Consider the following 71,058-nt stretch of genomic DNA (forward strand, 5'->3'; position numbering starts at 1 on the left):
CCCTGAATGACCACAACATACAGGGATATACAATGTAATACTGACATATAATCACACACATAGGATGGACTTGTGTCTTTTTTCAACCTCACCTACTATAACTGGAATGCCAGGATTGCTATAACACATTTTGCTTGTGTCCTCAACTACACTGTCAGAACATCAAATGGCTGGTGTCGTAACTGATCACATTTGCAGATCAAACAGAAGCAGCTTCCATGACTGTAAAGCATAGTTTAATTCTGCATTATGGTTGTCAGCAGATCGGCCTCTACAAACTCGGCAGTGCTTAAAAATGTCTAGAATTGGTAGAAACTGAGCATGTGTGGGGCGAGGCCGTGTATTACTGGATTTTATACAGTAGAGCAGGGATATGCAATTAGTGGACCTCCAGCTGTTGCAAAACTACAAGTCCCATCATGCCTCTGTGTCATGCTTGTGGCTGTCAGTCTTGCTATGCCTCGTGGGACTTGTAGTTATGCAACAGCTATAGGTCTAATTGCATATCACTGCAGTAGAGAACTTTACCTGCAAAAGGGGCCGACCTGAAGGGCATGGACAAAATAGTGGTAGGGTCCCTTTTAAGAACTTGTTTGAGATCCCACACCCTCAAATGGGAAATGTACCTTCTGTCCCAGTGACCCCACCATGAGAATTGAGGTAGGAGGTTGCCACCAGCACAGGAAAGCATGGTGAGAGTCAAACCCTTCTACAAAATGCTATCCTGTAATGAGGAATCTCCCTGTTTGGACCCTACCCGGGTCTAACCCTTGCTCAAAAAAATTGAGGGGGCGGTTGGATAATCTAGAACTGGGGCAATAATATCTTGGCATTGTCCTTTTTCATTACAGCAAATGGCGGACGACGCCGGTGCTAACAGGGGAGGGTTCCGCGGGGGCTTCGGCAGTGGAGGCCGGGGTCGCGGACGTGGAAGAGGCAGGGGCCGTGGAAGAGGACGTGGAGCCCGTGGAAAGGCCGATGACAAGGAAGTGAGTAGAGATCTGGTAATGGTTGACTTATTTCAGGGGGGCCATTGGTTACTGTATCTTAACTGTCTTTTGTTGTGCAGTGGGTTCCCGTCACCAAACTCGGCCGCTTGGTCAAGGACATGAAGATCAAGTCCCTGGAGGAGATCTACCTCTTCTCCCTGCCTATTAAGGTAAAGATTCTAGTGTTTGAAGTGGATCTAAAGGCATTCCCTGCATTAACATGGTTGTGAAGGCTCAAGGATTTTTACCTTCATGCATAAAGGTAAACCTTTTGTGTGCAGCAGCCCCACTAATACTTGTCTGAGCCCCAACACAATCCAGCGAGGTGTGAGCCTCGGCTCTGAGGACTCTCCCTCATTGGCCAAGACAGCCGCAAAAGCCATTGTCTCCGTAGGCAGGGCCATGCTGTGCAATAGATGCACACAGCTCAGGAGCGAGCCTGCAGGTGTGCCCCATAGGAAAAGGAGCAGCAGAGAGCACCTTCCTGGGACTCAGAGGTTCAAGGTTGGTCTGTGCAATACAATTGTACAGAGTAGGGATATATAACATGGGGGTTGATTTACCCAAGCTGGTGAGTGCAGAATCTGGTGCACCCGTACATGGTAGCCAATCTGCTTTTAACTTCAGCCTGTTCAATTAAACTTTGAGAATAAAACCTGGAAGCCGATTGGTTACTATGCAGAGCTGCATCAGAATTTGCACTCCAGTTTTGGTAAACCAACCCTAATGTTAGTTTTTTTTTTTATTGATTTTTCATAATTCACATCAGTACAGCTTGTATCCTAATGTTTAGTACTTCAAGTATAACCAAAGTTTGAGTGGGGGAGGGTTTAGAACATCTGTTGAGTTTTTATTGCAGTCTGTTCTCATTAGGAGAATATGTTCTGTATCCTGGTGACTTATCACTGGCAAAAATGATCCTAATTTGAGTGATTACAAGAACAGGGGGAAACCTTTTACTGGGTCTTGTGATAACCAGGGATTTCCTCTTCCTGTTTGGTCTTTGAGACAGGAAGTGAAGGAAAGTCCCCCCAATGGGATACAGATGTCAAGAAACCTGACGGCTTTTATCCCTCAGGCTGGCTTCGCACTATTGTGAATTGGATGTGGATTTCCCTGCATCCAATTCCCATAGCAGGTGATGGTGACAGCTCTATGGAGCTGGTTCATATCACTGCAGTGAATTGCACTGGAGTCCTGTGAGTCTTGGTCAGTTTCTGGTCCCAATTCAGACTGAAATTGGACCTGAAACGGTGAATGGAGACACTGGAACCCTGCTGTGAGCCGCTGTTCTCAAGTGTGAACCCAGTCTTAGGCTCGGTTCACACAGGGGCGGAACGACTTGCAGCGCGACTCTCAGACTCGACCTGCAAACTACTTCAGCGGTGACTTTCAAAACGAATTCTGTATAGAAGTCAATGCAAGTCGCCTGAAGTCGCCCCAAAAGTAGTACAGGAACCTTTTTTCTAATAGGAGCGACTTGAGTTGCTCCTATTAGAACGGTTCCATAGTACAGTACAGAACGGAGCACGACTTGTCAGGCGGCTAAGTTGCCTGGACAAGTCGCCCCTGTGTGAACCGAGCCTCACTCGAGCTTTTGTCATGTGTTTCCTTTAAAGGGGTTGTAAAGTCAGGTTTTTATCTTGATGTATTAAGATAAAAATCCTGTGTGCAGCAGCCCCACTAATTAACGGAGCCCCCTCTATCCAGCAATGGCCATGTGTCTCAACTGTCTGGGATGCTCCTGATTGGCTGAGACACAGCAGCAGTGCCATTCCATGGCTGAGCCTCCTTTCCACTTTCCTAGTTAATGCACAAATGTTAGAATAATGACCAGGAGGAAGACTTAAACACCCTGATGAGTTTACTTCCTCTATGCTTTACCTTTGCAGGGAATCAAAATGGACTACTATGCATCGCATAGTAGCCCATTATGTGTCACTTACCTGACACAGGAGCCAGCGAAGTTACTGCTGTTCCCTGTAGTTCCGAGCGTCTATCTTCTTGGTGGGTCTTGCTGCTCTGACGCTGTGATTCGTCAGAGCAGCAATATCACTCCCGCACATGCACACGGGAGCCGACACTCGCAGCATATCGCCACGATCTGCGGCTTACCCAGTGCGCCTGAGCACCGATGCACCGTAGACAGCAGGGGCTGTCTTCAGGTGTAAATCTCCTAAACCGTGTAGGTTTAGGAGATATTGCTTGGACCTACAGGTAAGCCTTAATCTAGGCTTACCTGTAGGTAAAGGTGGTTTGTAAGGGTTTACAACCACTTTAATCAAATCTTTGCCTTCTGATGCTCTGTGATCTGGTTGGTAATCCAACATATTGATTTTAGAGAGTTTGAAATGTAATGAGGGAGTTTGAGGAAGCTTGAGATCTATAACCAGTTTCACCTAAAAATAAACAGGTCTTTAGATATAATGGAATATAATTCAATTTTCTCTTTTGATCTAAAGATTCTTTCTTCTTGTAGGAGTCTGAAATCATCGACTTCTTCCTGGGCTCCACTCTGAAAGATGAGGTCTTGAAGATCATGCCTGTGCAGAAACAGACCCGTGCCGGACAGCGGACAAGGTTCAAGGTGGGTTTGATGCGCTGAACTTGCTCCTCAACTAGGTGGAGTGCATTTAGTAGGGAATTGGTAACATCCGGTCACATTAAGGCTTCTTTCCAGTACAGTAAGGAAAAGGCTTTGGGCAACAAGAACTTTCCTTTGTATAAATGATGCTTGTTTGGCTGTACTTCTGGAGATCACGGGAGTGCAGTTTGTGCTGCACTCTTGACTGGTTTTAAGCCCACAATCAGCTGGCATCAGTCTCCTCAGGTATCTGATCCACCCAGATACCTGGACTGGCACCCAGCTCAGCCTCTGAGCCAGCTGCCCAACACCTCCACAGCCCATCACTCCAGTGGAAGGGGTGGCAGAGAGCCGGTGGGCTGACACCAGCTCACAGAGCTTTAAGAACTGAGCGATTGGCTGTGTTTGGTCGCTCGGTTTTCAGTTTTAGAGCTGTCATGGGACCAATGCTGCATCCAGTAAGTATTTCCAAAAAACCAAACCTTTGCCACCATATAGCTTAATTATCCAAACGTGAAAAGACAGGAATTTTTTTTTTTTTTTTTTTTTTTTTTTTTTGGCCCTCCTATTCCTTCTGTATTGTAATTGAACGGTCCTTCTATATTTCAAAGTGTTGTGCAAATGTCTAGTGCTATATAAATCCTGTAGAATAAAAATCTATCAATTATCAGTTTTACTAGAACTAGACATGTTGGTCCTTCTGCAGCATATGCATGGTGTAATTTAAGTTTACCTCCCAGTCTGACTTGTGGAAACGTGGTGGATACTCCATGTGTATATTGTCCTGGTGGTATTGGCTTTAGATATAAATTAAGCTGGGATACAAATAATATACAAGTTTTTGTATTTTTATTTTTCAGGCTTTTGTGGCTATTGGAGACTACAATGGCCATGTTGGTCTGGGTGTGAAATGCTCCAAGGAAGTTGCCACTGCTATCCGTGGTGCCATCATTCTGGCTAAACTGTCCATCGTACCTGTCCGCAGAGGCTACTGGGGTAACAAGATCGGAAAGCCACACACTGTGCCCTGCAAGGTAATGTTCCATATTTCATTATTGTACAGTGATGGGGGGTCTCTCAGCTCTGATCAGTTACACGTTTCTGAGTTGTGTGATTGTCTTTTACAAGAGAGACACAGTAAATGAACTTTGTATGCACGGCAGGTTGTCCTGTAAGTGGTCTACCTGTTCCTGTTATTAAGCTCAACATATGACCGTGATTTGTCTACTAGTGCAAAGTGATTATATGTGGCAGTGTTCAGTCCTTAAAGTAATTGCTGAATAACCTCTGCAAATAAGTATGACTTAAGGCTTTGTCTTTCTGCAGGTGACTGGTCGTTGTGGTTCTGTACTGGTACGTCTGATCCCGGCTCCCAGAGGTACTGGCATTGTCTCAGCGCCTGTCCCCAAGAAGCTGCTGATGATGGCTGGTATTGATGATTGCTACACCTCGGCTAGGGGCTGCACAGCCACTCTGGGCAACTTTGGTAAGTAATCTGCAGGTGTTTTTGGAAGAAATGATCTTTTGGGCACCAAGACTGTCTTTAAGCCAAATTAAATTTTTGTTGGTGTGGGTGACACCCTTGACATATAATGTGCATACTTGCACATCTTGCGTTCAGTGATTGTTCCAAGATCCTGTCACTGCTTTGTCTCTTGCCACTGTCAAAGCGGATGTTGGTTTCATGTCACTAAGTAGTTTGGGCCAAGCTAGTCTAAAACCATTTGCATAACTGCTGCTCTGTATGTATTGTATGTACCTCGGCTACCTACAAGTATACATTACTGGGTTCCAGTTTCCTGTCTCATGCCTAGAACTAAAGTCTGGCTGAAAGGTGCTTGGCTGTTCATAGGCAGCTTTGTAATACAAAGCTTCCTCTGGCAGTCTGAGAGCGCGATGTTGGCCTGCTCCTCCGTCTATCAGAGGAAGCTTTGTATTAACAGATGAAGTCACAGCCAGAACCCAGCACTATATACTGTATGTAGCTGAAGTTTCATGCAGTACATACAGTGCTTAGACACTTCACTTGGTGACACAAATGGTTGGTTTAAACCAACTTGAGCCAAACTAAGGTGACATGGATCTGCTTTAAGGGTCCTGTGGTCGTCCTTCAGCCAGGAGCTACTTTGTATCCAGCATGCTTAAAATAGCATGTACAGAGTAATTTTTCAAAAGTGAATATTCTAGTTTTTGGGCAAGACTCATGTTTGCAAAATTTTGCAGGGGCTCTTTGAATCATTCCTGTTGGGGTTTCAAGAAAACTAGTACAAACCTCATGTAGATGGTGTGGGAACCCCCCAGAATTGACTGTTAGACCCCTTTCACACTGGAGGTGTTTTTCAGGCGATACGGTGCTAAAAGCACCTGCATAGCACCTGAAAAAAACCTCGGCTGCAAACCCAGTGTGAGAGCCCAAGTGCTTTCACACTGGGGTGCTGGCAGGGCATCACAAAGTCCTGCCAGCAGCTTTATATTTGAAGAAAAAAAAAAAGTTAGGTTTTAACCATATAAGCCAAGAACATACAGAGAGCATGAATATACATCACACCTTATATCAGTATGGAGGGGGTGTTTCCTTCCAAACACAGAGCATTAGAATACAACATGTATAAGAACACAACATATAAAATATAGAAATCTTGTTGAGAAATCAGTGACACCCATGACCATTACACCTATCTCCTCCCATAAGGGTTGTTGGCGCTAAGGCAGTAAATTCCCTGCAACAAACCCGTCCCAATCTACCCATCTGCCAGAGAAACCTCATTGTCATGGGTGTGTAATATTCAAGGAAAGAAAAGGTATAGTAAGCAGAGAGAATATAAAGAGGGGGGCAAGAAAGGAGTAAGGGAGGGACACAAGGGGAGGATTGGGTTCAAGGGATATGAACTGATGGGTCTTTGCAGCAGTGTATGAGTGGTGAATACACCGCTCCTATATGCTGCTCCTCCCCATTGAAAACAATGGTGCTGCGCTGGTAAAGTGCCACTGCAGTGGCATTTTGCAGACAGATTTAACCCCTTTTCAGCTGCTTGCAGGGGTTAAAACATCACTAAAAATAGCACCACTTTACTGCTGACACCTGCAGCTCAGTTTGAAAGGTCTTGTGTAGATGGCTTTTGGCTATAACATGGTCAGGAAGTAGCCAAGGTTGTTTTTTATTTTTTATTTCCTTTGCACCATAGACTGGTTAATATGTGGGGCTGCTTTTCTCAAAGATCTGTTGTATTGCTTTTGCAACTAATTTATTTTCCCCACAAAATACAGCTAAAGCCACCTTTGATGCCATCTCAAAGACTTACCACTATCTGACTCCTGATCTCTGGAAGGAAACCATCTTCACCAAGTCCCCATACCAGGTAAATTTTTGTCTGAGTTCAGACTCCTGTTTGCATATTTAGGGTGGGGGATTATAATAAATACTAGGGCATGTATGCAGATGAGTTCTGATTTTATGGGTTGATCTGTTGGCGTTGAAGCTAGTAAGTCGTCCAAAATTTTCAGGTGGCCAACAGTGGTAGCTTTTTATTAGCTGTTTCAGATTTGAATGCACAAGGTTACCATGCAATATGTACTTCCATATAGACTCTGGTTATATTAATGTTGGGACACCTTTTTATTGTCTGACTGCTGAGGAAGGGTTGTAGTTTATTGCACCCCACCAAGCATGCACAAATGAGCTGTAACAAGTAGTAAACTACAGTCTGTGAAGCTCACCACCATTATATAGTGGAAGGACTTGTACACTCATCTGTTTTTCTTCCCCTCTAGGAGTACACTGATCATCTTGCAAAGACTCACACCAGAGTGTCTGTGCAGAGGACCCAGGCTGCTGCTGTTCCTGCCACCTCCTAAATATTCTGTCAAAAGATAATAAAAACCAAGGTTTTCACCTTTCAGAGTTGTGTGGACTTATTATTCAGGGTTCTGCTTGCCTACCCATGTGCGCCCCACTATCCCACCATGGAGTTTGTCAGTAGCTGTAGGACACCTTAAGGGTGTAGTAAACCTATGTGTTTTTCACCTTAATGCATCCTACCAGGAAGCGGTTAATTTAATGCTGCTGAGCTATATTCTATCCAACCACCCCACACTTTTTTTTTAATTTTCTCAAATCGCCTTTCAGGACAACCCCGGAGAGTGTAGCTCCACCTTGCAATCAGGAAACACATGCCCACTTTAAAAACACCTCCTCCTCCTCCATGGCTTCAGTTATTGTGTTTCCTCCTTGGAGGAAGCATGTGCCTGAACCAGGGAGAGCTACACTCTCTGCAGGGGAGTAAGGCTTACCTTTTGTTGCAGGTTGTTTCTCTTTGACCCCCAGCAGCATCTCCACGGGGAGAGGACTCCTGGAGCTCCTGGTCCCGCCATCTCACGGGAGTAAGGACCCTCGGAGTGCCGGCGTCGGGTGCCCGGTGTCCGCTTGTTAGCGCAGGGAGGGCTCTGTTGCTGGCGGAGGCCGCTGCAGGTCAGCGGCATGGCTCCGTTTTCGGCGCCGGGTCCCGGGCGGCGACGGCGTCGTTCACGGTGACGCGCGGGCGCTCTGAGGGGGCGTGGCGCCGTGGTTCAGCGCCTGGAACGCAGGGGTCATGGGGCGGGTCAGGTGACCGTGTGCTTCCGCTTCCGGCCGGCCTTGATGACGCGGCGGCCGGGAAAATTTAAAATGAGAGCTGTTTGTAAAATAGCTGCCTCACTCAAACGATGGAAGAGTGCAAGCCAGCTATGGCGGAGACAGGCGCCCCCAGCACCGGTCCAGCCCAGGTACGTAAGGTGCACTGGCACCCTCTGCTTTACTGTGGGTATGTCTTTGTTTGTTCCCCCCTCTTGGGGGCCTGTCGCTGCAGGTCAGAGGTGGACTTCGCTCTGACCTTTTGCAGCCTAGTTCTGGGGTCTCACTAGTGGTCTGTTTGGTGGTGGGTCTCTGCACTGGCTTGGTGTTAAGCAACTGGTTGTTGAGAGCTTTTAGTGAATTAAACCTGTATGTCGTTTCAGGAAAAATCACTAGGAAAAGCTAGACCAGGTCAGAGAAAATGTCCTTCCTGCAAAACCCCCCTCAGAGATTCATGGCAGAAGGCAATGTGCAGAAATTGTATCAGAGAATTGGTGGAAGAGGAAACATCTCAACAATATAAGGATTTGTTTTCTTCGGTTAAAGAGCTGACAAACTCTTTGAGTTCAGTCAAGTCCATCCTGATACAAAACCCTCCCGCACAGACCGAGCCTCAGAACTTACCGCCCAGCCCCAGGGCGTCGTCATCCAGACAGGTGGAAACTGAAGAGTCTGGAGACGAAGGGGGTAGTACTCTCATCTCCTTCAGGGATTCTGAGGAGGAGGAGGAAGAGGAAGAAGATAGCAGGGGCTCCAAATTCAAGCTATCACTAGAGGAAGTAGATGATATTTTAAAAGCAATCTACACTACTCTAGAAATTCAGGAAGAAAGAGTACAACTGTCAGTTCATGACAAAATGTACCAGGGGTTGGACGAAACAAAACGGCGAGTTTTTCCTGTCCACAGGGTCCTCTCAGACTCAGTGAGAAAGGAGTGGAAGGACCCAGAAAAAGCCCCTTTCTTCTCTAAAGCTCTCAAAAGAAGGTTTCCCTTCGAAGATAAGGACTCAGAGGTTTGGAACAAGAAACCCAGAGTCGATGCAGCTTTCTCGCAGGTATCCAGACGAACGGATCTAGCCTTTGAAGATATGGGGATCCTTAAAGACCCAATGGACAAAAAAGCTGACTCCATCCTTAAAAAAGCTTGGGATGCTGCGTCAGTCAGTCTAAAACCAGCAATGGCAGCTACGGTGGTGGCCAGGAATCTGGAATGTTGGGTAGAGAAGCTGAAGAGCCATATTGAGGCGGGGACACCCCGCAAGGATCTCTTAGAGTCCTTTCCACTGATCCTGAATGCAGTCAAATACATGGCGGATGCATCAGCAGAATCAGTTAAACTGGCCGCTAGGTCTTCGGCTCTTGTAAATTCAGCCAGGAGAGCAGTTTGGCTGAAAACATGGTCTGGGGACACTGCCTCTAAGGTCAAGCTGTGTGGTCTTCCCTTTTCGGGTGACTTGCTCTTTGGTCCTGATTTAGAGTCTGTGCTGGATAGAACAGCCGATAAAAAGAAGGCTTTTCCAGTTAAGAAAAAGCAGATGGCTAAAAAGAATTTTCGTGCTTTTCAGCAGTCCCATAAAAAAGACCAGGAGCACAAGAGCAGATGGGGTTCACAGAAGGGCAAAGGCAGGGGTGGAGTCCTCTTTAGATCTCCCCCAGAGCAGTCCCCTAAGAACAAGTGACAATATCTCCCCAGTGGGGGGGAGACTGTCAGCTTTTTGCGAACAATGGGACAGGCTGTCTCCAAATCTGTTCGTGAAGAGCGTTGTCGATCAGGGGTACAGGTTGGAGTTTTCAGAACTACCCCCGAGCAGGTTTTATGTGACAACATTGCCAAGGGATCAGGAGAAGGCCTCTGCAATGAAGCTGTTGTTACAGGAGCTGATACAGCAAGAGGTTCTGATTCAAGTCCCAGTAAGCCAGCAGGGCGGGGGTTTTTATTCACATATTTTTCTGGTGAAAAAACCCTCAGGGAAGTACCGTCTAATCCTGAATCTGAAATTCCTGAACAGGTTCATTCGGTACAAACATTTCAGGATGGATACAATTTTCTCCATCACAAAGCTGTTGACCCCAGAATGCTTCATGGCATCCCTGGACCTAAGGGATGCCTACCTTCATATACCAATTCATCAGGCATCGCAGCAGTTCCTGCGCCTGGCATTGAAGCTAGGGAGTTCGGTATGGCACCTCCAATTCAGGGCTCTGCCGTTCGGACTCTCGTCCTCTCCCAGGGTCTTTACGAAGATTATGGCAGAGGCTTTGGAACCCCTGAAATTGAAGGGGATTCCAGTCGTTCCTTATCTGGACGACCTTTTGTTTTTTGCAGACTCCAGGGAGCAGGTCCTAGTCAATCTCCAGAGGGCCCAGTCTCACCTCGAGGGCCTGGGATGGCTTCTAAACCTAGAGAAGTCAATCCTGACCCCCTCACAGGAAATGAAATTTCTGGGGTATACATTAAATTCGATTCTCCAGAAAGTTTTCCTGCCGTTGGAAAAACAGGAAAAGTTACAGCTAGCTGTACAGCGGATACAGAGCAACCAGACAGTCTCAGTCAGGATGGCTATGGCAGTTCTGGGCCTGCTTACGGCAGCAATCCCGGCTGTTCAGTGGGCCAGGTTCCATTCCAGACCCCTTCAGAGGGAGGTTCTGTCAAGCTGGTCCCATCAGGATCCTTTGGAAAAACAGCTAAAAATTTCGTCAAAGACGAAAAGGGCTCTTTGGTGGTGGAGAGACCAGGCAAACCTCTCAAGGGGCCTGGTGTGGACCTTTCCTGTGGACAAGCGCCTTACTACAGACGCAAGTGCCTGGGGCTGGGGAGCCCATCTGGATGGTCAGACATCTCAGGGGGTCTGGTCCAAACAGGAAGCTCAAAGATCATCCAACTGGAGGGAGTTGAAGGCGATCTTTCTGGGTTTAGTGGCATTTCAGCAGAGTTTGAGAGGCCACCATGTTCAGGTGTTGTCAGACAACACAACAGCGGTTACCTACATTATGAAGCAAGGGGGAACCAGAAGCAGGAGCTTGATGGAGCTGGCCAATCTGTTGTTAGCCTGGGCAGAACAGAACACAGCCTCACTATCGGCAGTGCATCTGAAGGGCTCTCAGAATTTGTTTGCGGACCTCCTAAGCAGGCGCAAATTGCTAGAGGCAGAATGGAGTCTGAATCAGGAAGTGTTCCTGATGATCTCCGAGGCCTGGGGGGTTCCTCAGGTAGACCTTTTTGCCAGCCAGCAGAACTCAAAGGTGGACAGATTCTTTTCTCTTCACCGAGGAGATGCAGCAATAGGGTTGGATGCATTCGCTCACCCCTGGCATTACCAGCTGTGCTATGCCTTTCCCCCCTTTCCTCTAATTCAACTAGTACTGAGGAAATTCAGGGAAGAAAGGACAGACTTAATACTAGTCACTCCTTTTTGGCCAAAAAGACCCTGGTTCGCGGGTCTTCGAAACCTAGCCTCGAAGCCCCCATGGAGGTTACCACTCAGAAAAGATCTGTTATCCCAGGGGACAGTAAGTCATCCAGAAGTGGAACTCCTGCAGCTAACCGCCTGGTTTCTGAGGAGGACCTGTTAAAGGCTAAAGGTCTCTCAGATAAAGTAGTAAAGACCCTGCTGTCCAGTAGGAAGGCAGTTACACAGGCAATTTACATGAAGGTCTGGAAAAAGTTCAACTCCTGGTGCAGTTCTAGAGAACTCAGGGTCAAGAGCACGGTGTCAGTCTTGGAGTTTCTCCATGAAGGAATGGAGAAGGGTCTCGCAGCCAGTACCCTGAAGACTCAGGTGGCTGCCTTATCAGTTTTCTTTGAAAAGACTTTATCTAAAGAAACTTTAATTTCTAGATTTTTTAGGGCTCTTGCTCGAAATAGACCAGTAGCCCTTAAAGACTTTCCCAGTTGGGATTTGTCTACAGTTTTACAGGGTCTCTCGGGAGCACCGTTTGAACCCTTACAGGAAGCTTCTTTGCAGAAGGTGGTTTTAAAAACAATCTTTTTGGTGGCCATCACCTCGGCCAGGAGAGTCAGCGAGCTCCAAGCTCTAGCTATTACAGAACCCTTCCTTAGAATTTATCAGGACAGGGTGGTACTGAGGACGGATCCAGCATTCCTACCGAAAGTATCCTCAACTTTCCATCGATCACAGGAAATAGTGTTACCTACATTCTCTGCAAGCCCAGCAAATGCAGGAGAGGAAGTTTTTCACACATTGGATGTGAGAAGATGTCTTTTACAGTTTCTGAAAGTTACTAAAGAATTTAGAAAATCAAACGCCCTCTTTGTGATATTTTCTGGATCACGCAAGGGGGAGAAAGCTTCTAAAAGTACGCTGGGTAGGTGGCTTAAGTTGGCTATAACAGAAGCCTATAAAGCAAAAGGAGAAATACCTCCCTCAGGTATTGCTGCCCACTCTACTAGATCCACGGCAGTTTCCTGGGCTGAAAGGGCCGGTGCCACGCCTGAACAAATCTGCAAGGCTGCCACTTGGTCCAGTTATTCGACATTTCTCCGGCATTACCGGTTAGATCTACTGTCTGCAGCAGATCAGGCCTTCGGCAGGAAGGTACTGCAGGCAGTAGTCCCGCCCTAGGGTAAGTTTCTCGGTTATCCTCTCCGGGGTTGTCCTGAAAGGCGATTTGAGAAAGACTCAGTTAGACTTACCGGTGACGGTATTTCTAAGAGCCTTTCAGGACAACCGTTACTTCCCTCCCTAGGTTATGCTTAGTAAATGTATTAAGTTCTACCATGGTGTTGTGCTTTCTGTGCTTTGTTTTCCAGCGTCGGAAGGCCACAATAACTGAAGCCATGGAGGAGGAGGAGGTGTTTTTAAAGTGGGCATGTGTTTCCTGATTGCAAGGTGGAGCTACACTCTCCGGGGTTGTCCTGAAAGGCTCTTAGAAATACCGTCACCGGTAAGTCTAACTGAGTCTTTTTTTAACTAATCAGGTACCCCCCTATTGAGATGTGGCTTCATAAGCGAGCCTTATTAATCAATGCCTTCCAGACTTTCTTCCACAATAAGATAATCACTTTGCAGGCATAGTACAGGAGCAAGGTGAGCAAAGTGTGGATCACATTTTTAGGTGCTAATGTGTCCACCAAGCCCAACAGACTTCTATGGATGGTGATCATAGTGACTGACCTAACAGTCCAGCACCTCCACTCAGAACTGCCAGCTAGGTGGGCAAAGCCAGAACATGTGCAAAAAATCTGCCCCGGGTGTATCACACCTCCAACAGTTTGATGGGTATGCAGACAAAATCCTTTAGTTTAGCAGGGGTTTTCTGTCTGTTTCTTTTTAACCCACTGGCTAAATTAGGTACCCAGATTTACTCTAGAACACATGCACTATATTACCAAAAGTATTGGGACACATTTACACAAACTTTGTCTCAGTCTGTAGGATTCAATATTGAGTTGAGTCCACCCTTTGCAGCTATAATAGCTTCAACACTTCTGGGAAGACTGTCCACAAGGTTTAGGAGTGTCTATGGGAATGTGACGATTCCTCCAGAAGCTTGAGGTCAGGCACTGATGATGGATAAGAAGGCCTGGCTTGCAGTCTGCACTGTAATTCATCTTAAAGATGTTCTCTTGGGTTGAGGCGAGGGCTCTATGTAATTCAGTCAAGTACCTCCACCCCAAACTCTCTCATCCATGTCTTTATGGACCTTGCTTTGTGCACTGGGCCAAATCATTTGGTGGAGGCCGGTGTTTTCCTGAAAGGGAGACAGAGGTCTCTCAGTGCACTGCAGTTGGGATGGGGATTGCTTAGTCTGCCTAGTGCAGTAAATGCACCCTGTTTTCCCTTGGGGAAGTTTTTAGGCCAGGGTGGTTTGTGTGGAGTCTGGGTGTGATGGCAGGTGACATTTCCAGCAGGGGCAAGCACTTCTGCTTGACCAGCAAGTTTCTGATTCCAGCTGCAAAGCGAGTGGCATGGTGGCTGGTGGAGGCTCCATTTTGCTGTAGTGTCAGCAGTAGGAGGAACGAAAGCGGACCAAACTTACTAAGGTAAGTGGAACCCTGGGGTGGTGTTCCCTTGCCATATTCCCATTTAGCTCCATGGGTGAATCCCTCCCTAGGTGGTCAGAGGGAGGTGGTGTAGTTCTGGGACCCTGGGGTTGTGTGGTCTGGTGGTGCTGGCAGTTTCTGATGCTGTGGGGTTTTTGTTTCAGGGGAAGACCTCTTAAAAGTTTAGGTCCCCTCACACTACCAAGAGGAAGTGCCCATCCTGTAGGAGTACTTTGGGGGAATCTTGGTCCACAGTTTTGTGTAGACGGTATCGAGGGGTTGGTTATGGAACATTCTGCTGAGCAGGGTTCTGATCTGGCAGCATCCGTTGAGCTTTCCACCACCTTCCAATCTTATAAAATGATGTTTGTGTTTCAGCCCCAGCCAATCCTCTGCAAGATGCCGCAGCAGGTCCCTCTATCAGTTAAGGGTTACCTGGGAGCACAAGCCAGGCTTTTGAGGATGCGCCTGACAGCACAGCCTCAGACTCCTGGGAGTTGGAGAGAACGTGGCTAATGAGTCCATTCGACCCTCCCATTACAAATGCTCTCTCCCTGGTAGAGCTCTTGGGAGCCATCCACACCTCCTTGGGTATCCAGGAGGAAAAAAATGCTGTCTCTCCATGATCAGATGTAAGTCTTGGAGAGCAGAAGAGGAAGGTCTTTCCAGTCCACAAGGTTCTGGTTGACACCATCAAAAAGGAATGGCAAGACCCAGAATGGAAGCCTTTCTTTTCAAAGCATTAAAATGCAGATTTCCCTGTGCTGAGGATGAAGCCGTGGTATGGGGCAAATCTAGCCTGGGTGCAGCTTTTTCTCAGGTATCCAGAAAGACAGACTTGGCTTTTAAAGATATGGGGGTTCTATCAGACCCCATTGATAAGAGGATGGATTCTCTACTCAAGAAGACTTGGGACTCCACCTTGGGGGATCTTAAGCCTGCCATGGCTGTCACTGTGGTGGCATGTAACATGGAGCACTGGCTAACATCTATAAAAGCACACATTGAGGTTGGGACTGCTAAAGAGATGATTCTCTCATTTTTCCAATGCTTTTAAGAGGTTGCATACATTGCAGATGCCTCAGCAAAATCGGTGAGGGGACAATGCTTCAAAGACAGCTTTGCAGAGTCCCTTTCCCGGGGGATTTACTGTTTGGTCCGGACATGGAGGCTGTCCTAGCTCGAACAGCTGATTAAAAAAAGCCTTTCCCTTTAAAGAAATTTAGGGGAACAGGCTAAAAATACTTGCCCGCAAAGGAAGTTTAGTTTCCCGAGGGTGGAGTCTCAAAAGAAAGTGGACCAATGAGGGTGTGGGGGGAAGTCCCAATGACAATTTAACCCTGGTGGGAAGAAGACTGGGGCTTTCCTCCCACAGTCCGAGTGTTACCTCCAATCTGTTCATTCCAGGGATTGTACGGAGGGGGTACAGACTGGAATTCCCAAGCCCCCCCCCACACACAGGCTGCTAATAGACTTGGCAAGGTGTACACAAAAGGCGCCAGCTTTACTGGAGGATCTGGAACGGCAGGATGTAATGTCACGAGTCCCACCTGGGGTGATAGGCAGAGGCTTTTATACCCACGTTTTTGTGGTCTGGAAGCCCTCTGGGAAGTTCAGGCTCATCTTGAACCTGAAACCTCTGAATCTATCAATCTCCTACAAGAGGTTTTGGATGGATTCCACTTTCTTTTTTTTTTTTTTTTCCTGTAAAAACGCTGCTTCCTCCAAATTATTACAGGGCGTCCATAGATCTGCAGATTCCTCAGACTGGCAGTAAGGTCCGGGGAGGAAATAGTACATCTTCAATTTCAAGCCCTCCCCTTTGGCTTTGGGCTATCCTCTTTTTCCCTGGGCATTGACCAGAGTGATGGTGGAGACTCTGGCTTTTCGGGGAATCGCAGTAGTCATATACCTGGACGACCTGCTTCTTCGCCGGAGCAGCTGGTCCAGGATTTGTAGGTAGCAAGGAGTGTGTTGGAGCATCTGGGAATGCTCTTAAATTTGGAGAAATCCAACCTGGTTACATTTCTGGACTCAACCCAGTAGCGTGTTCCTTCCGGAAGAGAAAATTTGCAAGATAGACGAAGCCTTGGCAGTTCTAAAATGCAATCAACAAAGGGCCATGTCGGCTTTGGGTCTGCTGATGTCTGCCCTCCCAGCGGTAAGGTGGCTGGGATTGCACTTTCGTCCTTTAGTTGTTTATTCTGGAAGTTTGGGACTGCGCTCAGAGATCCTTGGACTCATCGGTTCTCATTCCAATATGGGTAAAGAGGTCCCTGTGGTGGTGGAGGAAGGCAGCAAATCTATCGCAGGGACTGGAATTGGTACTGCCAGTGTTCAAGGTCGTCACAAGTGGCACGGGTTGGGGAGCACACCTGGGGCTGAGTCTGGCGCAGGGATCCTGGAGAGTCGAGGACGTGGTAAAGTCCTCGAACTGGAAAGAGCTGAAGGCCATCATGTCCGGGTCCGCTCAGCAGTTGCTTACAAACACGGCGGGGGCCTTTGGGCTCTGACAGAAACAATAAACTGGGCCCAAGGTCACCGTGCTCTCACTATATCTGCAGTAAACCTGAAGGGGGGAGTTGAATCAGATGGCAGACTTCCTTAGCAGGAGGAAGCTAAGGGAGAGTGACTGGGTCCTGAGTCAAGTCGTATACAGGATGACTGTTCAGAAGTGAGGGGGTCCCATGTGTGGACCTTTTCGCTTCGAGGGAAAACTCCCCTCTGAAGCGCTGGGGTGGGGCAATAGGGGTGTACGCTCTTTCCCAGAGCTGCCATTTTTCCAGGTGCTATGCCTCCCCCCCCACCCCCTGCTCTGTTGCCCGCGGTCTTGAGGAAATTCCAGTCAGAGGACATGACCCTGATCTTCATAGCCCCTTACTGGCCCAGGAGGCTGTGGTTCTCGATCCTAAAGAAGCTGGCGATGGAACCGCCTTGGATATTGCCAGTCAGGGAAGACCTCTATCAAGGCCCAATCTGCTGCCCTCGGGTGGAGAGGTGGAATCTGTCAGCCTGGCTACTGAGGAGAAAATGCTGAGAAGGGGGACTCTTCTGAATTGTAGAAAACAAGAGACACACCGGATCTATTTGAAAGTCTGGAAGAAGTTCAATTCTTGGTGTGCAGAGAGCTCCTTTAACGTTCGCAGTGCTGGAGTTCCTACAGAGTGGGGCAGATAAGGAACTGGCCCTTAGTACTCTTAAGGATCAAGTTTCTGCTTTAAATGTGTTCCTTGAACAACAACTCGCAGTGTATCCTTGGATATCCAGGTTCTTTAAAGCCTTAAGTAGGCAGAGACCAGTCAGCTCCCATCCCTTTCCTGTATGGGACCTCTCCCTGGTTTTCCAGGCTCTTACAGGGGATCCTTTTGAGCCTATTGTGTCTTGTACAGTAACATTTTAACCCTTGAGACTGTTTTTTTTTTGGTGGCAATCACTACCGCAAGGAGGGTTAGTGAGCTAGAAGCCCTCTCAAGGAGGGCACCTGTTCAAGTTTTTTCCAGATCGGATTATTTTTAAAACCGGTCTGGCCTTTTTGCCAAAGGTGGCTACAAAATTTCATAGGAGCCAGGAAATCTGTCTGCCCACTTTTTGCTCAAATCCTTTGAGGGAACAGGAGCACATCTTCCACAGGTTAGATATTAGGAGATGTGTATTAAAATACTTGGAGGTTATGGATCAGTTTAAGAGATCCGATTCCATTTTGTTTCTTTTTCTAGGGCTAGGAAGGGGTCAAAAGCTTCCAGACATACTATAGCCAGGTGGTTTAGGTTGGCAGGCCTATATAGCAGGGATATGCAATTAGCGGACCTCCAGCTGTTGCAAAACTACAAGTCCCATGAGGCATAGCAAGACTCTGAGAGCCACAAGCATGATGCCCAAAGGCAGAGGCATGATGGGACTTGTAGTTTTGCAACAGCTGGAGGTCCGCTAATTACATATCCCCGCTATATAGCAAAAGGAGGTGAAGGTATTAGGGCCATGGCAACATCACAACCAGAGTAGGCTGGTGTTGCACCCGAACAGATCTGCAGAGCAGCAACGTGGTCAAGTTTTAAGACTTTGGTTAAGCACTACAGACTAGATTTGTTGTCTGCCCAGGAACAGGACTTTGGGTGTAAAGTCCTGCAAGCAGTAGTCCCACCCTAGAGTAAGTGCTCGCTTATCCTCTCAAGTGTGCTGTCCTGAAAGATGATAGAGGGCGAAAATTAAAGTTGTGTACCGTTAATGTTTTTTCCAAGAGTCTTTCAGGACAGCACCAGTACCCACCCAAATAATTTTTTGCCACCAAGTTGGTACGATGCGTTTTTGTGTCTCCCTAGAGTGGCCGGAGGTTCTCGTGGGAAAAACTGACGGGCTGGAGAGATGGCGTGGCTTAAAACTCTGGTGGAGGGAAGGGAGGAGCGACGGTCTCTCAAGTGTGCTGCCCTGAAAGACTCTTGGAAACGTTACCGTTACGTAACTGATTTTTTTTAATGCTGCGCCTATAAAGTGCGCTGCACTCAATCGGTTTTTCAAAAAATAACTTCTGCGAGAAGTGCATTTTTCTGCGAGACTTGAGCTAAAAATTCAAAATGTGCTTAGACCCAAATCCATTCAGGGAATAACATTTATTTTCATCATGCTATGGCCTAGGTGGTGTGTTCAAATGCTGGAGAGAATATTTTTTTTATATCTAGGTGCGCTTTGGTAGCCTGAGCGACATTTGACCAAAACTGGGCCTAGTCAGAATTTCCTACTCCACTACGGTCAGTCCTAAAAAAGAGGGTTGTAGATCTACCAAGCAAGCTAACCATCTTGAAGTAAAATACACAATAAATATTGCATGCGCAGTCAGCTTAATGTGCTGAAATATAGGTACAGAACTTGTTGGCTAGATTGCAGTCATGTAAACTAGTCTTTAGCCATATTGGCCCTACTATCCAAAGCTTTCCTTGTAGCCTTTTACTGGCCCTTAAACGCAATCTTTTTCCCTACTGGGTAAGGCTTGGTGATGATAAATGGTGAATCTGTAACAGGTGCAGATGGCAATAAAAAACTGACAGACCTAATCCATTTCCACTATCCAAAACGTAAAAAAAAAAAAACCCTTATGCCGTGTGTGTGCGCCGGACTGTTGGACAGCAAAGGTCCGATATAACGAATGTGCCGCACAATTCGACCATGTGTGGGCTTCGTCGGACCTTTGCTGTCTAAAAATAAGATGGACTTTAGATTTAGAACATGTTTCAAATCTTTCCGACGGACCAGAGTCCGGTTGAAAAATCTGTTCGTCTATATGCTAGTCCGACTGATGAAAACCGATGCTAGGACAGCTACTGGCTATGCACTTCCTTATTCTAGTCCAGTCATACGTCATCACGGTCTAATCCGTAGGACTTTGGTGTGATTTTGTGTGGCCAATTCCGCTCGTTCGGAAAGTCCAGACTAATTGTGAATAATAAAGTGCAAAGTGTTGATTAATCTCAATAAATATAGTCCCTCAGTCCTACTAAGGAAGTCTTCACCCAGGGACGTTTGCTTTGGTCCTCTTTTAAGAATTGTTATCCCCGAGTATACCTGGGATTCTGGGGGCTGGCAGGAGATACAGAGGAATAGCACGCTACCCAGATCTGGCATTATCCCCTGAGAAGAACAGCTGATTATGACCCACTGGTGAAACAGGAGTCATAATGTAAGGTGAGCGGCTAGAGCACATTGGTGGAGAGCACAAGCACTTTGTGGAATAATTTTACCTACTCTGGTGGAAAAGTACCTTGAAATAAATTATCAATTAAAGTGTCACTAAACCCACAATAGTAAAATCAGTCTGTGTATGCAGTAAAACATGCTTATTATACTCACTGTGGAAAGGGTTAATCCTCTGCATTGTGTAAAAAGGCTGCTTGATCCTGTATGCACAGATCCTCCCCTGCCTGCACTGTCCCCCTGGACAAGTCAGGATAAGACAGAGCCTTTGAAGTCAAGCTGCACATTCTCAGTTTGGCGTGTATCGCTAGAGGGCGTTTTTTTTTTTTTTTTTGGAGAGTGCATGTGATCAGCACGTGGCCAATCGGCACTGTCCAGGCAGAGGGTCAGCAGTCCCACAGGCTGACAGGACAGCTTAGTGCAGTATGAAAACTCCTCCTCCAAGCATCACCAGAAACTGATAGAAGTCACAAGACTGCTATATACTGCTGATGAGAAAAGGTATTTAGCAGTTTATATTTACTAAAATAATTACATTTCCATGTTCCGTGTACTGTGGGAGACCAGATATAGTGAATGCAGGCTCCTGGGTTTAGTAATACTTTAAAGCAGTGGTCATCAACCCTGTCCTCAGGGCCCACTAACAGGCCAGGTTTTCAAGATAACTGAAATACATCACAGGTGATATCATTTGCTGCTCAGTGATTGCAGTATTCTAGTCTGCATCTTCCCAAGGTAATACATAAAACCTGGCCTGTTAGTGGGCCCTGAGGACAGGGTTGATGACCACTGCTTTAAAGGGTAAGTTCACCTTTACATAAAGCTCTGTAAGCTGAACCTTTACATGTCCCTTTAAGGCCCCGCCGGTCCTGCTGACCTGTACTGCTGCAATCTTTGGTTCCTCCCCAATATATCTGTGTTAGAAGTCTGGGGCTTAGATCCCTTGTCAGGGGGATGTTTTGGAGCATTATAATTATTTTATTGAGATTATGGCAAACAATCCAAACTAGACACCCCCCCCCTCCCCTGGTTTGTTTGACACCAACCCCTCACTTACCCCATTCTAGGTTGCAGCCATCAAGTACCAGGATCCTAAACAAGAGCTTGTTACAATTTTAGTAAATGTTAATGTGACAGTTAGAAATTAAAAAAAAAAAAAAAAAAAACCCACATGAACCAAGGCAAGGCCATACATGGAGAGAATTTCTTTGCTGCATAGGTTGCAGGAAAGAAATTTGCTAGATTCCCCCATTAACACAATGTTGTTGTAGAAATCCCTCCTGCCGGACCATTGCCTTCTCCCGGCAGGGGGTGTACAGGGAAAGCTGTCCCCACCGGGAGAAGACTAATTGCTAGCAGCCGCTATCGATAACCGGAAGAGAATCTGACAAGCAAGTTGTACCCAAGTTGAGCGATCAACTTGGTACATTCAACCTGCCTGTTAACAGTTCAAATCCCAGCCGGTTCCTGCTTGAACAGGTTGAGATTTGAACTGTGTATGGCCAGCCTTAGGTTGCATGAGACTAGGGCTGAAACAACTAATCGATTAATCGACAAATAATCAATTACTATTTTCATAATCGATTAATCGGCCAGTAATATAATGGGGTTAAAAAAAAAAACTAAAATTAGCCCTTTATAGTAAAAAATAGAATCACTACTGGAAATATTACTTTCACTGTTCTACGGTAAAAAAAAATGAACCCCTTCCAGTAGTGATTATCTGCTTTTTTGTACTATAAAGGGCTAATTCTAGTCTTTTTAACCCCATTATGTTACTACAAGTCTTAGACCTGGTTCACATCTATATGTTTGTTGGTGCTTTTTGCAGAAACGCACTACAGTTCATTTACATGGTTTCCTATAGGATACGTTTACATCTATGCTTTTTTCAGGCGCTGCATATTTGGAAAGGGTCAGGGAACTTTTAACGAAAGTGATCCTTTTTTTGGTTCAATATATTTCAATGGAGAAGCTGCAGAAAAGCATGCAATGCATTTTTGCAGCAATTTGTGTTTTTTAATCTGCCCAAAAAAAAATGCAAAAAACTCAAATTGCAGTAAAATCATGTGTGCAAAAATCAAAAACGCACAGCAAAAAGCACTGCAGAAACAGATCAAAAGCAAAAACTGCATAGGTGTGTACCGAGCCTTACGCTGGGCTCACGGATCAATTTTCAGGTGAGAAGCAAAAGCAAAAATCTTTGTACATTCGGTGAATGAAAGAATTATGTTTGAAATTTTCACTTCATTTCTGAACAAAAAACATACACTGTCTGAAAATTCCTTTGATCAAGAAGTTTTCTATTATTTCCAAATTTACCCGTCACTGTGGTTGAAAATGAACGTCAATTTGAGCCACTTTTTTTTTTAAAGGTTATTAACCGATTAATCTAAACAATAATCGGCCAACTAATCGATTATGAAAATAATCGTTAGTTGCAGCCCTACATGAGACCCTTATTTTGCCGGTGAGTACAGATACTTTCAGTCAAGAACTCAGACATCTTTGCGTGCAATTTGAGCCCATACAAAATGAATGGTCTCAAATCGCACTGCAAAGAATCGCATGTGATTTGAACACAAGTACTCATGAACATACTCATATCAGTGCAACCCTAACATGAACAAAGAATTCAAGGTGCTATATTGAATACTAAAGAAGTCAAATGTCAATGTAGAAATCTACAGATCTTTTATTACAGGGTTAAATGTTCCATTCTGAAACACAAGACATATGACTAGACCGTTTTATAGGACGGCATTCCTTTTGTTTAGGTCTGAGCTGCTTTGGCAGCCTTCCGCTCTTCAATCATCCTCTCCTTCTGCTTCAGTAGACATTTCCTAGCATTGCCATTTGCGCCAAGGTACTCATCTGTAAACCAATATAAAAATTTGTATTAGTACAGGAAGCCAGCAACTGGTGGAATCATTTCAATAAACTCTGCAAGACACCATTATAAGTGTTTGTTTCACATATAGGACAAGCTGACCAAAAATGCCAAAATTAACCCTGTGGTCATTTCTACACTCGCTACAAAACAAATGAAGGTATAGTCTTGCAGGTCCCTGATAAGGTCTTGTTTGCTGCCTCTCCAGGTTTTCCCCAACAGTTAGCCACTTAAAGTGCATGTAAACCTTAACAATGAATTTCTCTTATTTGATCTGATGAATATTTTACTGAAAGGGTTTGGCTATAACTGTTAAAAGGTGAAAGTTTAGGCAAAAAAACTAAATCTAATCCTAGACATTCTAAGCCTAATCTATCTAGCCCTATAACGCTAAAACTCTCTCTCAGTTTCCAGCTACAGGCGCTGTGCCCAGGAGAGAACCGGCAATGGCTGGCAAACGACATCCCCCATAGACTTACTATGGGTCTTTTGTTGTCGGTTGCCTCCTCCTCTGCACAAGCCTACACGTAGAAGCCACTGCTGACAGCTCAGCGTGGGACCGAACCAGAGTGGTTGCAGGACAGCTAAGTATAGCAACTTTTGCTTTATAGGGCTAGATAGATTAGGCTTAGAAAGTGGCATAGAGTAGGATTAGTCAGTTTTTTTCCTATAAACTTACATTTTAAAGTGGTGTTGCCACCAAAAAAAATAAATAAATAAATAAAAAAAAGCCTGTTGCTAGGGGGTCCCTCGTAGTCTGCCTCCTTCATTGCCCGGGCTGGTGACATCACTTCAGCTCCGCACAGTCATCTGGGACCTATCACGTGTCCCAGATGACTGTACGGCGAATCACGGCACCGCTCGGCATGCAGTGGGTGCCCGGCTGTGAAGCCATAGCCAGGTGCCCACAGTAAGAATGCCGGCCGAGGGGGGCTTCGTTCCCCTGCATCCTGGGACAAGTAAGTGTCCGATTATTAAAAGTCAGCAGCTGCAGTATTTGTAGCTGCTGACTTTTTTTTTTTTTTTTGGGGGGGGGACCCCACTTCAAGTGCAAAAAAAAAAAATCAACTTCTTGTGCCTGCTATAACATCTTATACAACCATGGCCAAAAGTTGAGGATTAAACAAAATATTAATTTTCACAAAGTCTGCTGGAGTGTTAGATCTTTTTTTTTTCAGGTGTTACTATGGTATACTGAAGTACAATTACAAGCATTTTATAAATGTCAATGGCTTTTATTGACAATGACATGAAGTTTATGCAAAGAGTACTTGCAGTATTGACCCTTCTTTTTCAATACCTCTGCAATTCTCCCTGGCATGCTGTCTATCAACTACTGGGCCACATCCTGATTGATGGCACCCCATGCTTGCATATTCAATGTTAGGGGCATGTCAGAATTAGTGAGCTTTTTTTGTTTACCCACCTCTTGAGGATTGGCCATGGACCAAAAATGTTGAGGTTTTGCTCCCCAAGCCACTTAGTTATCGCTTTGCCTTATTACAAGGTGCTCCATCATGCTGGAAAATACATTGTTTGTCAAACTGTTCTTGAATGGTTGGGAGAAGTTCTCTGAGGTTGTTTTTGTACCATTCTTTAGTCATGGCTGTGTTCTTAGACAAAATTGTGAGTGAGCCCCTTGGCTGAGAAGGAACCATACACATAAAAGGTCTGAGGATGCTTTACTGTTGGCATAACACAGGACTGATGGTAGTGCCCATCTTTTCTTCGCCAAAAGTTTTTTCCCCCCCAATCACAATGACTTTACCCCAATCCTCAGAAGTCCCACCCCTTTACTTTTTGCAGATCATCAGTCTGTCCCTGATGTTCTTCTTGGAGAGAAGTGGCTTCCTTGCTGCCCTTCTTGACACCAGACCATCCTCCAAAAGTCTTCTCTCCATGTGCACAGATGTACTCGAACCTGCCTGCTGACATTCCTGAACAAGCTCTGCACTGGTGGTGCCCCGATCCAACAACTGAATCATCTGTAGGAGAGCTGGCGCTTTCTGCACCTTCCTGGGCACCCTGGAGCCTTCTTCACAAATTTAGTGGAAATGTTTTTTTTTTTTGTTTTTTTTTAAATGGGATTCATTTTCATTGCAAAGAGGGACTTTACAATTCATCTGATTGCCCTTCATAACATTCTGGAATATATGCAAATTGCCATCATACAAACTGAGAAGCAGACTTTAAAAATGTATATTTGTGTAATTCTCAAAACTTTTGACCATGGCTGTACACTCTGTTGCACTTCCATCAGTGCAAACTGGGCAGGGCTAAGGTATTGGGGGTTGTATAATCATAATACACTTCCTGTCTTAGGGTGACAACGCTGCTTCGGCTCAGATGCAGTACACTGAGCGTTGTCACCCTAGAACAGGAAATGTGTTACGGTTAGTATCACCAGGTTAGATGAGAAAAAAAAAAAAAAGAAGCCCGACAATAAAAACTAATGCAGCCACCACATCTAATAACAGATAAGCTCCAACATATTTATGTCCTTGGGTTTAGATAACTTCCCAAAATGAATTGCCTACCACAAATAGCTGAGAGAGTAGATTAAGAGCTGTGAGCAAGTAATGATGGCATCCTAACATGGGTACTTTGGGTTTAGCCAACAGGAGTAGGGGAGCATAGGGATTCATTACCCAATTAGCTACCATGGATGTGATGCTCTAATAAATATTTATATAAAAAAAAAAAAAAAAAATTTCTAGTAGCCCCCCCCCCCCCATACATCATAAACAGGGAGCTTAATCCTCAGTTTCAGCTCAGTGTCCCAGGTGGTCAGACACTGGGGAGGGGGGGGGGGGTCATCATATATAATGAAGAACAGATCTTTATCCGCTCTCTTATGCATTGCTGTACTATGCAAACCGCAGGTCATCCCATTCATAAATACGCTGCTGACTTTGATAGGCTTTTTTTGGGATTACTTTTGCACTTACCGTATATACTCGAGTATAGGCCGACCCGAATATAAGCCGAGGCCCCCAATTTACCCCCAAAAAAACTGGCAAACTTATTGACTCGTGTATAAGCCGAGGGTGAGACATGCCTGTCCATCCCTGTGTGTGTGTCCGTCCATCCCTGTGTGTCCGTCCATCCCTGTGTGTCCGTCCATCCCTGTGTGTCCGTCCATCCATCCCTGTGTGTGTGTGTGTGTCCATCCATCCATCCATCCCTGTGTGTGTGTGTCTCCATCCATCCATCCATCCATCCCTGTGTGTGTGTGTCTCCATCCATCCATCCATCCATCCATCCCTGTGTGTGTGTGTCTCCATTCATCCATCCATCCCTGTGTGTGTCTCCATCCGTGTGTGTGTGTGTGTGTGTGTGTGTGTGTGTGTGTGTGTGTGTGTGTGTGTGTGTGTGTGTGTGTGTGTGTGTCCAGCCTACCTTTGTCCCGAGCCTCCGTCCCGTGCCTTGCCTCCTTGCATCCGTCCCGTGTCGTGCCTTGCCTTGCCCCCGTCCCGTGCCGTGCCGTCCCGTGCCCTCTTCGTCGGCGGCCATTGTAAAGTTCAAAAGCTGCGCCGCCGCCTTCGCCTGTGATAGGCGGAACACTGAATTTCCCAGCAGCCTGTGTTCCGCCTATCACAGACGTCGTATCATCCTCGTCCGTAGTACGAGGATGATACGACGTCCGTGATAGGCGGAACACAGGCTGCTGGGAAATTCAGTGTTCCGCCTATCACAGGCGAAGGCGGAGCCGGAGGCGCGGCTTTTGAATAGAATGGCCGCTGTCTGTCTGCTCGACACGCTGATCGAGCGGGCAGACAGCGATGACTCGAGTATAAGCCGAGGGGGGCACTTTCAGCCTCAAAAAAGAGGCTGAAAATCTCGGCTTATACTCGAGTATATACGGTAGTTTTGCTGCGCTTTGCCAGCTTCAGGACTCCGTAGAGCATATCTGTAATGCACATTGCTTTGCTTTTAAAATATGCAGCCATTTTTTCCTTTTTTTTTATTTTTATTTTTTACTATACTGCTGCTTTTTCAATGTAAGTTAGGGAGATCTGAGAAAAGACTGAAATAATCTAGAACAATACCTCTAACCGAAAATATAGTACGGCAATTTGCTAAAACTGGAGAGTGCAGTTCTGGTGCAATCAGTTTCCAGTTTTTTTTTTTTTTTGTCAAAGCAGCTGCAGAGGCATCACCCCGATACCTTTTATTTATTTTTTAAAACAAAAAGGGTCAGTATTCAAAAAAAAAAAAAAAAAAAGTGTCGATCTTGGCATTGTGAATACTTTGCAGTGCAAAGGAGGGGGTTTGAGGTCTTTTTAGACCCCAGATCCAAGAGTCACAGCCTATTACTGTCACAAGGGATGTTTACATTGCTTGTGACAGAAATTAAAAAGGGACAGTGTAAAATACAAAATTTTTAAAGCGCACCACCCCTCCGTGATCGCGCACCAAAGAAAATGCATACGCAAGTCACGCCCACAAATAAACGTGTTCTAATCGCTGCGATCATTAGATCGAGAGCAATAATTCTAGAGCAAGACCTCCTCTAATGCTAAACAGGTACCTGTACCAACCTTACTATTTTGTTTTATTAATTGAACTGTATTTTTCCAAAAGAAAATTGCGTTTGAAAGACCACCACCCCAATACAGTGTGACATAAAATATTACTACGACTGTCATAATTTTATTAAATTTATAAACTGCTTAAAACAAAACAAACACACACACACACACACAATATATAATTTTATAATAAATACAAATTGTATATGTTTTAAGTAATTTTCTAGCAATAAATACTGATTTTAACTTGTAAACAACAAATGTCAGAAATAGGCCTGGTCTTGAAGTGGTTAATTGAACAAGCTGAAGTTAGAAGCCGACTGGATGCCATGCACAGCTGCACCAGATTTTGCACACTCCAGTTGTACATTTAGAGGTTTGGCTGGTGTTTAAAGGGCAAGACAAGAACAGAGAACTTACATCTGGCTTTATGTCCTCTGCTGGCTTCGGCGTACTGCTCCTTCACGTGGGCACAGTTATGGGCGGAGTTGTAACCCTCTATATTGAGGCACGCTGAATACCGCTCTCGCATTATTTTCAAGATTTCATTATCGACTTTTCTTTAACCATAAGAAACAAAATAAACAACATTGTTAAAATTGCTGCCTTTACTTTTAAGCATTCAGGCGCACTTCACACCTGTGCGGCACATTTTTTTTATTGAACACTTATAATATAACAAGCATTTTAATAAAAGCATTTTACTGGTTTCTACTCCCTAGGAGGCCATCTTTAATAAGGGGACCACGAGCTCCCAGAGGTGCAGAATAGTGGTCTCCCTGCTGATTGATTGAAAGCTGCTTTGACCATTTAGCAGGTTAGACTGGGACTTATTATACCTGCTGCTTACAGAAAGTGGAACAATGTTTCAGCACCCTCCATACATTTTCTGTAGGATTAAGGTCTGGAAACTGGCTAGGCCACTCCATGACCTTAAATGTAATTCTTCTTCAGCCACTCCTCTGTTGCCATGGCAGTATGTTTTGGGTCATTGTAATGCTGGAAGACCCATCCACAACCCAGCTTCAGTGTTCTGGCTGAGGGAAGAAGGTTCTCATCCAAGATTTTAAACTATAAGGCCCTGTGCATTGGCTTCTCAATGTGGCAAAGTCAGCCTGTACCTTTAGCAGAGAAACAGCCTCAAAGCATAATGTTTTCACCTCCATGCTTTACTCTGGGGATGGCGTTCTTAGGGTCACATTCAGTATTTTAGTCACAAAAAGTGCAGAGCTCTCCTTCAATAAATCGCATAAATCCAAGATCTTCATCAAGGAAATATTTTTTTTTTTTCCTTAAGCCACCAGGCGGCACAGGTACGCACTTGTGACCTCAGCAATCAGCGTCCCCCAATAACTGGGTAATTTGGGTCAAAGTTTTGCATTGCCTTGGTAAAGACCTAAGCCGAAAGAGAAGAGGAGCCAGACAAAACTATAAGAGCCAAAGAGAACCCTAACAAGAATGATTGACTATCAGCAGTGGACAGTGGGCTTGATTTACTAAAACTGGAGAGTGCAATATCTGGTGCAGCTGTACAGAGTAGCCAATCGGCTTCTAACTTCACCTTGTTCAATTAAGCTTTGAAAAAAAATCCTGGAAGCCGATTGGTTTCTATGCAGTGCTGCACCAGATTTAGCACACTTCAGTTTTACTAACTCAGCACCAGTATGCAGATCCCAGCACCATCAGTAGGCATGTTTCAAGCAGCCCCAGAGCCTTTGCTAGAAGTTGAGCAAGGTCAGGCCTAAAGTACTCATGAAACATGGACAGCTGGTAGCAGGTGATAAATGGATAGCAGGAATGTATTGCAAATTGAAGTTCCATGGTTCTATTCAATTAGGAGCAGCAGCAGGAAGATTCTTCATTCTGTATAGGAAAAAGAAAAAAAAAAAAGGGAGGCATGTGCAGCACTCCACCCAGCAGATCATTTCAGTGCTCATTTCCTCAGCGTTAAGCCCTTCTATGGCTAAAACCACTGATAATGGAGAATAATTGCACACAGTGACCAATTATAATGCAGCACCACCCAAAAGCTGGGTCCGAAGGGCCTGCTCACTGGATGAGTCTTTAGAGAGTCAATGCAAGCGCTAAGCCAATGCCAAAGGCTCTGAACTTGTAAAGCACTACGCAACTACAATCTGGAATGCGCTTCAAATGGAACACATCGATCGAAGGTCACATCCAGGCAATGTCCAGTCGGGTCCAGATGCAGCACACCAAAAGCCAGGTTGAGGACGACTGATTAGCTGCAGATTGGAGGGGAAACATCCAGCAGTGGTGTAGAAAAAAGCCTTGAATGAAGAGAGGGAAAAAGAGAATGTATCAAAAAAAAAAAAAAGAAGAAGAAGATTAGTCATTACAGCAGCAGGGCTGAAGAATCATCCATCATCCTCCTCCTAGGACACCAGCACAAAATTAAAGCATGCTCGTAGTAAGAGGGTCAGTCCTGGGCTGGCCTATGGGTTTTATTTGCCAGTGTCCAATCCTTTTGTAGGTGCCAGTATATCTCAAATGAAAACTGTTACGTGCTGCCAAGCCCATAAATGGGCAGAAGAAGCCATTTTGAACCTAAAACACAGAGACAAAAAGGGGCAGCATTCAGGATGATAAAAAAATAAAAATAAAAAAAAAGGGAAGCGAAGGGAACTGCCATAAATTACGATCTAAACCAGAGTTTGGAGATGGTGTCCCCAACAAGCCAGGGCATGGGGCATATAAATGGTTCCCACCTGTGCTGACTAGCAGGCGGCTCCAGTTCAGAACCTCTCAGAGTCACTCATGTGTCCTTGACCTTTAATAAAGTGGGTGCACACCCTTGCATATACACATTGAAATGAACTGGTCCCAGATGATACTCAGGGATAAAACAAATCCTCCTACACAAGTTGAACCTAGCCATTGGTAGTCCTCTCTGCTCTACATCCATTCAATGTCCAGAATTTACACAGGATCTCTCCGCTCTGAAAATCGGGGGGTGGAGAGATGAAATTAGATCAGTGAGGAGAGCTCTGAGAGCTGATTGAAGGGAAGGGACACACCCCCTTCACACAGAAACAGAGCTGAGGCCATCAATCACAGACTGGACGATCCCATGTCACCTTTTTTTCTCTTGGTGTCAGGAAAACTTATCAGAAGTGATTCATGCTGATAGCAGAAGAACAAGGCAGTAGAGAGAAATGTCACTTAGTGCTCTGGATGGAGACAAGTACCCACTATAGAGGGATATGCTTTATTCAGATTTCCTGTCTGAGGTTTACAACCACTTTAAGCTTTGCTTTCTATAGTACTTAGCGCCTCCGTTCCAGAGACGGGTTTACTGTCTAATGATCTCAGTGGCTGGGCTGCCTCGTGGCATGACCCAACTAATCAGTTCTGATCGATTATGGCCTCAAAACTGGTGGGCAGAGTCCATCAGCTGGTCAGTGCAGTTGCAAAATGGAGAAAAGCCTGCTAACCAGCATTAGAGGGGCACATGCACCAGTTTTTTTTTTTTTTATCTTTCTGTCTGACAGGCTGGGTAAGAAAACTTACCGGTCTCTCTTCCATTGCATTTCAGCTTCATATTGGCAAAAGAGGTCATCTTCTAGACACTGGGACAGGTCAGGAACACGCCGGAACACCCGGTGGTAGTAATAGATTTTTCTCTTTGATCGCTGACGTTCTATCCAGTCTGCAAAAGAAGAAATACAGAACTTTGAAGGAGATTTAATTAAAAAAAAAAAAAAAAAAAAACTGGATTTACACTTAAAAAAAGGGAACTAAAAATGTACATGAGGGCCAGCGGGTCTTTTATTGCAGAAAAGATTTGCTACGTCTGCACTTACCAGCCTTTTTGAAATCCTCTGTGGAATGTACATGGAGTTGCATATGTGCAGCAGTTTCATGTGCCAGATGAATGATGACAACACACACACACACACACACACACACACACACACGGTCATCCTTCACTGGCCAATTGAGCCAGCCGAAATCCAGCACCCATAAGAAATCAGGGAAAGATGCTGGCAGGGGACTTCGGACCATTGGAGAATGGTTGTTTCTGCCTTTAGTGTTTGAGACACCTACAGCAGTTTAAAGGAGAAGTTCAGCCAAAGCTCGTGTGGATCACAGGAGTGCAGTTTGTTCTGCACTCTTGTGATACGTTTTCAGCAGACAGTGGGCTGAATGCCGCTGTCAGCTGACGTCACAGAAGCCGGTCCAGGCTTTAGAAAGATTGGGACCATATGGTCAGGATCCGCTTACATGCCTGGACCAGCACTCGGTTCAGGCTCTCAGTGAGCAGCTGAGCCGGCTGCTCCTCTTGTCCCTCCACAGCCCAGCACTTCAGCGAGGGGGGGGGGGGGGGCAGAGAGCTTTGACTGACAGTCACCACCAGCTCTCTGCTCAGGGAGCTCTGAGGAATCAGTGGTGTTATTGGGTCTGTAAACATCACAGCACCCTGCCTCGGGGCTTCTGTCAACAGCCTTATTTAAAAGAACAAGTCCCCAGCATCCCTTAGGCATGTGTGTAATGCATGGGAACAAAATGAATGGACCTGGGGCACCATGGGATGGGACACCAAAACAACAACCAACCAGGATTCAGAGTGGTACAACAGCCACAGGCCAGACTCTGCTGCACTGTGAAAGCTATGGGACGGAACCATGGGTGCCAAGACAACTGTCATGGCCCAAGATGCCACAGCAGCCGTGGCCCAGGACCTAGGGCGCCTCAGCAGCCCCACCCCGAAACTGGGCCTGTAAACATCACAGCACCCTGCCCTGCCTCTTATGTCAAGACCCTAGTTTGAAAGGATAAATCTCTAGCATCCCGTTAGACTAATGGCCTGCAAACTTCCGCCCTGGGGGCTGGATGCCGCCTCTTTGCTTGCCTTTATCTGGCCCTTGAGGCATTATTCCTGCCACTAACACCAACAATGGGGCACTCATTAGATGAGCATTGCTGTAATGCGTGGAAACATAAAATGATTGGACTTTTTTTTTTGCATGTGTGCGCTGTAATATTTTGTTCTGTTGTATGGTCTTATGGCTGCACCATCTTTAATGCATCTTTTAGGGAGTGCCCCCCAAATATCTTGTTTGTCTATTGTATGGATTCTGACCAAATCCTTTTGGGTGAGGAGCACCCCACTCCCTCATTAAAGAGGAAGTAAACCCTGATGAGTTTACTTCCTCTTTGATTCCCTGCAAAGGTAAAGCATAATAGACTACTATGCATCGCATAGTAGTCCATTATGTGTCACTTACCTGACACAGGAGCCAGCGATGTCACCGCTGTCCCCTGTAGTCCGCCGCATCCATCTTCTCGGTGGGCCTCGCTGCTCCGCCGCTGTCATTCGGCGAAGCCGCGGTGACGTCACTCCCGCGCATGCGCACGGGAGCCGCCACGCGTGGCATATCGCCGTTGATGGGTGCCGTGCTCAGTGCGCGCCGTAGACAGCGGTGCCCGTCTTTCGGCAAATATCTCCTAAACTGTATAGGTTTAGGACAGGGCTCGACAAACCCCAGGCACCAGGTCGCCAATGCGACCAGAAATCGCGACCTGGCGCCTAAGCTGCCACCAGCCCACTCACTATCGATGCCCCAGACATGCAGCAGCATTAACACTGACTGCCGTCCTCCTCCCTCCTTCACACTCTTCAGCACCGCGCTGTGTGTGAAACTGACACGCAATGGAGAGAGGAGGATCTGTCAGCCTGATGTCGGGGTGGGCGGGACCCGGCCGGGGTGGGGGCGGGACCCAGCAAGCTATCAAACACCAGCCAATGGGATCTGGGCGGGCCGCTACGTGTATGTGGCCCGCCCCTTTTCTTAAGCAGCCCAATCGTTGGCTGGTGTTTGATAGCTGCTGAGTCCCGCCCACCCCGGCTGAGTCCCGCCCACCCCGGCCGCGTCCCGCCCACCCCGGCCGCGTCCCGCCCACCCCGACATCAGGCTGAAATCTGACATATCCACCTCTCTGTTACTTGTCAGTTTCACACCCCGGCAGGGTCCCGCCAGCTCCTCTGTTACATTTCAGTAACAGAGTGCTCCGTGTGAAACCTGCCAGTGCCACCAATCAGTGCCAACCAGTGCCACCTCCAATCAATACCACCTGCAACCAACCAGTGCCTCCTGCCAGCGCCAACCAGTGCCAGCACCAACCAGTGCCACCGCCAATCAATACCACCTGCCACCACCAACCAGTGCCACCGCCAATCAGTGCCACCTGCCACTGCCAATCAGTGCCAACCAGTGGCACCTGCCAGTGCCACCACCAATCAGTGCCACCTGCCAGCGGCAACCAGTGCCATCTGCCACCACAAATCAGTGCCACCTGCTAGTGCCAACCAGTGCCACCTGCAACCACCACCCAGTGCCAATCAGTGCCACCTGTCAGTGCCACCGCCAGTCAGTGCCACCTGCCACCGCCGATCAGTGCCACCTGCCACCACCTACCAATGCCACCACCAACCAGTGCCACCTGCCAACACCAACCAGTGCCACCGCCAATCAGTGCCATCTGCCAGTGACAACTAGTGCCATCGCCAACCAGGGCCACCTGCCATCACCAACCAGGGCCACCTGCCATCACCAACCAGGGCCACCTGCCAGTGCCAATAGTGCCACTTGCTAGTTTCAAACCAGTGTCACCTGCCAGTTCCAAACCAGTGTCACCTGCCAATGCCAACTAGTGTCACCTGTCGGTGCCATCTGGCAGTTCCACGTGCCTTCCAGTGGCAACCAGTGCCACCTGCCAGTGCCAGCCAGTTCCATCTGTTGCCAGCCTTACTCTTTCTGGTCAGCCCATACCCCTAATGTAACAGCGTTTCAATTGAGTTATTGACTGGGTGCTCCATTGTGAGTTAGGGATAGGGGGTGAAAATTAGTGGCCTTACCCCGGGAGCTGAAAAAAAAACTGGCTCCTAACTTTTTTAACTGGCTCCTAAATTCAAAGCAAATTTGTCAACCCCTGGTTTAGGAGATATTTCTTGGACCTACAGGTAAGCCTTAATCTAGGCTTACCTGTAGGTCAAAGTGTGTTGTAAGGGTTTACAACCACTTTAAGTACCTCTCATTAGTGACCACATGTGTCATGGTGGAGACCTCATGTTCTCCCATATAGAGGAGTATAGCTCACATGGTTTAGAGAAGCAGGATCTGCCAGTCTATGGATAGTGTAGGACCCACTAATCATGGGGTACTTTGTCACAGTAAGTGGGCTTAAGCACCGTATAGCAATAGGGGGGGGGGGGGAACCAGATCCCCATATTTTTTAGTAATGTTTTTTGAAACTGTCTAAATAAGCCTTGCTGGAGGTAAATGTATTTTCTGCATGCGTGTGCTGTAATATTTTGTTCTGTACAATTGGACCTGGGGCGCCACAGGCCACCAAAACAACAACAACGACAATCAGCCAGGATTTGGGGGTGGCACAACAGCAACAGGCAAGGACACCTATGCAATGACCACCCAGGGTTCCAAAACACCCATGGCACAGGATCCAGGACAACGTGACAGCCGTGGCACAGAGCGTCACAACTGCCAGGTCCCGGAAACCCAGAGTGCCACGACAGCTAAGGGCCACGATGCCAAAACAATGACTGGCCAGGACCCAGGGCACCAAAACAACAGACAGGAGTTGGATTGGCACAACAGTGGCAGGCAAGGACACCTAAGCAATGACCACCCATGATGCCACAACACCCATGGCACGGGATCCAGGATGTGACAGCCATGGCACAGAATGACAAAACAATGACTGGCCAGGACCCAGGGCACCAAAACAACAATCAGCCAGGATTTGGGGGTGGCACAACAGCAACAGACAAGGACACCTAAGCAATGGCCACCCAGTGTGCCACAACACCCATGGCACAGGACAACATGACAGCCGTGGCACAGAGCATCACAACTGCCATGTCCCAGAAACCCAGCGTGCCATGACAGCTAAAGGCCACGATGCCAAAACAATGACTGGCCAGGACCCAGGGCACCAAAACAACAATCAGACAGGATTTGGATTGGCACAACAGTGGCAGGCAAGGACACCTAAGCAATGACAACCCAGGGTGCCACAACACCCATGGCACGGGATCCAGGATGTGACAGCCATGGCACAGAATGCCAAAACTGCCATGTCCCGGGAAACCAGCATGCCACAATGCCAAAACAAATGACTGGCCAGAACCCAGGGCACCAAAACAACAATCAGCCAGGATTTGGGGGTGGCACAACAGCGACAGACAAGGACACCTAAGCAATGACCACCCAGTGTGCCACAACACCCATGGCACGGGACCCAGGACAACGTGACAGTCGTGTTACAGAGTGCCACATCCTGGAACCCGCCGTGCCACGATGCCAGGGCATCACAACTGCTGCAAACTGGGACCCCGTAACTTCCATGGCCTAGGACCGGGGGGGGGGGGGGGGGGGCACGACAACTCGGACACCAAAACATAGGCCAGGAGTAGCCACAACACCTCGGGGTGCCATAGCAGTGATGCTGGGACTTGCAGTCCCTGGGTAAGGTCCTGTGACCGGGCATATTGCTCGCTGGGCCTTGTAGTCCCCCCAGCGTACACACACACGGCTCCTCCTCACCGTGTAAGGCGGTGACCGGCCAGTCCACCGCGTACATGAAGGCTTTCTGGATGTAGTCATTGGGGTTCGGGAGGCCGGAGAGGTTCTCCCAAATGGGGGTCTTGGTAGGAGGCTTCGGGTACACATCCCTGTCCACAGGCATCGCTCAAGTCACCCCGACCTCCGTCTGACAACCTCAAGTATGGCGGACACCGGAGGACCCCCTCAGAGGCTGCCCCTCACACTGCCGGCTCACATAAACCAACACTGAATTCTTCACTTCTATCTCACCCGAATTAATAATACTGCCCAATGCCGCCCCCTCCCGTCTTTACAAAACGTTATCGCCGCTACACCAATCAGGCGCACAAGGCAACCATTTCAGACCAATGACGGACCCCAGCGGTGGCAGTGGTAGTTCTCACGCAGCGGACTGCTTCGTTTATGATATATATTGTCGTATATTCCTGCATTCATATAACCTTGTAACACAAGGACACAGGCGCTAAGGGCAGCTATTTTAGCTAAGGATGGCGCAGGCCATGAGCTTTGCGCTTCAGGCATCGTTTTCAGATCGGGGCGGAGCTGTCCTTGAAGCTAGGCAAACAGTAGAGGGCGCCCGGGATCTGCGCAGGCTGCACACAGCGGGAAGAAGCTGTATACCTATGCAGACAGCAGAGGGCGCTGTCTATCTTATCTCCTATGAATTGCCTTTGAAAAATTGTAGCCAGGGGAGAATTGACTTTAAGGGGTTGTAAAGGGAAATGTTTTTTCACCTTAATGCATTCTATGCATTAAGGTGAAAAAACATCTGACAGTCCCGACACCCCCAGCCCCCCCCCCCCCCCCGTTTTACTTACCTCACCCCTTGAAAACCCCTCGCTCGTCCCCCGATGTCCTTTCCACCGTTCAGCCTGGCCGCTGATTGGCTAGAGTGGATGGATGGAAAGCAGCGCAGCCATTGGCTCACGCTGCTGTCAATCACATCCACTGACGCTGAGCGCCGGGGGCGGGGCCGTGTGATACAGCAAGCGGCTATTGCCGCCGGCTGTATCACGGGAGCGCGCCCGCAGATGCTTCTCACCATACAAGGGAGCTCGCATGAACGTGAGAAGCATCTGAGGGAGGAAGCCGAGACAGCCGCCGAGGGACCCCAGAAGAGCAGGTTCAGGGCCACTGTGCCAAACGAGCTGCACAGTGGAGCTAAGTATAACATGTTTGTTATTTTAAAAAAATAAAATTTTTTATCTTTACAATCCCTTTAAATTGATAATTATTTGATATTGTACATACCTCCCAACATTTTGAGATGGAAATGAGGGACACCTACCAGCAAATGTATCTAGGCAGATGGCACGCCCCCTGCCACACCCCCTTAAAGAAGAATTAACAACAAAAAAAAGGTTAATTAAATCAACAAGGGACTTTTTTTTACCACTACTATTCCTTTATATTGGCTTTTAAAATGTACAAATACAACAATTTAGAAATCAGATGAAAGGTTTAGCGCTGGGAAACACTTTTTGATAGATAAAAAGTGCATTTTATATACAACTATATAGATCAGACCAAAATGAGGAGGAAAGAGGGACATTGCTCCAAATCAGGGACAGTTGGGAGCTATGCATTATTGATTTATTATTTCCCCTATGTGTGCTGTTGCCATATGTGTGCTGTTTTGTACATATGTTCTTATCCGGGACAAAGAGAAACATTTTCTTCTGCTGGAATACACTATATACACACTATATATGAAATATTTTATATTTATTACCAATTATTATGAGTTAAAATTAATTAAAATGAATTTAATTGATTATCAGTCATCAGGATCACCCATGGCCTTATTTGGTGAATGACATCAACCAGCATCCCCGGCTCGCATTGCCGGGGGAACAGCCTCTGAACTCAGCCAATAGCATTCCAGCATTCAACGAGCCCCAAAGAGGACGCTGTCACATTATGGGACCCCTTTAACACAAGTTTATAGGCAATGGACACGCCCCCTGCCACGCCCCTAGACACACATGCATGCACAAAAAAGATTGGTTAAACCCACACATAATTATTATTATTATTATTATACAGGATTTATATACATGTGCAATGTTTAACAAAATGAAGGCAGACATTACAGATACATTACAATTCGGTACAAGAGAGCCCTGCTCGTTAGAGCTTGCAATCTAATTGCCCATAATAGCCACATCCATTAATTTGGGGTTGTATTTAGGGGTTTAGGACAGTCTGACACTTTTTGTATTTACATAGGAGTATAATAATAAAAAAAAAATTCACAGAGCTATTCATCCTGCAAAACTGCATGTACACTCATTCTGTGTCACATGTCATTAGGCTATATTCTCTTTACAGGTCAAATGTTATTCATGCATAAAGAATCAGGAAAATATTGCATTATGGCCACTAGATGGAGCCGATGGTCGCAGTAAAGAAATACTTATTTACTAGGATTGTCAGCTCCATCTAGTGGCCATAATGTTATATATCACTATTCAATCTAATCATTGTGAATGAATACCATGTGACTTGGAGAGAAAATAGTCTAATAACATTTGATTTTGTCCCTATTCGCATAGAACGAATGTACTTGTGCAGCTTCGCAGGATGAATAACTCTGCAATGTTTTTTTAATTTTTTTTTTTTATAAATAGGTCCTCAGACTCAGGAAGAGGGACATTTGAGGAGTAATGAGGGATTTGGTTATAATATAAACTCATTGGGGTTGATTTACTAAAACTGGAGAGTGCAAAAACGGGTTCAGCTGTGCGTGGTAGCCAATCATATTCGAATTTCAGTTTGTTCAATAAAGCTTTGACAAAAAAAAAAAAAAAAATCCTGATTGGTTTCTATGCAGAGCTGCACCGCATATAGCACTCTCCAGTTTTAGTAAATCAACTCCAAACAATCGAAATACTCCCATAAAGCCCAGTTAGTGGGGAGCTGTCTTCTTAGACCCCATACACACTATATAACTTTTGATTTATTTTAGATTTACCAAAATCATGAAAAAAAAAACCTCTTAAGGTTTGAGCTCATATTATATGGTTTTCGTAAATCCGCAGTAAAAAATCTACATAAAATTTGTATAGTGTGTATCCAGCTTTACCTGCCAAATGATTTCTATTTCTGTCCATCCAGTCCTGATATTCACACAGCTCTGCCACACAGCACAGCCTTGTCTGCTGGAGCAGGAGACCTAAGCAGCCTCTGATGCAGTTCAGTAACACTTACAGGTCTTGTCCCTCCCCCAGCCTGTGATTGGACAGCTCCTCCTGATGAGCTCCTCTCTCTGTCGCTCTTCTCTCCTCCTGTCTGCATTCCTCTTGCACAACTGACTGGCTCCTGGCAATGGATCTTTCTCTCCCAGTTGGAGCTCTACTGTACAGGTACTACAAAAGGCTGATAGCAAGTCACATTCAGGGACCTACAATAAATGTAATGATGTATTAATGAATATAGCGAGTGAAAATGTGAGTGACGTACTTTAGATTGTAAGCTCCTTGGGGGCGGGGACTGATGTGAATGGACAATATACAGTATATATGTAAAGCGCTGTGTAAATTGACAGCACTATAAAAGTACCTGTAATAAAGAAATAAAATATAGAGCTGCATTCATTTGCATCTTCTTTTAGATCTTCAGTTCCATCTAGTGGCCATGTTGGAGTATTTTCACAAAATACTTCAATCAAGAAAATACCACATTGTAGCCACTAGATGTCGCTGACGATAATAGGAAATACAGTACGTATATTATACACATAAAAGGCCGTAACCCTTGATGCACGTCTGCACGAAACGCGTCCGCGGGGCCTATGTGCGGACGTCAACCCCCCCGCGCTTCCACGTGTTTGGACCATTGTAATTGGACGGACTTCACTTCTCACATATTATGGACATTTTTTTCACAGTTGTATATAACTCACTTTACTATTAATTGGACTTTTCATTAACTTAATGCTTTGGATATATACTTTTTTACTCCTGTTAAGCTCTGCACATTTATTATTTAAATATTATACACAATTCAGTGATTATTCGGGAGGAGATTGATTATTTCATAAATAGACCCCCAGGTGTTCTTTATGTATTTCTTCCAGATCTATACAGTAGTCCAGCGTGACACTTTTCCTCTGTAATAAAGACCACTCAATGCCGCTCTCTCTCCTTGTGCAGGGTGACTGGTCTTGTCTCTGCCCCTCCTGTAGTTTTCTGCAGGCACCCTGTAGTAGGCGGAGCCTGCTAAGTTTTGTCCACAGCTCTGCTCTCTCTCCTTGTGCAGGGTGACTGGTCTTGTCTCTGCCCCTCCTGTAGTTTTCTGCAGGCACCCTGTAGTAGGCGGAGCCTGCTAAGTTTTGTCCACAGCTCTGCTCTCTCTCCTTGTGCAGGGTGACTGGTCTTGTCTCCGCCCCCTCCTGTGGTTTTCTGCAGGAAGCCTGTAGTAGGCGGAGCCTGCTAAGTTCTGCCCATAGCTCTTCTCTCTCTCCTTGTGCAGGGTGACTGGTCTTGTCTCCACCCCCTCCTGTAGTTTTCTGCAGGCACCCTGTAGTAGGTGGAGCCTGCTAAGTTCCGCCCACAGCTCTGCTCTCTCTCCTTGTGGTGCAGGGTAATTGGTCTTGTCTCCGCCCCCTCCTGCAGCTTTCTGCAGGCATTCTGTAGTGGGTGGAGCCTTCTGGGCCCCTCCCACAGCTCTGCTCCCTGTACATGCTATGTAGAGTCCAGTGATGATGTCACTGCTACTTTTACATCTTTCGTTTCTGGGTTTGCAAAGATATTTGGTGCTCACAATACAGATTTCTATCCTTTGCGGTTAATGAGAATATATAAATATCAATGTAGGATTTTGTGCCCGGAGTTGAGCTGTAGTCCCCCCTGCACTGGGATTCTCCGTCAGCTTCTGCTGTTTATTATGCAGTTATTTTCATGTCGGCACCTGTTGCCGCTTCATATGGCTTTCCTATTTCTGGCCGTGTCGTCACTGCATACAACTCGTGAATCGGCGCAGGCTTCCCGTTTCCGTTTAAACTTTCATTAGGGGGAGGGCCTGCCTGTTTCAAGTGTCCCAAAGAAGTGCTGTCAGAATTACCCACAGCGACCAATCAGATCCCAGCTATCACTGCTGTAGATGGGAAAACAGGCAGGGGATATGGTTAGTCTGGAAAACATGGACACAATCAAAAATGCAAGTGCATTGGAAGCTCCAGCAAGTCACACAGAGCCCACATGATTTCCTGGGTGGAGAACATCCAGCATCATATAGCTCTTTTCTCCCTAGCCTCACTGTCAACACCCCCCCCCCCCCCCCAGTTCATTCACTGGATTATTTTTTTCAATTATGTAACCAGTCTGCGTGCAACTACAGCATACCTAGCAATGCCCACCCCTCCAAACTAACACTCTCCAATTAAGGTAGTTTGATATTTGCATAGCTCCTCCCAAGAGGCAGCCCAAGCTTAGAGCTCTTGAAAGGTGTACTGAGGCAGAGTACTGTGATGTATTAGAACGCTATGTACAGTACTGTGCTGGCCCCTCCCACCAACCGCGATCTGCCGGCATTGCTTAGAGAAGCAAAGAGTGATGACATCTGGGTCTAAAATAAGCTGTGCAATAAAAACAGAAAGGTTTAATTTTATAAAAAAAAATTATTAGCACGTCGATGAGGCGAGGGAAATGAGGAGCCGAGGAAGGTAAAATACAAGCAGATTAAACTTCAGCTTTAACCACTTGCTTACTGGGCACTTAAACCCCCCTCAGTCCCAGACCAATTTTCAGCTTTCAGCGCTGATGCACTTTGAATGGCAATTGCGCGGGCATACAACACTGTACCCAAATGAAATTTTTATCATTTTTTTCCCACAAATAGAGCTTTCTTTTGGTGGTATTTAATTACAGCTCGGAGTTTTATTTTTTGCTAAACAAACAAAAAAAGATGCAAAAAAAAAAAAAATCATGTTTAATAGTTTGTTATAACATTTTGCAAACAGGTAATTTTTCTCCTTCATTGAAGTGCGCTGATGAGGCGGCACTGATAGGCTGCATTGGTGGGCACTGATAGGCTGCATTGGTGGGCACTGATAGGCTGCACTGGTGGGCACTGATAGGCATAGTTAAGGCAGCACTAATAGGCACAGATAAGGCGGCACCGATGGGCACAGATAAGGCGGCACTGATGGCACCGATTACCGGCTCCGTTATATCACATGATTAGCTGTCATTGGCTGACAGCTGATCACGTGATAAGGGGTCGGGATCGACCCCTTGCTCGGATCGGTGATCAGGGGAGTCTCATAGACTCGCCGATCACAGAGCGCGCCGCTCCGTCCTGGCAAAGGAGATCCGCGCTGTAGCCGTCATTCGGCTATAGCCCGGGTCTCAAGTGGTTAAAGACATTTGGTGCTATAGTCCAAAAATACGGGGGGAAATAAAACAAGTTTCCTGACTGATTGCTATGAAGTTTTCATTCCGCTATTTGCTGATACAGTGGGGAAAATAATGATTTGATCCCCTGCAGATTTTGTAAATTTGCCCACTTATAAAGAAATGAAGGGTCTATAATTTGTATCATAGGTGTATTTTGAATGATAGACACAGAATATAAACCAAAAATCCAGAAAAAAATACATGATACAAAAGTTATAAATTGAGTTTCAGTTCAGTGAGTAAAATAAGTATTTGATCCCCTACCAACCAACAATAATTCTGTCTTCCACAGACTGTCTACAGTACGTGATCATGTGGTACACAGATTAGTCCTGTCAATTTATGAAGGTGCTCCTAACGACAACTTCTTATTATGTGTATAACACACCTGTCCACAGAATCTCTTTGTTCCATTCAAACCTCACCATCATGGGAAAGACCAAAGAGCTGACAAAGGACAACAGAGACAAGATTGTAGACCAGAACAAGGCTGGAATGGGCTACAAGGCCATCAGCAAGAAGCTTGGTGAGAAGGAGACAACTGTTGGAGGGATTATTCGCAAATGGAAGAAATACAAAATAATAATCAATTGCCCTCAGTCAGGAGCTCCATGTAAGATTTTGCCTCATGGGGTAGGGATGATAATAAGAAACACGAGGGATCAGCCCAGAATTACATGGAAGGAGCTTGTGAATGATCTCAAGGCAGTTGGAACCACAGTCACCAAACAAACCATTGGTAACACAATACACCACCATAGATTGAAATCGTGTAGCACCTGCAAGGTCCCCGTCCTCAAGAAGACACATGTACAGACCCGTCTGAAGTTTGCCAGTGAACATCCAAATGATTGGGAGAAACCGATGAGACCAAAATTAAAGTGGTTTGGTACCTAAAAATGAAAGTTCATGTTATTAAAATCAACAGATAGCATACTTACCTAAACGAACCCTGAAAAAAAAAAAATATTATTTACTTACCTTTTATTTCTGATGTTTCAGCTGACTTCCGGGTTGTCCTCCCGTGGGAGTAGGCGTGGCTATCGTCCTCGCAATGGTCCCTGGGAAATTTCCCAAGAATCCATGGGGGACAATGAAAGTTTTTCCTTCCTTGTCACTGCTCTCACTGAGCATGTGCAAGATGGAGCGGAGCATGCTGGGAGCCAGACGTCATCATATACCAGGAAGTAAATGCCTGTGGGCTTCAGACGCCCACAGTTAAAATGGAAAACGCCAGAGCAGGTTTTTATAAGTCATCCTGAGGAAAAGATTCGTCGCGCCGGGGGTCAAATAAACGCCGGACGTGGATGCCAATCGAAGGTAGCACTCGCCCACCAGTGAGACAGGTAAGAAAAAAATAAAAAAAGAGTGGAATCCCGCTTTAAGCTTTTTGTCATTAGCACAACTCGCTGTGTTTGGAGGAAGAAAAATGCTGACTGTGACCCTAAGAACACCATCCCTACCGTCAAGCACGGAGGTGGAAACATCATCCTTTGGGGTTGTTTCTCTGATAAAGGTACAGGCCGACTTAGCCACATTGAGTGGCCAATGGACGGGGCCATATATTGTAAAAACTTGGATGAGAACCTTCTTCCCTCAGCCGGAACACTGATGATGGGTGGTGGAGGGGTCTTCAAGCATGCCAATGACCCAAAACATACCACCAAGGCAACAAAGGTGTGGCTCAAGAAGAAGCACATTAAGGTCATTGAAAGGCCTAGCCAGTCTCTATACCTTAATCCTATAGAAAATTTATGGAGGGAGCTGAAAGTTTGAGTTACCAAGAGACAGCCAAGAAAGTTCTTTTTTTTTGCTCTCATGTTTTAGGGCGGACGATTATTTAAAGGGTTACTAAACACTCATGTATTTTTTTTTTTAAATAACAAACATGTCATACTTAACTCCACTGTGCAGGTCGTTTTGCACAAAGTGGCCCCGATCTTCTGAGGTCCCCCAATGACGCTCCTGGCTCCTCCCCGCATCGGGAAACCACCTAGGTGAAGCGCTCTCCTTGTAGGGTTACAGTGCGGGTGTGCTCCTGAGTCCAGCTTTTGCGTCCATAGACACAGCCAAACCCGGCCCCACCCACCGGTGCCCGCGTCATTGGATTTAATTGACAGCAGTGGCAGCGCTGCTATCAATCTATCCAATCTGGACACGAGACACCAGCTAGAGCTGGTGTGCTCATTCCCGGCCCGGAGAAAGACAGGGTTCAGGTAAGTAGAAGAGGGGCCCTGGGGGGCTGGTACATGACAGGAGGTAAACCATGAGTGTTTACAACCCCTTTAATACCCCCAAAACTTGATTATAATCTCTGAAAGCAGGCACCCTGAAAAAATAAAATAATGGTTAGTTTCAATTTTTTATGTCACACGATATGGGTGCAGCACTTAATGAAGTGCAAAATGTCACTAAAAGTACACTAAAGTAAATTTTAGGACACAAAAAGAAATGCTGTAGAAACAAAAAAGGTCCTGGACTGCCGCACTCCGTAGAAAGGCATCTTTATTATGAAAAGTAAAAATCCAACATGACAGTCACATCAAGTAAGGACAAGACAGGGATCAATGCATGACGCGTTTCATATCTTTATATCACTAGATGCTTAATCATAGCTATGAGTAAGCATTTAACGATGTGAAATGCGTCAGTTATTGACGCTATTGATCCGTCTTGTCCTTACTTGATGTGACTGTCATTGGATTTTTACTTTTCAGAATAAAGATGCCTTTCTACGGAGTGCGGCAGTTCAGGACCTTTTTTGTTTCTACAGACTTGCGCAAAGCCAGCACCTGAGAGTTCATAGTAGGGCGGGAGCACCTGTGAAGGTCTGGAGGCTTAGTGAGCGGCATTCCCTTTCCACAAAAATAAATGCATCACTCAATTTTTTTGTAAAATACAAAATATGAAGTTGCGAAGAGTAAATAGATACCCAACATGACAAGCCTTCAAAATTGCATACACTCATGAACAGGCAACCAACGCTGGTACAAATTCCAATAGGCAATGCTTTTACCACTTGATGCTTGGTCAGCAAATCTATTGTGACCGAGCGGCGGCTGCGGGCTCAGCAACGTAAATAAACATTGCAGGCATGCTTCCAGGTTCGGGGTGCGCATACGTGCCCCCGCCCCCACCCTTGCTGACCCCTGCTGTGGCTGGACAAAGTGCAATTTTGTCAGCAGGTCCCAGCCAAAGATTTATGACTGAGACCTGCTGATTGGCTGTGTCCAATCACAGCACAGAGTCCTGTGTGCACAAACACACAGGGCTCTGTACGCCGAGCATCGACCTGGCTGTTTCTTTGCAGAAAGAAAGAACAGCAAGCTCTCTTTAGTAAAAGCAGCATATATTACACACATTATACTTGTTTAGAACACAGTTAACACCTTGATCGCCCCTAGATGTTAGCCCCTTCCTTCCTTAAGATCAGCACTGATCACTGTATAAGTGTCATTATTTGATGTCAGTGTCAGTTAGTTTACTGTACCTCCCAACGAGGGTATGTTAGCACCAGATTGTCCGCCACACTATCACAGTCCCACTATAAGTCGCCGATTACTGCCATTACCAGTATTCGCATCATAGCAGGTGTAAATTTGCGATCGCTTCTTAGACAAAGACAGAACATTCCATAGCTCAACTCACCAACCAGTCTGCCAACCGACCAAATTAAACCCATCCAACAGTCTGCGTTAAATACAGGGGTTTAGTTAGCACGCATTTGCAAATGCATGCGTCAAATGCATGCTAGAATTATTGCTCTCACTCTAACAATCACGGCGATACCTCACATGTGTGGTTTGACCACCATTTTCATATGCGGGTGCTACTCACATATGCGTTCGCTTCTGCGCGCAAGCTCTTTGTTTTTACTTATTTATTTTACTTGATTTTATTTATTTTTTCACTGTTTATAAAAAAAAAAAAAATTGGGTCACTTTTATTCCTATTACAAGTAATGTAAACATCCCTTGTAATATAAAAAAAGCATGACAGGACCTCTTAAATATGAGATCTGGGGTCAAAAAGACCTCACATCTCATATTTGGAATAAATTCAATAAAAAAATAAATAAATAAAAAAAATTGTCATTTGAAAAATGACAACAGACAAATTTGCCTTTAAGACATATGGGCAGAAGTGATGCTTTGACGTCACTTCCGCCCTGCTATAGTATGGAGACGGGTGGGGGCCATCTTCCCCTCACTCGGCTCCATACACAACCACGGACAGGTCCCAATCCCCTCCACCGCTGCCGGTGGCTCCGGTAAGTGGGGGAGGGGGGGTGGCACCTCTCCCGCCACCGATAACGGTGATATCGTGGCGAATCCGCTGCAGAGACCACCATTATCATAAACAGGATCTAAAGATGGATACCTCGGTTGTGGCAGCAGGGACATTCCAACATGACAATAATCCAAATCACAAGGCCAAGTCGACCTGTCATTGGTTACAGCAGAATAAAGTGAAGGTTCTGGAGTGACCATCTCAGTCTCCTGACCTCAATATCATTGAGCCACTCTGGGGGATCTCAAATGTTCAGTTCTTACAAGGCAGCCCAAGAATTTACAGGAACTGGAGGCTTTTTGGCAAGAGGAATGGGCAGCTTTACCATCTCATCCACAAATACCACAAAAGACTTCAAGCCATCATTGATTTTATAGAGGGCAATACACGGTATTAAGAACTGGAGTATGTAAACTTTTGATCAGGGTCATTTGGGTAGTTTGCCATTATGATCTAAGAAGAGTAAACACAGTTGACTGATAATAAATGGCTTCAGCCAAACACTAACCATGAGTGAAAGAAAAGTTTTTGTGTTATCATTCATATTCCCTGAAAAATGGCCAAGAAATCATACATTCTGCCCGGGTATGTAAACTTATGAGCACAACTGTATTTTAGATGTCAACCTCTGAAAGGTTGCCTACCCCCTAATCAAATTTCTATCTTAACCACTTCAGCCCTGGAAGATTTTACCCCCTTCCTAACCACAGCACTTTTTGCAATTCTGCATTGCGTTGCTTTAACTGACAATTGCGTGGTTGTGCGACATGGCTCCAAAACAACAAAATTTATGTTATTTTTTTTTCCCCACAAATAGAGGTTTCTTTTGGTGGTATTTGATCACCTCTGCGGTTTTTATTTTTTGCACTATAAACAAAAGAAGAGCTGTAATAAATATCCCCCCAAAATATATATATAAAAAAACATTTTTTTTTCTCAGTTTAGGCCGATACGTATTTTTCTACATATTTTTGGTATAAAAAAAAAAGATTATTGATTGGTTTGCGCAAAAGTTATAGCGTCTACAAAATAGGGGATTTTCGTGGCATTTTTATTAATATTTTTTTTTTTACTAGTAATGGCAGCGATCAGCGATTTTTATCGTAACTGTGTCATTTTGGCGGACCTGTCGGACAATTTTGACACATTTTTGGAACCATTGTCATTAATACAGCGATCAATGCTATAAAATTGCATTGATTACTGTAAAAATGTCACCTGCAGTGAAGGGGTTAACCACTAGGGGGCGGGGAAGGGTTAAGTGTGTTCTGGGGGAGTGTTTCTAACTGTCTGGGGGATGGGCTAGCAGTGACACGACGCTGATCGCTGCTTCCGATGGCAGACGATCAGTGTCCTGTCACTAGGCAGAACGGGAAGATGCTGTTTACATCGGCATCTACCCGTTCTTCAGCTCCATGACACGATCGCAGTTATCCCAGCGGGTCGCGCAGCCACGGACACGGAACTCACGGGCGGTGGCGTGCGTGCATGGCGGGAAATTCAAAGTAACGTGCGTGTACATTACTTTTTCCAGCCGTGCCATTCTGCCGACGTATATAGGCTGACAGCGGTCGGCAAGTGGTTTTTAAAGAGCAGCACACTGCTTTTGCATGCTTTATGAACATTTCTTGATGTTATGAATTTCTTCCGATATGAACTTTCGGGAATGAATTATATGCGCCTTCATTTGCACTTTCATTGGATAGAGATTTTGATTGTATGGTGTATGGGCGATCATTCTTTTCTCTGCGCTTTATTTGCACAGTCTTGCACTACATCACACTTTATTATTCATATCCTATATTTGCACTTTAGAGAGAATTGATTGCATAATTGAGTGTGTGTTAATCACATTTCCTAACACATAATTGGGCATTAACGGGGGCATTCAAAAATTTGCATAGCAATTTGACCAGTGAAAGTGAATGTAAATTTGTTCTGTTCAAATATTTTTTATTTAAATGGACAATTCTGCATTTGGCCACTAGATGGTGTTAAATATCATATGAAAACTTCTATAAGATGTAGCACCATCTAGTGTCCAGATGTGGTATTTTCCATTTTAAATCAATGAAAAACATTCAAAACAGCACAGGAAATAGCTAATAACATTCATTCTTTGAATTATTTGCACAGAATGAACGTACATGCACTTTCACTGGGCAAATTGCTATGCATTTAAAAAAAAAATACTACCCTTAAGTGTATACAAACTACAATCATTAAAATATAAACTAGTCAGCAAGTAAAAATATCAGTCACATGACAGACATGACATTTAGCCATATGTACATCTCATAATATGCACTTATTGAAAATAAAGTATAGCTTCCCTTTAAACTTGCAGCACTGGGACACAGGAATCATTGAGAAGACTGCTGATTCCTCCATTGAACTAGGTGATAAGATGACAACTGACCCTGTACAATGGATGCTTCTGTGTGAACGGCGCCAACTTTTCTGGGTTACCATCCCCTGGAGTGTAAATCCAGTCTGACAGCTGACCCCCAACCCCCCCCCCCCAGTCATAGGACGGTCTGATTAATATCACACCTTCCCAGCACCCCCTCCACACTCCAACATGGATATAGAAGCATAGGAGGGCTAAATTTGTGCCTCCAAATTCTTAAGTATCAGGTTTGGATCAGCTCTTGGCACTACCCTCTTTCCTGCAGTGGCCAGCTCGGGGACAAGTCCTATGGTCTGTATGTCTGCCTCTGGAAATTCATTTTAATCTGAAGCATAGAACATAGAGGGGATTAGTGGGTCCAAGCCTGCCTCTTGTAGCTGTACATTTGTGCCAGGTGAAGTTTTTTGCTTTATAAGTGGTTGATCTAGTCTGTGCTTAAAGGGGTTTACCTTCTGTGCCCACCGCTGACAACTGTCTGCGATTTCCCAGAGCAAACTCAGGTGAAGTTCTTTTAATACCAGCTAAAAGCTCAATAGAATTCCTCATTTCTTGCATGTGAAATGAAATTTTTACATTGTTACATATTTAGTCATGTTGAAAAAAAAAAAACATGCTTGCCCATCCAATTCTCCTTTTTTATTATGTGAGGTTTTTATTTTATATTAAAAACGGCAAACAAATGCATTATATGTATGCCAGGTAAGGAAATGATGGGGAATGTAGTAGCCGTGTAGTAGCTATGGTTCTTTTCTGTGATTGGCTAAAAATGAAAGGATTACTGCTGGTTGGCACCCCTGTAATTTATTTCCAGCTGAATTGTGGCTAGACAAAAAAGATAAAAATAATACAGCAAAAAAACACATGGGAGGGCGCCACCACCTCGTGCATTACCATAGACATTTTTATTTTTTCCACATCGACAAATGGATACTCACATGCTAGTAAAAACATCAAGCAGCACAGATCTGCTCCAGCTGCAACTCAACGCAGTTTGTCCTAGGAACAAATGGTTGGACACTGACGCGTTTCGGGGGTCATGTCCCTTCCTCAGAGCTCTGGAATGTTTACCCTCCCTTCATCAGGCAATTTTTTTTTTTGCGATATGGCACTCAGTTACTTTCATTGACAATTGCGTGGTTGTGTGACGCTGTACCCAAATAAAATTGATGTCCTTTTTTCCCCCACAAATAGAGCTTTCTTGTGGTGGTATTTGATCACCTCTGTGTTTTTTTTAATTGCTTTCATCAATTTAGGTCAATATGTATTCTGCTACATATTTTCTGTAAAAAATCCCAATAAGCGTATATTGATTGGTTTGCGTTATAGTAAAAGTTATAGTATCTACAAACATTGGGATTTTTGACATTTTTTTTTTTTACTAGTAATGGTGGAAACCAGCAACTTATAGCAGGACTGCGATATTGCAACAGACAATTCGGAAACACTTATGCCGCGTACACACGCCCGGACTTTCCGGCAGACTAGGTCTGAAGGGATTTGTCCGTTGGACAATGCGATCGTGTGTGGGCTAGTCCGATTGTTTTTCTAAAAAAAAAAAATCAGTGGGACCTAGAAATAGAACATGTTTAAAATCTATCCGACGGACTAAAATCGGGAAAACCATTCGTCTGTGTGCTGGTCCAACGGACCAAATACGACGCAAGGGCAGCTATTGGCTACTGGCTATTGAACTTCCTTGTTTAGTCCCGTTAACGTCATCCCGGTCAAAAAGAACGGACTTAGTTCATTCGTGCATGGCCAAGTCCATTCGTTCGGACAGTCAGGCGGAACTCCGCCGAAAGTCCGTCGGGAAGACCGTCAGACCTAGTCAGGTGGAAAGTCCAGTCATATGTATGCGGCATAACTGACACTGGGGACCGGTGACATTATTACAGTGATCAGTGGTAAAAAATATGCACTGCCACTGTACTAATGACACTGGGAAGAGGTTAACATCAGGGGCGATCAAAGGGTTAACTGTGTGCCTAGCTAGTGATTTTGTATACTGTGGGAGGTGCTTTTACTAGGGGAAAGCATTGACCCATGTCCCTGCTTTCCAGAAACATAGGATCCATGCCTGCCCTTCTGACAGAATGGTGATCTGCCTTGTTTCCATAGGCAGATTACCGTTCTGCCTGTGTACTGAACAATCGGCTGGTGTCGGCGGACATCAAGTCCACGGTACCCGCTGTGTGTGGTCACAGCAGGAGCGAGCTGCCAGAGCCGTGCATGCGTGTGCTCTACTCGGAGGAGCCGGAGACTGCTATGGGGTAGAACTGCTTATTCCTCTCCAGAGCTCAGAGTAGGAGAGGAATAAGCAGTGACATCACAATCTACACCTCATTCAATCAGCTAAATGTTTTGTGTTCTTTGAAAGCTGCCATGCCAAGAGAGGGCCCCCCCCTGTTCACTTTGTAGCAAAACAGCAGCTTGGCACGGGGATGCGGAAGACAGGACAGGGATCATTTATAGTAGCAGTGGCTATTACAGTGGTTCGATATTTTCACAGGGATCATCCAGGTATGGAATATACATACTTGTTTGTAGCTAAGCAAAAAAAAAAAAAATACATTTCAATTTAATGAAGGGATTCTTTAGCATAATCTAGAATTTTAGTTTAGTTTTTTGATTTATTTTGGATTGAACTTTAGATTTTCTTTGATTCTTGGAACAGAAAAAAATGTTGGCTTGAATGATTGGTGTGAAAAGTCTGAGGAAACTTTAGATGACAGATTGATTCCATACATCTTAAAAGAAAGCCCTTGGTTGGTATGAGGGGCCCAGTGTTTACGTGCTCCTTGGCAGGTCATGTGAAGGCAGTATACATATCAGATGGTATTTCTGCAGGACGGTGACTTCAAGGAAGCAGGTGGTTCAGTTTACGCATTCACTAGTACTTTGTGCGGAGCTCGGTGTCGTTACTAGAAAGCTCGGGAGAACAAGGACACTTTATGTGAAAGTTGTCCAGCCATCTGTTGCCCACAACATCAATCAAAGCCTGCATAGGAACCTCGTACAAAGGAACCCCATACAGAGGAACCCCGTACAGAGGAACCCCGTACAGAGGAACCCTTTCCCCTAATCATTGGACTCCACATACTGTCTATGTTTTATGCTGGGAGATCATTTAGAATCAGGGTCCATACACTTAAAGTGAAACTTTAGTCAGAAAATTAAGTCTTGCTAGATCACTTCAGGCTGGCCCTTTTGCAGGTATAGATATATCTAAAAATAAAAATAAGGGCCTATAGTGTATACAATTCAGAAATAAACTGTCTCACCCTGCTCTGCACATGCTCAGTTGCTTTCTACTTTTAGGTGTGAATTTGTAGAGGCCAAAAGCCTAAAGATTTAATGCTGTTCAGGACTCCGAGCTTCAACAAAATGGCAGACTCCAGCAAGAGGTTGCCATTTTGTTGATGCTCGGTGTAGTGGTCTTGCACAGAACAGCCCCGATCCTCCTCTTCTCGGGTCCCTTTTCGGTGCTACTGGTCACTCCTTCCTGTTGTGTGCCCCCACAGCAAGCAGCTTGCTGTGGGGGCACTCGAGCTGAGCCACATTCAGACACGGATCTGTGTTAGGGTTGCCACCTGTCCGGGATTCACCTGGACAGTCCGGGCTGTGAATCAAGTGTGCGGGTTTCAGTCCACCTAAAACCTGGACACATTGTTCAGACAGGAATTCATCTCGGAACAGGACTTGATAGGAGGGTGAGGGGGCACTATGTGCACTGAATTACTGCTCTCTTTGGAGTGCCCAAAGGTACCTCAGGTCTGTTACAATCCTATAGTGGAGGACTCTCCAAACTGTGGACCGAGGGTCAGATGTGGCCCTTTGATAGCCTTTATCCGGCCCTTGGGGCACTATTGCTCTCAATGATATGAGGCACTATTCCTCCTCCTACTGACCACCAACACTGAGGTCCTTTTTTTTTTTCACTGATGCTCGGCCCCGGGGCATTTTCTACCCCCAATGGCCAGAATCCGGCCCCATTAAAGTCTGAAGGATGGTAAACTGGCCCTTTGCTTAAAGTTTGGAGACCCCCTGCTATAGTGTATACTAAACCAAAAAAGATTTACTGTGCGCCACTAAAGTGTTCGGGTTTGGCTTAAGGAAAAAAGTGTCAACAAGTCATGGCCTGTCCCTGCCCCCTTTCTCTCCTCATTGGCTGACTAGCTTTGACAGCAGTGGGAGCCAATGGTTGTCTCAACTAATAAGGAGGGGGAGTCATGCTTGTAACTGTCAGCTTTGCAATGCCTCATGGGAGTTGTAGTTTTGCAACAGCTGCAAGGCTGCCAGTTTTAGACTCCTGATCTAGATGGACCTTAGGTAAGTATTAGGGGGGTTGAGGGGGACTGCTGCACACAGAAGGCTTTTTATCTTAATGCATAGAATGAATGATATGAATGATAGAAAAAAAAAACCTTCTGTCTTTACAATCACTTTAACTGACTCACCAGAAACAATGGCTGGTCAGTAGGGATGAGCCGAAAACCCCCCGGTTCGGTTCGCACCAGAACCTTCGAACGGACCCCAAATTCGTACGAACTTTAGAACCCCATTGAAGTCTATGGGACTCGAACGTTCGAAATTAAAAGTGATAATTTTAACGGCTAATATGCAAGATGCTGTCCTAAAAAGGGTTTGGGGACCTGGCTCTTGCCCCAGGGGACATGGGTCAATGCAAAAAAAAGTTTTAAAAACTGCCGTTTTGGCAGGAACACTGATTTTAATGACGATTAAAGTGAAAAAAAAAAGTGAAATATTCCTTTAAATATGGTGCCTGGGGGGTGTCTGTAGTATGCCTGTGAAGTGCCACGTGTTTCCCGTGTTTAGAACAGTCCCTGCACAAAATGACATTAAATGGAAATAACACCATTTAAAACTGCTTGCGGTTTTAATGTTATATCTGGTTCCTGCAATATGGTTGAAAATCATTGAGAAAAATGGCATGGGTAGCCCTCCCTGCCCATTACCAGCCTATTTGGGTCTTGTACGCATATTAAGGGGAACCCTGTACCCATATTAAAAAAAGGAAATGCGTGTGGCCCCCAGGCCCTATATACTCAGAACAGCAGTATACAGGCGGTGCAAACAAGACAGGGACTGTGTAGGTTTGTTGTGTTAAGTTGAATCTGTTTGTAATTTTCAACTGGTACATTTTTAAAGTGTAGCTCCAGTCAAAAAAACAATTTTTAAGCTTTTTGGAAAACATAGGGAAGGGTTATCACCCCTGTATAATTTGTTTTGTCGTCCATCTTTTTTCATCTCACTTGCTGTTGTCTCCTTCCGTTTGCAAGTAGGAGATGTTTGTAAGTTGGATGTTTGAAAGTAGGGGCCTGCCCTATATGCTCTGCAGAAATGGCGGAACAAGGTGTTGGTTTTGCCACAACATTGTAAGCCCTCAAAGTGACTCTTGGTGGGCGCTGGAGCGCCCTGCTGTGAACGATTATATCAAGAATTGTAATTACATGCCATTGTTGAACAGTGGTAGAAAAATTGACCTTTGGTGGTTGTGGTGCTGGTGCCACAACATTATAAGTCCTCACCGTTACTCTGGGTGGGCACAGGAAGGGGCCCTCCTGTGAAATATTATATCAAGAATTGTAATTACATGTCCCTGTTAAACAGGGGCAGAAAAATTTGGCCTTAGGCACTGGTGCTGGTGCCACCACACTGCAACCTCTCCCATATACTCTAGTTTTATTGCAGGAATTAGCCCTGCTGCAAAGCATTGCATCAAAAATTGTACTTAAACGCCCCTGTTAAACAGGGGCAGAAAAATTGGGCCTTAGGCACTGGTGCTGGTGCCACCACACTGCAACCTCTGCCATATACTCTAGTTTTATTGCAGGAATTAGCCCTGCTGCAAAGCATTGCATCAAAAATTGTAATTAAAACGCCCCTGTTAAACAGGGGCAGAAAAATTGGGCCTTAGGCACTGGTGCTGGTGCCACCACACTGCAACCTCTGCCATATACTCTTGTTTTATTGCAGGAATTAGCCCTGCTGCAAAGCATTGCATCAAAAATTGTAATTAAACGCCCCTGTTAAACAGGGGCAGAAAAATTGGGCCTTAGGCACTGGTGCTGGTGCCACCACACTGCAACCTCTGCCATATACTCTTGTTTTATTGCAGAAATTAGCCCTGCTGCAAAGCATTGCATCAAAAATTGTACTTAAACGCCCCTGTTAAACAGGGGCAGAAAAATTGGGCCTTAGGCATCACCCAGAACCAGAAATGTTCTTCCAACATATCAGCGGAGGAGGAAGAGGATAGACAATCAACATAACAGGACAGTCACTCAGCATCAGCATAGGCAGTCTTGAAGGGATGTGATATTTCAAAAAAAATTATTCTGTTACATCAGCTTCAGGTGCTTGGTAGCTGTGGGTGATCCAAGACTGATTCATCTTGATGAAGGTCAGTCGATCAACTGATTCGGTGGACAGGCGCACCCTGTGATCGGTAACAAAGCCACCAGCAGCACTGAAGGTGCGTTCTGAAAGAACGCTGGATGCAGGACAGGCCAGTAGCTCAATTGCATACTGTGCGAGCTCTGGCCAGTGATCCATCCTCAAGACCCAGTAAGCCAGAGGATTTTCGGTGGGAAAGGTGTCCAAGTCTGACCTTGCTCCTAGGTATTCCTGCACCATGTAAATCAGACGCTGGCGATGGGTGCTGGAACCGATCATACCTTGGGGCTGCGGACTAAAAAATTGTCTGAAAGCATTAGTCAGACGGCCACCTTCTCCACCGCCCCTTCTGACTGATGCCTCAACAACACGTTGTCCAGGACCAGGAGTTTGTAACCTCCCAGTCTCTGGGAACGCGTTGCACAGACCTTTCTGCAAGGCCTCCCGGAGATGTCTCATCCTCTGCTCCCTCTGCGATGGCAAGATAAGGTCGGCAACCTTACCCTTGTACCGTGGATCAAGGAGAGTGGCCAGCCAGTAATGGTCCCTCTCCTTGATCCGAAGAATACGAGGATCCTTCCGCAGGCTTTGCAGGATCAGGGAGGCCATGCAGCGTAGGTTAGCTGAGGCATTCGGTCCGGAGTCCTCTGGGTCACTAAGGACAACATGATCCGCAGCTACCTCCTCCCAGCCACGTACAAGTCCACGTGTTTCTTGGGACTGTAAATCATCCCTACAAGACTGATGCTGCTGCTGATGCTGAGTGCCAGCCTCCACCTCCATGCTGACACAATCATCCTCCTCCTCCTCTTCCTCCTCCTCATCCTCTTCCTGTGTGATGGGTGGCACAGCAGGAACACTGTCTGGATAAAGGGGGCCTTGAGAGGCAAGGAAGTCCTCCTCTTCCTGCCTCTGTTCTGCCTCAAGTGCCCTGTCCATTATTCCACGCAGCGTATGCTCCAAGAGGTGGACAAGAGGTACAGTGTCACTGATGCATGCACTGTCACTGCTCACCATCCTTGTGGCCTCCTCAAACGGTGACAGGACAGTGCATGCATCCCTGATCATGCCCCACTGGCGTGGTGAGAAAAAACCGAGCTCCCCTGACCCTGTCCTGGTGCTGTAGTCGCACAGGTACTCATTGATGGCCCTCTGCTGCGTGTGCAGCCGCTGCAGCATGGCCAACGTTGAGTTCCACCTGGTGGGCATGTCACATATAAGGCAGTTCTTGGGCAGGTATAACTCCTTTTGGAGCTCAGCCAGCCGAGCACAGGCATTAAATGATCGGTGGAAATGCACACAGACTTTCTTGGCCTGCTTCAGGACATCCTGTAAGCCGGGGTACCTGCCCAAGAACCGCTGCACCACCAGGTTAAGGACGTGAGCTACACAGGGCACATGGGTCAGTTGTCCCTGTCGGAGGGCGGAGAGGAGGTTGGTGCCATTGTCACAAACCACCATTCCTGGCTTAAGCTGGCGTGGCGTCAACCACCTCTCGGCCTGCCCCTGCAGAGCTGACAAAACATCCGCCCCAGTGTGGCTCCTGTCCCCCAAACAAACCAGCGCAAGCACGGCATGGCATCGTTTTGCCTGCGTACTTGCGTAGCCCCTGGAACGCCTACGGAGCACCGCTGGTTCTGAGGACAGAGCACTGGAAGAGGCCATGGAGGAAGAAGAAGAGGAGGGGGTGGAGGAGAGAGGTGTGTCACAACCAATAGTAGCATTTTGGAGGCGTGGTGGCGGAACAACCTCCAACACTACTGCACCTTGTCCTGCATCCTTCCCAGCTGCCAGAAGAGTGACCCAATGGGCCGTGAAAGACAGGTAACGTCCCTGTCCATGCCTGCTGGACCATGAGTCAGCAGTAATATGCACCTTACCGCTGACCGCCCTGTCCAGCGAGGCAAGGACATTGCCTTCCGCATGCCGGTAGAGAGCCGGAATCGCCTTCCGTGAGAAAAAGTGGCGTTTGGGGACCTGCCACTGAGGAACCGCACATTGTACAAACTCACGGAAGGGGGCCAAGTCTACCAACTGAAAAGGCAGCAGTTGAAGTGCTAGCAATTTAGCCAAGCTAGCATTCAACCGCTGGGCATGTGGATGGCTGGGAGTGAACTTCTTTCGCCGGTCCAGCAGCTGGGGCAGGGACATTTGCCTGCTATAATCGGACGTGGGTGTACCGCTAGCAGAGTTCCCGGAAGCACTTGGCTGTGACACACCTAATTCTACACCTTCATTCCTCTCAGAGCAGGTTTCAGAGAGGACTGAAGGTCTAGTGGGGTTGGAGATGCCAGCTGATGAGGAGCAAGGAGAGGTCCGCTTTGTTCTTTGGTGTGGGTCTTTGAGGTACGCTTGCCAACGAGCTGCATGGCAGGTCAACATATGTCTGGTCAAGCATGTGGTGCCCAAGTGGCTGATGTTTTGGCCACGCGAGATACGCTTGAGACATATGTTGCAAATAGCAGCGGTGCGATCTGATGCACTCGTCTCAAAAAAGGCCCACACCAAAGAACTTTTAGAATAACGTGCAGAGGCAGCGCCCTGCACAGGCGGAGCTCTGCGGTGTGATTCAGTCGGTGTGCTGCCCCTAAGCTGGCCCCCGGAGGGCATCCTGCCTCGTTGGACATGTGCCTCCTCCTCCTCCTCCTCTCTCCTTCCAGGCACCCACGTGGAGTCAGTGCCCTCATCATCCCCTCCCTCTTGATCGCTGTAGCAAACCTGGCAGTATGCTGCAGCTTGTGGAACATGACTGCCAGATTGCTGTCCTTCTTGAGCATCCCCTCTCTCTGCGCTCACGCTACTGCCTTCCTCTAGCTGAGTGTCATCATCAGAGCCCACAAAACACTGGGCATCCTCCTGGAGCATGTACCCAACACTGTGCTCAAAGAGTTCAGGAGACTCCTCAGGAGGACGTAGTGGGTCTAGGGAAGGAGTCACTGATGATGACATTGAGAGGAGGGAAGACGATGCGTTGGCAGCTGCTTTGCTAGTACCCTGAGCTTGGGTGAGAGAGGATGAGGAGGATGAAGAGGGCTTGGTCATCCACTCTACCAAGTCGTTGGCATGTTGCGGTTCAACATGTCCAGCTGCCGAAAAGAAGGACAAGCGTGTCCCATGCAGGGGCGGATCCAGAGTCTAGTCTCGGGAGGGGCACTGCCAGAAAATAAGTTTGTTTTTTTGCGGGCAATTTATGAGGGAAATGGCTGGTGTTGGCGCTTCAATCATCATGGCACCATAGTTGTTATGGTGTCAGGATGATTGAAGAGCATTATTTATATTATTACACTGCAATATAAAATGAAATGGTTCAACTCACCTTAATGCAGAATCAGTGGGAGCCCTGAGCGTGTCACTTGCCATGTCATCTGCCACACGTTGCGGATTGTCCACCTGCCACGTCACGTGTCACACGTTGCGGATTGTCACTTGCCACATGTTGCAAATTGTCTTTTGCCACGTCACCTGCCACGTGTTGTGGATTGTCCACTTGCCACGTCACCTGCCAAACATTGCGGATTGTCCCTTGCCACGTCACCTGCCACACGTTGCGGATTGTCCACCTGCCACGTCACCTGCCACACGTTGCGGATTGTCCACCTGCCACGTCACCTGCTACATGTTGCGGATTGTCCACCTGCCACATGTTGTGAATTGTCACTTGCCACGTCACCTGCCACGCGTTGCGGATTGTCCCTTGCCACGTCACCTGCCACACGTTGCGGATTGTCCACCTGCCACGTCATCTGCCACATGTTGTGAATTGTCACTTGCCACGTCACCTGCCACACTTTGCAGATTGTCACTTGCCACAAGTTGGGGGCGGAGAAGGAAGAATACTGGCGCTCAGCCACTTACAGTGGACGCTGGACATTTTAACAGTCTGTCTAAACTGTAAACTGCAGCAACAACTGTTCCCCTATTTGAGGCTTCAGCTCCTGTCACATCGGCTCTGAGACTTGAGTCCGACGTGACTCACTGACGTCACTCGTCTGAGACTCAAGTCTCAGTGTAACTGCGAGTGCGACTGTTCTCTCCCTGGCCGCTGCCTGTTACAGTGAGTCGCGTCGGCTCAGAGTGAGACTGGAGTCCGACGTGACTCACTGACGTCACTCGTTGCTAGACGCCAGGCGGCCTAGGCGTTAGCAACGAGTGCAGGGAAGAGGCTCCACCCACCTGTTCCTCCTGCTCCTGGTATTAGTCGAGTCTCTCTCTCTGCACCGCTGATCGTCTGATGTGAGAGAGACTCGGCAGAGGCAGCGACAGAGAATGGGAGACATGTAATATCAGTGCAGACAGTGCTACTATCTCGGGGGGGGCAATTGTCCCGTTGCCCCCCCCCTGGATCCGCCCCTGGTCCCATGGCCACGTGCTGATGACAATGCACCGCGTCCACGACCAGCACTGTTGTCTCTAGACACAGAGCCTGCTTGCCCTCTTTTATCGGCTCGCGCCTGTCTGCCTCTCCTTGCTAGCCTTCCAGACATGGTAATGGCCTGAATGGAGTTGGGTAAAACAGCAGTGTAATGGAGTCACACAACACCCACTAATCCCTGCAGATGGCTCTATTAGAGAACAGCAATAAACGGTAGATACAGGTGTATATTGTGCTGGAGTCACACAACACCCACTAACTCCTGCAGATGCCTTTATTATAGAACACCAGAGATAAAGGGGTATACTGTAATTGAGTCACACAACACCCACTAAGCCCTGCAGATGGCTCTATTAGAGAACAGCAATAAAGGGTAGATACAGGTGTATATTGTGCTGGAGGCACAAAAAACCCACTAACTCCTGCAGATGCCTTTTTTTATAGAACACCAGAGATAAAGGGGTATATACAGATGTATACTGTGCTGTGCTGGAGGCACACACAACTTCCATTAACTCCTGCAGATGGCAAGTGGGCTCAAATAGAGAAGAGCTATGTAGGTGGATATAGCGGTGTGTACAGGGTACAGAGCATGCAGACAGCACGCACAAGCTCCTAACACTACTGACTGCAAGCTCTATTATAAAAGATATTTCACTAGCTATATAGGTGAGGTGAATATAGCGGTGTATACTGCGGTCAGGGCACACAGACAACAACCACTACACAACAGCAAGATCGAAAATCGTCCGAAAACGATCGGTGTGTACTGTGTTGAAGGTACACAGAACACCCACTAACTGCTTCAGACGCCAACACACTACACTAGGCCGCCGCGCTGGCGGCCTTATATAGTGTGGGGCGTGTACTACACAGCCTGAGCTATGATTGGCCACAGGCATCCTGCCTGTGGCCAATCATGGCTCTCCTCGCTGCTGGCGCTGTGATTGGCCAAGCATGCGGGGTCACAGTACATGCTTGGCCAATCATGAGCCAGCAATGCACTGCGATGACGCAGTGCATTGTGGGCCGTGAGTGCCACACGAATTTGGCGCAAACGGCCCATAACGCTCGGAATTCGCCGAACGGGCGAACAGCCGATGTTCGAGTCGAACGTATGTTCGACTCGAACACGAAGCTCATCCCTACTGGTCAGGTTAAAAAACAGCTAATATGCAAAATGCTGATCTCCTCAATTAATGGCTCCACACAACACAATTCCTCATAGAAAACTCTTGTGCATATTACGATCATGCTTTAAAATAGGATAAAAGAAAGGAGGCTTCCATAGTGTAAGTCTAAAAAGTAGGCTTTGTTTTAAAACCAATCCAAAAAACCTCACGTTTTTAAAGTGTCATTCCCGACACTAGGGTGACAGCACTCCAGCTGGTGCAAGTACGAGACCAGTGTGTGTGATGATGACAGCATCCTTGCCCCGCCCTGCACATTTCGTCATGTGACGACTTCTCTGAGCGGAAAGGAGCTTAAAGCGTGACTCCACTTTTATTGAGAAAAAAACATTCCCTTCTGGGTGATCTATGTACATTGCAAGGATTATAAGAACCTTTGTTGCAGATTGCTACCTTTCGCTATTCTTAAGTAATCCATGTGTGTTGGTCTGTGCCTCTGTACTGAGTGGGTCTAATGGGAGTTCTTTCATAATTAACTAATTAACTGTCAGGGCACTAATGAGGAAATTTGCTGGGCCTGCATCCCTTTAGATGTGTTCCCATTGAAAGTATCTCTCCAAAAATTACATTTTTGTTGCAGGGGATGCCTGAAATCTGACTTGTATCTTAGGCAGACTTCTGGGAAAATTTGTGAGCCAATCACACAATCAGGAAATTATGTTTCTGGGGGGTGGTCAGTACAAACTCTGTTTACAGAACAGAGCAACTCCAGGTAGCCACATTGCAATGCATTCTCATAAAATTACAGTGACTACAGATTGAAAAAGAGGGGTAATTTTTAATAACATTCAATCACAATATGATTAGTGTCGTAATTATACGTGCTATATTATTTTTTCTTTGCTATTTTTTTCCACGAAAGCGGAGTTAATCTTTAAAGCGGGAGTCCGCCGGGACTCCGCGTTTTTTTTTTTTTTAAAAGCCAGCAGCTACAAATACTGCAGCTGCTGACTTTTAAAATAGTGACACTTACCTGTCCAGCGCGCCCGCGATGTCAGCACCCGAAGCCGATCTCTAGATCGTCTCTCGGGTGCTGCCGCCGCCATCTTGGGTATGGAAATCAGGAAATGGAGCCTTTCGGCTTAATTTCCCGGTTCCCTACTGCGCATGCGCGAATCGCGCTGCGCAATAAGGATGGTCCCCGCTGCCTCTGGGATCTGTGTGTTTCCCAGCAGGCAGCGGAGCACTTGCGGAAAGGGGCGGGCACTTGCGGAAAGGGGCGTAATCTACGCCCCTTTCCGCAGAGAGCTATCCCGGAAGTGGGTGCAGAATACCTGTACTGTACAGGTATCTGCACCCCTCTCCCCCCTGAAAGGTGCCAATTGTGGCGCCGGAGGGGGGGAGGGTTCCGATGAGCAGAAGGTCCACTTTAGGGTGGACCTCCGCTTTAAAGTGGTTCTGCACCTAAAAAAAAATTATTAAAAGCCAGCAGCTACTAATATTGCAGCTGCTGACTTTTAATAAATGGACACTTACCTGTCCCAGAGTCCAGCGATGTCGGCGGCAGATGACGAGCGATCGCTCGTCTCGCTGCTGCCCCCGCCGCCATCCTCTGTCAGGGAATCGGTAAGTGAAGCATCACGGCTTCACTGCCCAGTTCCCTACTGCGCATGCGCGAGTCGCGCTGCGCGTCTCTTCTGGTCCCCCGCTGTGTCCTGGGAACTGTGTGTTTCCCAGAACACAACGGGGGGGCGGGGCGTCTGCGGGGGTCTGCGGCGGTCTGCCCGGAAGTGGGTGCAGATACCTGAATTATCCAGGTAAGGTGCCGATTGTGGCACTGGAGGGGGGGGAGGGATCAGATTAGTGGAACTTCCCCTTTAGGGTGAAGAACCGCTTTAAGCAATTTGTGTGGAGCCATTAATTGAGGAGATCAGCATTTTGCACATTAGCTGGTTTGTAATCTGACCAAGAGAGCTGCACGATTAATTGTTAGAAAAATCACGATTTAACCCCCCCCCCCCACGATCTTAATCTGGCATTTCGCAAATCATTCATGTAACAAGTGCAGAGCCGTTCTCTGCTCACTCACAGCTGTCAAAAACAAAAACAAACCATCCTTCCAGCAAATGTTTATCAACATTGCTCAGTGCTGGGAGATAAAGAGAAACATTATAACATTTAATTCTTTTAGATCTAAGGGATGAACTTCGGTCTGTAAATGAGGTCAGTTTAACCACTTAAAGACTAATGCCTTGTACACACGGTCGGACTTTCCGACGACAAAATCCGTCTGATTTTTTTTCGACAGACTTTGGCCCAAACTTGTCTTGCATACACACGGTCGCACAAAGTTGTTGGAAAATCCGATCGTTCTGAACGCGGTGGCGCGGAACACATACGACGGGACTATAAACGGGCTAGTAGGCAATAGCTTTCATATCGTAATTTATTCTGAGCATGTGTGGCACTTTGTCCGTTGGAATTGTCTAAACACGATCGGAATTTAAAAGATCAGATTTTGTTGTCGGAAAATTTTAGATCCACCTCTCAAACTTTGTGTGTCGGAAATTCTGACAGAAAAAGTCAGATGGAGCCCACACACGATCGGATTTTCTGACAACACGCTCCGATCGCACATTTTCTGTCAGAAAGTCCGACCGTGTGTATAAGCCTTTTTCTGACACTTGTTGCTTACAAGTTAAAATCTGTTTTTTCTGCTAGAAAATTATTTAGAACCCACAAACATTATATATATATATATATTATTATTATTATTATTATTATTATTATTAATACATTTTTTTTTTTTTTCGCAGAGACCCTAGAGAATAAAATGGCAGTCGTTTCAATATTTTATGTCACACTGTATGTGTGCAGCAGTCTTACAAACACAATTTTTTGGGGGAAAAATATATTTCAATGAATTAAAAAAAAAAACGAAACAGTAAAGGTAGCCCAATTTTTTAGTATAATGTGAAAGATAATGTTACGCCGAGAATCGTGATCTTTATTCTAAGCATGAAAATCGTGATTCTCATTTTTTTCATAATTGTGCAGCTTTACTGACCAACAATTGTTTGCGAGTCAGTTTAGTGTGATACACATAGTGGCAGAAGAATTAATTATTTGAGTAGCAAACACAGCACAGGAATGAACTGTTTCTGGGACTTTCTTTCTTTTTGATTAATATAGAGTTTTTTTTTTCATTTTCTTTTTAATATTTTTTTCATTGGTGGATATATGCAATTTTTGCACATAGTATTAATTGCACAATCTTGCAATTTTTGATATATACTCGTTTGTACATTGTATGCACATCAGCACTTTTTTTTTCATATATGTGTCTTGTATGATATCATATGCATGATGAAATAATTTGATTGTGTTAGCACTAGCACTTTGGCTAAATTGTTAGCTTATAGTTTATATGGTAGACCAGCACCATCTATTTATATATTGAGCACTTTATTTGACTTACCAAAGTTAGGTTGGTAGCAGTCGATCCTGTTAACAACAACCCCCCCCCCCCCCTTCTGTGGCGCTGTTTTTCAATTTTTACCCACTAATATTGGTAGCATAAATTATTGTGGAACATATGTTCCTTGCTAATATGTTGTCTACAAGACAGGAAGTGAAGAGAACCCAACAGGGGTTCTAACCCCTTCCTACCTTATCTAAAATTAAGAAAGTATTGGCTGGATATACACTTCAAGTGGATCACTATCACACTTGACAGTGAATGGGCTTGGTGATAGGTCCTTTAGAAGTTCTATATAGTTAGATGAAGGTGGAGGTTGTGCCATAGTCAGAAGTTATATTTCGGGGCTCCTGGGAGATGAGATAGATCCCCTTCCTTATGTAATGAATTGATCTTTATTCAAGTGACCTACCACCCTGCCAGAACACTTATAGGAGAGAATCTACTGGATTACAACACTGACTATCTCTTAATTGCCGTTCTCTAATTGCAGTCTCATCGTAAGTTCTCGGCCCCTCGTCATGGCCACCTGGGGTTTCTTCCCCACAAGCGTAGCAAGCGCCACCGTGGTAAAGTGAAGACCTGGCCCAAGGATGACCCATCTAAACCAGTTCACCTGACAGCTTTCCTGGGATACAAGGCCGGAATGACCCATACTCTGCGTGAGGTCCACAGGACGGGACTGAGTGAGTGAAAATATAAAAACTAGAAAAATTCAAATGTGTGTAGCGGCCATAACCCTTGATAGGGCGGCCTTGACTTTTGGGCTTACCGGTTACCTCCGCTTGGCTTGTTCTTCCATGTCTAGGGGTTCCCAGGGTTGATACCCAACAACTTTGGACGCTGACACCATAAAAGTCCTTTAGAAAGGTTTTTATTTGCAGGGGTAACATCCAACAACACAGTCTCGTATGGGAACAGAGGGCAAGGGTGAAGAAACTCAGGCACCTTGAACTGCTAATCACTAGAAAGTCTCTAATACAGACCAGAGAGTAGCTACTCGCAGCTGGGCGCTTCAAAGCTGAACAAATCTCTAGCCAGATATTATGGCAGACAGCACTTTGATCCGGAACTTGTGAAATCTCTGACCTTGAATAATTTATAACAGAAAGTAAACAGGAACCTTTTCCTCAGTACCTGGAATGTTCTCTGTCTCCTTGGCAGTACTGGAAAAGCGTGGATTCTTCAGTGTCCTTCACAACCCAGCAACCAGGCACTTCCCAGGATGCCAGCTTGTTGGCCCTCCTCCGAAGAGTCCTCCTCCCGTCGCTTACATGAGCTGCGGTGCCCCTCTAAGCTGAGAGCACACCCGGATGCCTTGAATCCTCCCTCAGTTACTGCGCCTCGGACCAGCCGGTTCCGAGACTCGGGAACAGGCGGATCCCCACCCCAGACCAGGCGGATCCATTGGGGCTAGTCAAACGAACCATGTTGCAGGGCGACACACACTCTTGTGAGCGGGATCCCTCGCGGGGCTACCCCGGTCCAGAATCAGGAGCAGGCAGCTAGGGCCTCACGAACGAACCCCGAACACGTGACCTCAACATCTTAAATACCCCTCCCCAGACTCCTCAGCGGGGCTCGGTGCACCCACTGATTGATTCCGGGCAACGCTGATACCTAAAACGTCCAACCAGGCCTGGTTCTGAGCCTGTCATGTGCACCTCACTGTACACATGACCAGGCAGAATTCTAACACAGCCCAGCCAAACTGATGTCAAAGTTAAACCTACATAATTAACCCTCAGAACCCCTTTACTGTTCTGAGGTAAAAAACTAAACTTGTACATAGCAGACACATTGTCCAAAGTGTGTAAAACATCACTTTGCTGGTCATGTGATTCAAAGGCAGTTTTTAAAAGCAAAAAGCTGTGGCTGTAAAGTATGACTTGATATGTTTTTAAAGGGCACCTCATTTTATTTTGTCTTGGACAAAGTGGGTAGGAGTTGGAGCCTCTAATAGGTCTTTATGACTGTTTTTGTTCCTATTGGGGAGGTTTTCCTTCACTTACTTCCACAACAAGTAGTGACGGGAAATCTTATTACCCATTCCATGTTTGGTGGCACTGAGAGAGAAAGTGGGAGGAAATCTCCTCATTGGTTCACAGAGTAACCCTCAAAGTATCTAGATTATTCTTATGCAAGCAAAGTAGTATACTCAACTCTTAGAGGGCCCGTGCTTCCCACCTTCCCTTTGTTCAGCTTCCTTCATCACCTCCAGGAGTGTTGGCTGTCTATGTCCCTCCCTGCCAACTGTGGTTCTTTGTTATAACTCCTATGTCAGTACTAGACTTAGTAGCCTGGCCTGTACAGAGTCCTGACCTCAACCCCATAGAACACCTTTGGGATTAATTAGAGTGGAGACTGCGAGCCAGGTCTTCTCATCCAACATCGGTGCCTGACCTCACAAATGTGTTTCTGGAAGAATGGTCAAACATTCCCATAGACACTCTCCTAAACCTTGTGTACAGCCTTCCCAAAAGATTTGAAGCTGTTATAATTGCAAAGGGTGGGCCAATTCAATATTAAACCCTATGGACCAAGACTGAGATGCCATTAAAGGGGTTGTAAACCCTCAAGGTTTTTCACCTTAATGCATGCACTAAGGTGAAAAAAAAAACTCCTGTAATGTAGCAGCCCCCTAGAACCCCCCTTTTACTTGCCTGAACCCGGTCTTTCCAGTGATGGGGATGAGCACACCAGCTCCAGTCAGTGTCTCGGGTCCTGATTGGATAGATTGATGGCAGCGCAGCCATTGGTGTCAATCAAATCCAATGACGTGGGAGCCCCGAGTCTTGCTGTCTGTGTCAATGACCACAGAAGCAAGACACGGGAGAGCACCCACATGAGTGCCCTGAGGGAGAGCGACTCTTTAATGGAGCACTTGAGAAGAGGAGGAGCGAGGATCGCCACTGAGGGACCCCAGAAGAGGAAGATCGGGCCACTCTGTGCAAAACTAACTGCACAGAGGAGGTAAGTATGTTTGTTATTTAAATAAAATAAAAAAAAATGAAGCTTTACATATCCTTTCATAATGGAAACACTCAAAATAGCATACCGTACCGAACCGATCCGATCCACTCAGTGGAAACAAAGCATAAGCCAATCATATTCAAGTTGTGTATGTAGCTGGAATTTTTAGTGCGGTGGGGATGGGGGTGGCATTTAGACAACTCACAGGGGTCAGGTTGTGTTCAGGAGAATGAGAAATCATTTCCTACTTTTGGATCCATCAGAATGACTATCTGTTTGAAAGAATACTCAATTCAAAAAGCCCCTTTTCATATTTGAATCAGAGATTTCCAAGCGGGAAGAAGTGGAAGCGGTAACCATCATTGAGACGCCCCCACTGGTTGTGGTTGGCATTGTGGGATACGTGGAGACCCCTCGAGGCTTGCGAAGTCTGAAGACCATATTTGCAGAGCACATCAGTGATGAATGCAAAAGACGCTTCTATAGGAACTGGTGAGACCTTTATGGGTAGAATATGTTCATTATTGTTTTACTGTTTAGCAAGTATTGTGATACACACACACTACCACACTGCACAGCAACCACAATGAAAGGGGAATGGAGTACCACCTTATGGGGTGTATTTATAAAAGAACAGCCGTCACAAAAAATCCTCATAATATATGATATTAGCTTTATCTAGTGGACAAAATGTGATCATTTCCTGATTGACGCGTTTCAGGAAAATATTAATGAAAAACGTGTTGTACTATCGATATAAAGTACATAAATTCAATCAAGTAAGAAATTCATATATATCAAAAACTGTAAATAAGAATGTGCTAAAAAACATTCCTAAATAATTCAGTAAAGTCCTGTAGAAGAGAAGTGCTCTTGTGCAAAAAGTTAATTTATACTTGTGTATCAAGAAAAATCCATATTTCAGTGCGGATTGCAAAATCTTCACACCCAAAAGTGCACACCCAACCTTCAAGCCGCTTACCAGCTACTCTGACCCCAAGATGGGGGCTTGGCTGCACTTTATCCCAATATCCCCATTGGATGGATATCAGGAGCAGGGGCGGATCCATCCATAGTCTAGTCTCGGGAGGGGCACTGCCAGAAAAAAACTTTTTTTGCGGGTAATTTATCTGTGAAATGGCTGATGTTGGCGCTTCAATCATCCCGCCGCCATGGTTGTTATGGTATCAGGATGATTAAAGCTCATTATTTCTATTATTACATTGTTCAACTCACCATAATGCAGAATCAGTGGGAGGGAGCCTGAGTGTGTAACTTGCCACCGTCGCTTACGCCCAGATGTGGATTGTCCCTTGCCACGCCACCTGCCACACATTGCAGATTGTTACTTGCCACGTCACCTGCCACAAGTTGTGGATTGTCACTTGCCACGTCACCTGGCACACATTGCGGATTGTCACTTGCCACGTCACCTGCAACAAGTTGTGGATTGTCACTTGCCACCATTGCCTGCCACATGTTGCGGATTGTCACTTGCCATGTCACCTGGCACCCATTGCGGATTGTCACTTGCCACGTCACCTGCCACAAGTTGTGGATTGTCACTTGCCACCATCACCTGCCACACGTTGTGGATTGTCACTTGCCACGTCACCTGCCACAACTTTACGGGCTGTCACTTGCCACCATTGCCTGCCACACATTGCAGATTTTCACTTGCCACCGTCGCCTGCCACAAGTTGCAGATTGTCACTTGCCACGTCACCTGTCACTCGTTGCCGATTGTCACTTGTTGCTAAGGTGGGGATTGTCTCTTGCTGTGTCCCAGCTGAGTTAGGCAGCAGAGAGATGATGTAATCTCTCTGCTCCCCCACCCACCAGCTCGCAGATTGGCCAGCCGCCCACTCACCCACGAGCCACCCACCGGCCCAACCCGCTCTCTCACCAACCCGCCGAGCCACTCAGCTGCCCCAGCCCGCCTGCTCTCTCATCCGCCCACGGAGCCACCTGCTCTCTCACCCGCCTGCTGAGTCGCTCAGCTGCCCGGCCCCCACTCTCTCTCATCTGCTCCCGCCCAGCCACACACTCTCTCACCCGCTCGCCGAGGAGCCACTCAGCTGCCCAGCCCGCCTGCTCTCTCATCCGCCCGCGGAGCCACCCGCTCTATCACCCGCATCAAATTTCTCGGGGGAGGGGGGAATTGCCACGTTGCCCCCCCCTGGATCCACCCCTAATCAGGAGTAGGGATGCGCTGAACACCCCAGGTTCAGTTCGCACCAGAACACCTCGAACAGGCAAAACGTTCTAGTGAACGTGTAAACCTATGGGACACAAACATGAAAAATCAAAAGTCCTCATATTAAAGGCTTATATGCAAGTTATTGCCATAAAAAGTGTATGGGGACCTGGGTCCGGCCCCAGGGGACATGTATCAATGGGAAAAAAAGTTTTTAAAACTATAGTTTTTTGAGGAACAGTGATTTTAATAATGCTTAAAGTGAAACAATAAAAATTAAATACCCCTTTAAATATTGTGCCTGAGGGGTCCCCTTAGTCTAAATGTAAATTGGTGCATCTGTGCAATGTGTAGAACGGTGCCACAGCAATAATTACATTTCTAAAGGAAAAAATGTAATTTAAACTTGCTCATGGCTGTAATGTATTGCCGGCTTCAGACAATATACAGTAGATGAAAAATCAATAAAAAAATGGCGTGGATTCCCACCAGTCCATAACAGGCATCGCCGGTGGCCGCAATGTCCACCGGCCACCTGCGATTGCTCTACAGAGAGCCAGAACAGGGATCTGTCACTGTAAACAGACATATCCCCATTCTGACAGGGAAGTAGAGAAAGATCTGCTGTTCCTAGTGATCAGGAACAGAAATCTCTCTCCTCCTCTAGTCAGTACACTGCCCCCACAGTTAGAAACACCTCCCTAGGGAACACTTAACCCAGGGCTCTCAAACTGGCGGCCCTCCAGCTGTTGCAAATCTGTAGCAAGTCCCATCATGCCTCTGCCTGTGGGAGTCATGCTTGTAACTGTCAACCTTGCAATGCCTCATGGGACTTGTAGTTTTGCAACAGCTGGAGGGTTGCCAGTTTGAGACCGCTGACTTAACCCCTTGATCACCCCTAGTGTTAACCCCTTCACTGCCAGTGACATTTATACAGTAATCAGTGGCTATTTTTAGCTCTGATCACTGTATAAATGTCACTGGTCCCAAAAAAGTTTTAAGTGTCCGATCTGTCTGCCGCAATGTTGCAGTACCGCTAAAAATCGCAGATCGCTGGCATTACTAGTGAAAAAAAAATAGTTTTAAAAATCTCATAAATCTATCCCCTATTTTGTAGACGCTATACATTTTGCATAAACCAATAATAAGAGACAAATGAATAGCTGATTAAATGATAAAATAACCGAACCAGCTTTTGCTGCAGTATTCACTTTTGTTCTGGAGATTTTCCCCGCAGGACTTTTTTGTGATGTTAGATGTCCAAAGACTGATGACCAGCATCATTCAACCCACTTGTCCTGGACCTGCCCCCAGCCTGTTACCGAACAATGGAAGTCAGATATAGATGCCTCTTTATCTGATGTAGATATGCTTCAAGAAGTCATTAAGCTGAAAAATCTCCAGATTTGTAGTGCAAATGTCTACATTCAGCCGTCTTTCTCCTGCAGGTATAAGAGTAAAAAGAAGGCCTTTACCAAGTACTGCAAGAAATGG

General features: G+C 46.1%; 3 protein-coding genes and 1 non-coding gene across 5 annotated transcripts in view; 3 read left to right on the plus strand and 1 right to left on the minus strand.

Annotated features, from left to right (window-relative positions):
* Positions 1–819: 819 nt before the first annotated feature.
* Positions 820–7,465, plus strand: RPS2 (ribosomal protein S2). The gene is made up of 7 exons (XM_077449381.1): positions 820–989; positions 1,070–1,159; positions 3,469–3,576; positions 4,434–4,607; positions 4,900–5,059; positions 6,841–6,932; positions 7,345–7,465. The coding sequence occupies exons 1-7, from the start codon at positions 855–857 to the stop codon at positions 7,426–7,428; spliced, it is 843 nt and encodes a 280-aa protein (XP_077305507.1). The 5' UTR covers positions 820–854; the 3' UTR covers positions 7,429–7,465.
* On the plus strand, positions 4,645–4,784 carry LOC143925845 (small nucleolar RNA SNORA64/SNORA10 family). Its single transcript, XR_013262066.1, has one exon. It is a non-coding gene; the product is annotated as a small nucleolar RNA SNORA64/SNORA10 family (small nucleolar RNA).
* Positions 7,466–22,542: 15,077 nt separating the features above from the next.
* NDUFB10 (NADH:ubiquinone oxidoreductase subunit B10) lies at positions 22,543–36,096 on the minus strand. Of its 2 annotated transcripts, none has more exons than XM_077449386.1 (4): positions 35,879–36,096; positions 30,822–30,960; positions 27,714–27,853; positions 22,543–22,745 (listed from the first exon to the last, which is right to left on the minus strand). In XM_077449386.1, the coding sequence occupies exons 1-4, from the start codon at positions 36,018–36,020 to the stop codon at positions 22,645–22,647; spliced, it is 522 nt and encodes a 173-aa protein (XP_077305512.1). In that variant the 5' UTR covers positions 36,021–36,096; the 3' UTR covers positions 22,543–22,644. The 2 variants fall into 2 exon arrangements, with proteins under 2 accessions (XP_077305512.1, XP_077305511.1); XM_077449385.1 differs by lacking the exon at positions 35,879–36,096 and adding an exon at positions 31,115–31,172.
* A 13,041-nt stretch (positions 36,097–49,137) lies between these two features.
* The window catches only part of RPL3L (ribosomal protein L3 like), a 35,721-nt gene continuing 13,800 nt past the window's right edge, over positions 49,138–71,058 (plus strand). The window contains exons 1-4 of the mRNA XM_077449384.1: positions 49,138–49,288; positions 64,888–65,080; positions 67,691–67,859; positions 71,013–71,058. The exon at positions 71,013–71,058 is cut by the window's right edge and continues 90 nt beyond it. Coding sequence (XP_077305510.1) covers positions 49,286–49,288; positions 64,888–65,080; positions 67,691–67,859; positions 71,013–71,058 — 411 coding nt within the window. The 5' untranslated portion in view covers positions 49,138–49,285. The remainder of the gene's footprint in view (positions 49,289–64,887; positions 65,081–67,690; positions 67,860–71,012) is intronic.

This window comes from Lithobates pipiens, unplaced genomic scaffold (genome assembly GCF_037356315.1).
Source record: "Lithobates pipiens isolate NorthernLeopardFrog02 unplaced genomic scaffold, aLitPip1_a1.2 Scaffold_22, whole genome shotgun sequence".
Classification (NCBI taxonomy): Eukaryota; Metazoa; Chordata; class Amphibia; order Anura; family Ranidae; genus Lithobates; species Lithobates pipiens.

What these genes read in the sequence shown, in the direction of transcription:
- RPS2 (XM_077449381.1), top strand. Translation starts at nt 855, where the DNA reads ATGGCGGACGACGCCGGTGCTAACAGGGGAGGGTTCCGCGGGGGCTTC. An exon ending in GAAAGGCCGATGACAAGGAA is followed by an intron (nt 990 to 1,069) that starts GTGAGTAGAGAT and finishes TTTGTTGTGCAG; the next exon opens with TGGGTTCCCGTCACCAAACT. An exon ending in CACACACTGTGCCCTGCAAG is followed by an intron (nt 4,608 to 4,899) that starts GTAATGTTCCAT and finishes GTCTTTCTGCAG; the next exon opens with GTGACTGGTCGTTGTGGTTC.
- NDUFB10 (XM_077449386.1), bottom strand. Translation starts at nt 36,020, where the DNA reads ATGCCTGTGGACAGGGATGTGTACCCGAAGCCTCCTACCAAGACCCCC. An exon ending in ATGCAATGGAAGAGAGACCG is followed by an intron (nt 27,854 to 30,821) that starts GTAAGTTTTCTT and finishes TTATGGTTAAAG; the next exon opens with AAAAGTCGATAATGAAATCT. An exon ending in CAGAGGACATAAAGCCAGAT is followed by an intron (nt 22,746 to 27,713) that starts GTAAGTTCTCTG and finishes ATTGGTTTACAG; the next exon opens with ATGAGTACCTTGGCGCAAAT.